This window comes from Cupressus sempervirens, chromosome 6 (assembly GCF_028749045.1).
Source record: "Cupressus sempervirens isolate cs-2001-9-10 chromosome 6, ASM2874904v1, whole genome shotgun sequence".
NCBI classification, from domain to species: Eukaryota; Viridiplantae; Streptophyta; class Pinopsida; order Cupressales; family Cupressaceae; genus Cupressus; species Cupressus sempervirens.
The window spans coordinates 476,012,114-476,084,202 of NC_143123.1; positions in this window are offsets into that span (position 1 = coordinate 476,012,114).

Sequence of the window (72,089 nt, forward strand, 5' to 3'; positions counted from 1 at the left end):
TTTAAAAATCCCTCTAAAACTAGAGGTTGGGTGAACACCCCAAACCTTCTCAAAATTGCCTCTAAATAAGATCCTAAATTTAACCACCTCTAAAAGCAATAACTCCCCCACTTGCCCAAAAGTTCTAGAGGCTTCTAACACAACTAGACCTAAAGCTAACCTCAAGGTGGAGTTAAAGTCATTCAACTCATGATGAAAACTATCAATTTTTGCAATAAAGCAAAAATTGGATTTTTGAGTGACCATAAAAGTTAACAAAAGCAGCTAGGGGGGTGGAAAATTCCCCCAACCCATACCCATACCCCTTGGGTACTTAGATTTTATGATTTTTAGGCCATAGGGATTAATTAGGGACCTAACAAATGCTAATAAATTTTAGGAAAATCTAACAACCTTCAAAAAGAAAATTAAACACTAATCTAGATTAGGGGTAATTAATCTCAATTATAAATTGATTAGCAAAAAGGTCACTAACTTAGTCTTACTTAGATCTTTAGGTTACTCAGTTAACCCTAACTATCATATTGGAATGCATATAAAATTCAAGAGTGTCAAGCGACACTATAAAAATATTGTTATGAAACGTTAACATTTACTGATTACAGAATGATACATTCATACATCTCATGATACAAATAAAATACAAACAACGAGGTTTCCACAAATGGCACACAGGGTTCAGTTTTGTTTCTCCGTTAGATTTCTTGGCTAAAATATCCTACACACTCATTGCACACATCAGTAGGTCAAGAAAACCACATGCATATATTTATATAATGTATCAGAGAAATCACATAATTTAAAACATTCATCTTTCAAATAATCAATTGTTTGTCTCATTCTACTCATATTTTCAATCATTAAAATTGTGTAATCAAAGTGTTAATTCTGCATTCATTTACTTCATCAATATACATGTTCATAAGGCTTTAAATGATGAAAACAAATATCTAGAAGTACAACATCACACAACATGAAATAACATAATATGTTCAGTGTGTCTGCTAGTGTCTCGACATACCGAGACATGAGTATAAAAATAATAATGTATCACTATGCTACTATGGGTCGGGGCGAGGCCTCACACAACTTCAATTCTAAGAAAATACTACTCCCTACTATAGGATTTTTTTTGTAGGCACTAAAATTTCTACATCTCTATTGACTTATAGTAATAATCACATTAAGCCAGTTTCAACTTGATTATTTGGAGAAAGAAGTATAGCTACATATCATTTGGCATATCAAGACTTCCACAAATTACAAAATTGAATATTTTTCAAGTATTGGGATAGCTAGAAAATTTTGCAAATAAGATTCCTATTGTGATATTTGGTACAATTATAGAACTTGAGCTTTTCTTGGGCTCGTTGTGGTCAATTAAACAAATAATTCTAGTTTCTATAATTTTTTCTTTTATTATAGATGGTCCATTGATATAGTTTTATTATCTATAAGTTTACCTCTTCCCATGGATAATGTGTTTATATATTTTCTTGTCTATGTGGATTTCCACTTTGTAATGGATGGTTTGGTCCATTTTTAAAGCTTTTAGTGGGTTGAAATTATAAGCAATATCATAAAGTTTAGGAATTTAGTCTTTAGAACACAATTATACCTATAAAATTTGGTAGTTTAATTTCTAATATTTATTTTTTTGTGGATGGGATGGCTATTAAACCAATGAATGATTTTTCTTCAAGAGTATCCACATGTGGTAATTTTAGTTTATTGTCTTTTTTTTTTTTTAAGGTCTTTCCATATAGATGTTGATGTTTTAGACTATTTTTTACTAAGGAGGTCAAAGATCAATGTAGAAATATTCATGTAATTGATTGGTGGAAAAAAATAAAAATAAAAATATGAGTTGATTATATCATGATTCAAGCTATTTGTAGTATTCCAATGGAGCTCTCAACATTCACTATGGAAATATGTCTTTGCAATGTAGATCTTTATCTGCAAAGTGAATGATGAAGTTGGTTAAATAGTTTACATATATGTGACATTTATTTCCAGAGTAAGAGTGTTGTCATTAAATTTTCTTCAAATGACTTCCCTTTCATAAATATATTTAAAGGAAACCTAAATAATACATTATTTGCATAAAGCACAATATAATTTATGTAGTCACGAGGATGGAAAATAATATAAAATGATGAAAAATCTTGACAAAAAAGATTTATTTAATGGTCATGTAGTACTACTCATCTCAAGAGAGTCGTCATAAATAGATGAATTAAAAAAACAATATATAAAATATGATGTGAAGATGTTGAATAGATATAAATAGGAAAAACTAAAGATTAACACATAAATAATGTGTAAAGACAATTATAAAAATAGATGACAATAATGTTTAAAAAATTAAGTTTTTATATATTTATATAATGTAAATTATTGCAAAAATAAAAGTAATATGCTATAGATTTCAAAAAAAGGGAATGTATTTATTATTATTATTATATACAACTATTTTGATTTATGAATACAATATAGTTAATGTATATATTATAGTGAATATATTTTTTTTATATAAATAATATATTTAGACGTATTAAATGTTATTATTTTAATGTTGAGTTATAAATTTCTTTCACGTTAAATTTTCTTGCCTATATTTATTTTTATATGGAACCATGATTCCCATGCACTTCAAATTATTATGCATTTAAATGAAATATATATATATATATATATATATATATATATATATATATATATTTACATTTAGAAAAAAATGATGAATTAAAGTTAAAATGGAGATGACAATAGAGAGATAAAGAGAGGTAGAGGGGTGGATAAAGATAGAGATATATAGAGATAAAAAAGGAGAGATGGAGAGGAAGAAATGATATTTAAGAGGGATATATAAATATATGGAGAGATAAGAGGGTAGGGGATAGGGGATGGGGGAGAGTGAGTAAGACGAATAATAGAAAGAGAGAAGAGATATAAAAAGGTGAAAATATTGATAGAGATAAAACTAGGGGGAAAGAGAGAGAGTGGGTGTATGAGTGAGAGAGATATGAAGGGAGATTCAAAGAGGAAGGGAATGTGAGGGAGAGGAAAAATAATAAAGAGGAGGGGGGAGATGAAGAGATAGCATGATAGAGATATATGAGTTGATAGATAGATAGACTAGATAAAAGAGAATTGGAGGAAATTGGATAAAGATCGGGAGGGAAAAAGGAGTACTTATGTCTATAAGAAAGAAATATATAAAGGTAGGGATAGGGAGGTAGATAGAGAGAGTATGACTTAGAGAGAGACATATTTGAATATAAAAATAGAGAAAGATAGAAATGCATAAATATACCATAATATCACCATTTGATATATATTTTACTATCAGTGTAACCATTGAACCCTTCAAAGATACAAGTGCTAGTTAACTTTAAAAGCATCACTATTGACTTTGAGACTACTCTATTTTAAGATTGTTTAAATTTCTTTATATTAATATTTTTATATTTTTCTATATACCCATTCCAATCCTTATATTTTACTTCATGTAATGAAATTTGTAAAGAACTAACATATTGTTTGTTTATTTCTAGGCTCTACAACACTTTTTATCATTGTAGAAGAGAAAAAATCATGCCCTTATACTTTTCTTCTCTTGTTTTATGGTAATGATTATTGATAACTTTTTTCCTAATTTGGTACATTCTCTAAATCCAAGACTCATTCCATCACATTATCATGCATCTTAACTAGTTTCAAACACCCTTGATCCACTTTTCAAAATATTATTCACAATAGCTCAAATATCAATTATGATTTTCTAAAGTATTATTCATAATAGTCCAAATAACTATTCACAATAACTCAAATAGAAATTGTGATTTTGTCCCTAGCTAGTCACAAACCCCATTTCAAAAAAACTTAAGTCTATATCTATTAAAGTATGCATTGAAATGCTTGAATTATGTCTAGACATGAGTACTTATAGACACCACTCTAGATTATTTCAACCACTAAATATTGAAATCAAATATCATAGAGAGCATTGTCAAGATCAATGCATTTACATTTTTATTACTAACACTATGTAGATCTAACACATTAGTATGTTTATTTAAAATAATATTCAATTCTATTGTCATTCATTATTTATTGCTATTAACTTAGTCTTAGTATTTAATTGAAACTATCAATGTAAGTTATATTATACATGTAAAGTTATGCATTTCACAATATTTAGACTATTGGTATATAGTTTGACCACTTTCTACTACCTTTCTAATTGCATTCTTTTATTTCAATATCCACAAAAATCATAAACCTTATGCATTATATAAAAAGAGATGCAATGTGTCAGAGTTCATGGCTAAAGAGGACATATTTTAAAGTAGGTTGAAGTAGAGATGAAGATTTAGAAGGGAGGAGGACATGAGAAAAATAAATAGTGGTTGAGAGAGAGGATGAAAAATGTTAAGGTACAAGATAAATAGTAAAATTGTAGATAGAGAATGAATGGAATACTAATTTTTCTTATTTTCAAATATTAATAAAACTTAAAAAGGCAAGCCTGGAGAAGAGGGCGAGTAGCTTTGAAGAAATATTTGTCTTGATGTGTCTATAGATAAAGTTAATTATTAAAAGATTAAACTCGTAATTTAAAAAAAGAAGTCGTGTGTGTCTATATATATATATATATATATATATATATATATATATATATATATAGTACTTCATATGTGGAAAAATTTCAGCGTAGATTGTAAAAATGCATGAGAATATTCATTTTAGTTCAATTTAGTGTTTGAAAATAATTTAGACTATCCATATGATTTGAATATAGAATGGGTAGTAAATGGAAAATTAATTAAGTTATTATAAATACAAAATAATTATACTATATTACATAATAGTTAAGAAAACAAAATTTTAAATAGTACAAAATAGAATAAAAAATACTAGTAAACATTAGATTTTTGTTGTATTTTTTTTTTTTTATTGGGTGATCATTTTAGTTTTCTAATAATGGTAATCTTGGGACTTTAGTTGTAGGTAATAGTAATTTTAGAATTTAAATATATTGATAAAATTTGACAAGTTTCTAGTACTTTCTTTTAATAGTAGTTTTAATCGATAATTTCACTTATATTAAATATTTTTAATGAGTAGTATGTATAATAACTTTAGAATGTAAAGCAATACAGTCCAACAATCTACAATTGATTTTTAACACTTTTTACTATAAAAAAAAAAAATTTAAAAAAAAAAAAAAAAAAAAAAAAAAAAAAACCTTTCCTTCTTAGAATAATTTTTCTTATTTTTTAAGATGGATTTGTATTTAAATTAAAATACTATTTTATATATATATATATAATAATAATAATAATAATAATAATAATAATAATAAAAAAGAATGTACAATAATTAAATGTTTTAAGACACATTTTAGAAGATGTAATTTAAGGTTAACTATATTTGTAACAAAGTTTTCATGGAAGAGCATTTTAGAACATTTAGGGGAAAAGATTCAATTCCAGACAAAAATTCCTTATGATTTTGTCATAGATATTTTCTAATTACTACTACTAAAAGAGCTGAAAAAATGAATACACATGTACTAATAGCTGATCAAAATGTACTAGCAGTATAAATGACTCTTTTAGAGCACTTTTCTCTCCATGATCCCTACAAATAGATCCATGAATATGGAAAAGCTGAAACCTTAGCTTTAATCACTTCATTCACCTACATAGATACACTAAAACCCTAACAAAATTAGACTTATAGTTTAAGAATTCTAAAATAATAAATTAACTTGCAATGTACAATAGGGAAAGTATCATCTTTTTCTCAAATTATATTCATAGTTGTGAATAGAGATCTAGAGTAAACTTTAGCAACAGCTACCAACAACCCTAAATTTTATAAATTTGTGTCCTAAATTCTACATTAAAGATTATTTTCTATATCAAAAATTTAATAAGAGAAAGCTATGCTAAATAGTGTTTGATAATAAAACGTGCATACTACAAAAGACTACATTGGAAAGAAATTTTACACATTAACAATCAAATATAACAAAATACACTAATTACTAATAACATACTCTATTAACAACATATTTCAAAAAATAATTAATAATTTGATTATTTATTTAAAGTAAAAAATTAATATTTATATCAATCCACCTCTTTATATTTATTGTTATAGTACAAATCTTCATAAGTCTAATTAAAGATTTTAAAGTACATTTCAATTTATAAATATTTAAATTTAAATTTAATGCATATTATCTCATATACACACACACACACACACACAAACACACACACACACACACACACACACACACACACACACACACACACACACACACACACACACACACACACACACACACATTCCAAATGTATTTACAACTATTTAATTCTAAGATTGACTTGCATGCCTTATTCATTCTTAAAGTACAATATCTAATTTCTAGTTAATAATTCCCCTCCAATTTTCCATGGGTACTGAATTTATGGGAGTTAAAATTGATAGATTTTTAATTTTGAATTATTTTAATAGAGTTTTTTTTTAAATACATTTATCTTTTTAGCATGTGGTGGAAAGAGAATAGAAAATAAAATAGACTCTTGTCAATTGCAAGGACAAAAGATGGGAGCAATATTCGTGAAACACCTAAGTATGAGGGTAGAAGTTGCAACACCTTTGCAATATTAAACATCGACATATGCATATTATCATGGTCTACACCTATGTGCCACACTTGCAATTGGAGAGATCCACAGTATACATTATTAAACAATGTAGGATCTTTTGTATGGTACACATTTGGCATGATTATCGATAAGACAATCATCACAACATACCAATGCACTTTGTGTCCCATGTGCCTACTTCCAAATATTTTAACCCTTGAACTTGCCAAATATCAAAATGGATTTTGAGCATGAAAATTTGATACCTATTATTTATTTTAGGAAATTTTGTACCTATCTAGATGTTGTTGTAAATGTGAAATGTGAGTAGAAAAAAATTATGTTCTCAAGTATGATTTCTAGTGGAGAAGACCCAATACTTGAACACCGTAACTTCGTGCTTATCAAAATCCTACATGAAAATTTCAAATCACTCCCATTTTTTGATAGCAAATTACTTGGTGAGTCACTTACTTATAACTAAGGTTTTAAGTCCACATTACCCATTATGATGCCACATCAGCATCCTTTTTGCCAAGTTGTCCAAAACAACCCAAATAAAAGTGAGACCAATGGTCATGCATAAAAGGTACTCATACTTGAATAACTAATGTGGCATCACATCATTGGTTAATTTTTATAACTAAGGGTACATTTTATTCAATCTTGGGTAGTCAACATTGTACTAATAACTTTAAAGTCACAAGTATCAGTACAATGTTGTCAAAAAATGTGGACATTAAGTCAATAAATGTAGGTATCAATTCAACAACTCTTATCATAACTATTGGAACGTATTCAAGTACTAGGTCCTCTCCCCTAACACTCTTTCTCTTTTAACTCCTAAGGTAGCACAAAAAAGAAGGTAAATTGAAAACACGTAGTAGTAGTAAGGAAATTGATTGGTAGTAGGACTAAATCCTTCACAAAAGATAATGAGATGTGCTTTTGAGTATGAAAATTTTGTACCCATCTAGTTTCAATAGCCACCCTTTCCATATTTTCTTGTAGCATGGCTACAAAAATGGGGAAACACTCTAATCCTAATTAATATTTGACCCAAAGTTGGTAGAAATTTACTTTTTATGTAGTAACTTTACTTTTAATTTGTTATATTTTTTAACCTTTTTCCATGGGAAATTTATTTCTTTTGATTCCTTTGTTGGTCTTAGCTTTGTTCCCTGGGAATTATTTAACTTAAGTGTGTCTCCTACAAAGATTGAAGTAGAAACCAAAAAAAGTCTAGATCACAAATAATTAAAACCTGCAATTTGTAATCATAGGTTAATTATGCATTCAAGTCCAATATATGGCATCATTCAGTTAGAATTCTTTAGAATAAATGTGGTGGGGTGGGGGGGCGGGGGGGTGGGGTGGCTAATTAGTTATCCAAGGTCCAGATGCACAAATAAAACTTTTCATAGCTTAATGAACCCATATCCTTGAAACCTTATTATGCATCTATCCATTAGATCATACAACACTTAAACTTTATAGGGTACTATCCTAGGTCAAAACAACTTTACAGAAATGTAAACATTAAACATAATAGATTCAAAATTACATTTGTCACAAGGATTTTCCCTAGAAACCCAATTTTGGAAAAACCACTAGTAACATGCTACTCATTCTCACTCTTCTGAAGTGATTCCTTATGAAAGGCCAACCCTGATAAATGTTACAACACGCACTATTAAAAGTGACCTAGTTAGAGGAATTCAATCACCTTGTTAGGAGTGAGCCTTTTTAGAGGACTTTAGATCATTCACTTAGAATGTCACCTAGTTAAAGGATTTACAAATGATTGTTAGGTTAAGCTTAATCCAACGGATTTACCCTCGATTGATACTATTATTAGAAAGTAACACTAAGGCTTGATCTGATAACAAATTACAACTTACTTACAAATTATAGATCTGTATTTCAATCCTCCATTCTACTTGGCTTTCACATGCTTCAGCTCTAATAACTTATTCACCCTTCAAGCATTCATACTCTTAAGCCTTTTTTTTTTCTTGTCAATAGTAGTCTCTTCTATTTGACCATTAAATTAAGAAATGCCCTAGACTCCTTGGCTTCCTTAGGTTCTCACACATGACCAACCTTTCTTTTGACCACATATCTCTACATGTAGATAATTAAGATCATTTTCCGTTCAACCTCAATCATCTATTTTAGGGTTAGGTAGGATTCAATGAATCTACCCATCTTTTCATTTGAGTCCCTTCTAGAAACTTCTTCTTCAATCCTCTTTGAATTCACCTCAAAATGGTTTACCATGAATTTTGTGCCACTAGCTCATCATAATTATAGTCCACATGCTTTACATAATTCAAGAAAAAAAAATAGTCAGCTCAGATTTATCAAATCTTTGATTTAATATGAATACTAGCACTCGACATCAATATGTTATCACTTGGCTTCCATAATATTCTTCCAGTTGGCATATACTAAAGTTTACTGATGCTTATCACCAACTAAACTTTACTTAGCTTACACTATTTCACTTGACATACACTAAATCTTCACTTTACTTGGCTCCAACTCATTTTCTACTTGGCTTACACTAACTTTTCTCAGCTCCAACTAATTGTCTACTTAGCTTGCACTAACTTTTCTTGGCACCCACTATACACTTAGTCAAGCTTGGTAGACACAATTCTTCTTACTTGTTCTTCTATACTTAGTCAATTTATCCAACCTTTGCAATTAAGTAGATAATCAATGCACTATAACATCACTATCTTGAGTGATCTTTGTACTCTTTTTTCTTACCATAACTCAACCTTTTCTCTAGGTGATCTTGTTATCTCATTTGATCAAATCCTCTTTATCAATCAAACAAATGATAGAACTCAAATTAGTTAAGCATACAACAAGTAGCAAGTTTGACATTAGTAAAAAAATTAATATTGTTCCATTATAGATTCTTAACTTCAAAACAATCTCATATCAACAATCTCCCTCTTTGGCATTAATGGAAAACTAGTACCAACAATAATACCAAAAAGAAAATAATTCCTTGTATTGAAATCTCTCCCTCTATCAGCAGCTTTAATCTTTTGTATAAGCTACAAAATTTTGTTTGAATAATAGAAAATAAACTCTTCCTTATGACTCCCTTCATCTATCATCTTGCAAGGATTCTCATTTTGACTATCTCTGATTACTCCCTCTTTCTAATATTTAGGTATTTATTTCTCTATCTACTCTATTCTTATATATCCCTCAGTATGTTCTCCCTCTTACTAGGTAGATGTATTTCTTGTAGTCATTTCTCCCTCTTTCTCACTTTGTTTGGTATTCATCACTTATCCTTCTACTATTTCTCCTTCTTTGACAAAAAAACTAAAGACTTGTCATCTCAACATGCAGATGTTAACAATTTCAATTTCTCCCTCTGTCACCTTTCATTGTGACTATAAATCTTCTAATTTATCTCTTTGATTACTTTAGGTAGCTCCTAAAGTAAGATCCATTACATCAATGTGTAACATATGTCATTCATCTCAGTTGATGCAAGGCATTTCTCATGCTTCTCAAGTAGCTTTGGATAGGGGTATCATCCCTAGTTTACCTCTTAGATATTCATGAGCATCCTTAGGTCATGTTTTTGTGAAGACATCAACTATCTACTCTTTTGTGTTTACATATTCCATCTTCACCTCTTTATCTTGAACTAACTTTCTCAAGTAATGGTACTTGATTTCAATGTGCTTAGTCTTTGTGTGCATCACCGGGTTCTTTTATATATTGATAGCACTTGTATTATCATAATAAAGTATCATGGGTTCAGTGATTTCCTCTTTCATTCCTTTGAGTAGTTGTTTGATCCATAAAATGTTTGTACAATTTACTACAACAACAATATATTCAAATTTAGCACTACATTAAGATATGCAATTTTCTTTCTTGATGGTCCAAGTGACCAACCTCTTTCTTAAGAAAATTTTTCCTCCACTAGTGCTCTTTCTGTCATTAATGTTTTCATCCCAATCAACATCTGTGTACACTCTCAACTAAAATTTCTCATTTTTCTTGTAGTATAGACCATAGTCTTCTATTCCTTTTAGATATCTCATAATTCTCTTAACAACCATCAAATGATTCTCCTTAGGATTAGTAGAGAATCTTTCAACTATCCCAATAGATAATATAATGTTAGGTCTAATATGCACTACATATTGTAATTTACTAATCATAGACCTGTACAATGTTTGATTCTCCTTAGTTGAATCATCATTTGATTCTCCTTAGTTGAATCATCATTCTTTGACAACTTGTGTCCTATCACAATAGGTGTGCTTATTGGCTTGGAATCTTCTAATCCAAAAGTTTTCAATATTTTCTTCACATATTTAGACTGAGTGATGTATATACCATATTGCATCTGATATACTTGCAAGCCAACAAAGAACTTGATCTCTCCAAACATAGACATCTCAAATTCTTTCTTCATTTCATTTGGAAATGCTTTACACAAAGTATCTTGACCTACAAATATGATATCAACAAAAGTTTTAGATAGTAAAATAGCTTTACCTTTTTCTCTCTTTAAGTATAGATTGTTGTTATCATCAGTCCTTTGAAATCCAATCTTCACAAGATAATTGTGAAGCCTTCATACCATGCTCTTGGGGCTTACTTTAAACCATATAAACCCTTGTTTAGTCTACATACCATGTTCTTGTTGTTAGCATCAACAAATCATTCTGGTTATTCTATATAAACCTTTTCTTCTAATATATTATTCAGAAATGCTGACTTAACATCCATTTGATAAAATTTGAAACCTTTGTATGCAAATTAAGCAAGAAAATTTCTTACTCCTTCCAATCTTACAATAGGGGCAAATTTTTCTCCATAATCTATCCCTTCTTCTTGTGCATACCTCTTGCAAACTAATCTTTCCTTATTCCTTATAACTTCACTATTTTCATCTAGTTTGTTTCTATACACCCACTTTGTTCTAATCACATTTTTGTCTTTTTATCTAGAAACTAGAGTCCATGTCTTGTTCTTCTCAATCTACTCAATCTCTTCTTTCATGGCTTTACTCCAGTCCTCATTTTCTAATGCATCTTTAACTGTCTTAGGTTCATGCATTTTTAGTAAAAATGTATCACTTCTTGGCTTGTTTATTGGCATAGGTCTAGCATCTTTATCTCCAATAATTTTTTTAATAGGGTGATGTCTTTTGACATACTTTAAAAATCTTGATTTTTCTCTACTTTCCTCAATTGATCTATCAACTTTTGAATCATTATGTACTTCTCTATCAGGTAATTCAACATCTCTTTCAAGTATACTAATCTCAGAATCAGAATGTGCCTCAACTTTAGTCTGCAACTACATTCCTGATTGTATGTAGTAGATTGAAGTTGAGGCACATTCATGATTACTAAGTCACATACAATGTGTAGAATGAAGTTTCTGGCAAGTTCAATCTACAATTCATAGTATGTGACTTGGCAATCATTGAAACTTGTTGTTGATTTGCAACTTGATTTACAAAATCTTTAGCAGAAGGCATACCTTCATAAAAGTATAAAAAAGTTTTATATTCCTCTAGTTCCTTCATAGGTTCAACCTCATGTATCTTTGTATATTCGTCAAATTCTACATTTGCACCTTTCACAACTTTGTTAGTGTTAGTATTTAAACACATAAGCTTTACTTCTTGTGGAATAAACAAGGAATATACCTTCTTCACTCTTAGCATCTAATTTACCATTCTTGAAATCTTTAAGAATGTAGAATTTTCTTCCAAATACCTTAACATATTTTACATTGGGTGCATATCCATACCATAATTCAAAAGGTGTTGAATGAGTATCTTTCTTGACTTGCACATGGTTCAAGGTATACACAACTATTCTTACAACCTCTCTCTAGTATTTTAAAGCAACATTCCTCTCCATCACAGAGTGTCCTAACATAGTCCATTATAGATCTGTTCCTCCTTTCCACAAATCCATTTTTTGGAAGGGTTCTAGATGCACATGTTTGTATTTTGATTCCTCTATCATTACAAAACATCTCAAACTCATTTGATGTAAATTCTCCTCCTTTGTTAGATCTTATACATTTTAGGCCTTTGCCTATCTCCTTCTCAACTCTTGCTAAGTACCACTTAAACATTTGAAAAGCATCATATTTTTGTTTTAGATACATAACTCTCATCATCCTAGAATGATCATAAACAAATAGGATAATGTTCTTGTCACTTGTATAGCTTTGCACATTAATTGGTCCACATAAGCCAGTATGAACAATCTCCAAAATTTCTTTAGAGGTGTAAGTCTTTCTGTTAAAAATAGACTTTTTCATTCTGCCTAACTAAATTATTTGCAAATTATATTGTCGGGTTTCTTTAATTTAGGAAAACCACTTACTCTTTTCATGTCACTAATACTAACCAAGTTATCAAACTTAACATGACATAACCTCTTGTGCCATAACCTAGAAATTTAGATGGAGTAATTTAGGGGGGGGGGGGGGGGGGGGGGGGGGTGGATCAGTTACCACAAAAACAAATCCATAGATCCTTTAGATGTCTTAAGAACTAGTTATTACTATCACTTGGTAGCCACACAGAAAAATGTTGTAACTCGGTAGATGAATTAATTACTAATCTTTAAGCATTCATAGAGATTTAACATGTATGCATAAAAGAAATAACATGAACACAAAAGACACCATATTTAACATGGAAACCCAATATGGGAAAAACTACCAAGTAACTAGCTACCAATTTTCACTCTTCTAAAGTGAGCCCTATTAGGAGCCAATGCTATTAAAGGTTACAAAAATACACTATGAGGTGTGACCTTGTTAAAGGATTTAATCACCCTACTAGGAGTGGCCTTGCTAGTGGACTTTAGAACAATTCAATAGAACTATCCACCTTGTTAGAGGATTTACAAAATGGTTGTAAAACCAACTCTATTAAGAGATTTAGAAATCACTGCTACAATTGTGAGAAAGTAACAATGAGTTGAGCTAAATGAGATGCAACTGAATTTTCTAATACAGATCTTTGTTCTACTTCACTAGATCCTCTCTGATCGAATACAACTTTACTGCTCCTCAAGGATATCTAATCCTTCTTCAAAATTTTCTCACACGTTCCTCTTCACACTTGCATGATCACTCATTACACTCATCCATCCTATTGAATTCACAACTTGACCTTTTATTTATACCTTACAAATTATCCAGTTAGCTCATTTACAAGTTACAATTACCAATAATCATTACATTAGTCAGCTACATACAATACATGAAATAATTAAACTTATTTCCTAAAATAATGAAATCCTTCATTGGCCAACCTTGCTTAGTCAACATTGCTCTAGAAATGATTTCTAGTGTTAACCAACTAAAGCTTAGTAAACATTGTAAACTCTGTAAAATCTTTTGGAGACTGAGTGAACTCGAAAAAAACTAACTTTCCTTCGTTGACCTTGTGAGATCAGTAGAAACTAACTTCTATCACAGAAACCTTTGATGCCTAAGTAAGCTTAGTAGAAATTGTTTCCACAAAGTACTTTTCAAGAACACTTGGTAGACTTTGTAATTTTCTTTGCTTACCAACTGAGCTTGGTAGACTTTGTTTGATAACTAATATGACATTTGTATAACATCAAAGACAACACACAATTGAACAATTGTATCCAACAATCTCCCCCTTTCGCATTGATGGCAATACAACATGTCATAGTAGATGAAATTTGAGAAAAAGTCTTTTTCTGATAGAACATTTCCCCCTCGTAGATTATATGTCACAAAATTCTCAAATATAATAATCTCACTCTATGAAGGAATTACACAACTTCTTTTCAAACAACAAAATTTCCACACACAAATTCAAATTTCAGGAAGATATGAGAGTATACTCTCCCTCTTTGACAACACATGCCAAAGACAACACAAACAAAATGAGTAGCAATGTATACTGATTCATATGCAATGTTCCCATGACTATGTTGTATCAAATGATAGATCTTCAATTTGGTTCATGTTGATGCATCACTAAAAACTTCATTTTAGTGAGCCTCAGATAGGGGAATGACCCCTAGCTTACCTCTTAGATATAAGAATGCATCCTTAAGTAATGGCTTGGTGAATATGTCAACAATTTTTACTTTTGTATGGACATATTCCAATCTAATATCCTTATCCTGCACCAATTCGATGACAAAGTGATACTTTAGTGCAATATGCTTGGTTTTTGAATGGATCGCTGGATTTTTAGATATGTTGATAGCACTTGTATTGTCACAAAACATAACAACTGGTTCCTTGATTTTCACCTTCATACCTTCTAACAACTATTTAAACTAGGGTATGTGCAAGATCATGGTGTGCCAAAAAGTGGCAACCTAAAAAATTTGTAGTACTAAAATATCTCAAATCATTTCAAAATCTATTCTAACTTTTTTCCCACCCACCCTAATACTAAATGAAAACAATTAATATCTTTATAAGGTCTACTATATTTTTTGATACTATATTTTTTGATACCAAACCTATACGGTCAACTTTAAAAACATCCTAAAAGTGTGCTTTTGACCTATTTTTATGTGATTTTTACTTTAAACATGTAGCTGACAAATTTTATTTCACCAAAATTTGATGAAATGAAAAGAGTTTCTTAATAATGTTCTCATCTTTCCATTTATGTAAGGTTTGTAAAATTATGAGTTTAGTAAGTAATTATTACTTATTTTCTAATGGAGTTACATATAAAGTGCTAACTAACACACTACTTGAAAAACAACTATAACTTTCAAATGGTACAACAATTTTTTAAATCCAAAAGATGCATCACACTCTATGTTTCTTCTACTATAAGGAAAAAAATGAAAAATTAAATTTTGCAGAGTTTTGAATTAGTTAAGATGGCCAGACACGAGAGATTTTTATTCCAAAAATACTAAAGTCAAAAATTAATTAACTATTATTTATTTAGAATAAAAATACCCAAAAAAAAGTGTCAAATCCAATCATGAGTCTACTACTTATATCTAAAATATTATTAAAAAATATTATCATTTTATTTTGATTAAGGTGGTCAGACATATGTCTACTTATTTTTGTTCTAAATTTTTTGTCATATTGCATTAAAATTCAAAATTTTGACCAATCAATTTTTATTTTTTTTGAGATAAGTCCTAGTAGTTTAGAAACTAGATTCAATTTGCTAGAGATTCTTTTCTCTCAAATTTTTGACATAAAGTTAATAACATGTATAAAATTTCGTGTCAAGATGACATAACCCTGATTTTCTAATTTTTTATTGCCATTGAAGAGCATAGTTTGATTGACCATGATCCTGCACATACCCACCAAACAATACTAGAATAGTTTACTACTAATGCAACATACTCTACTTCTATTGTAGATTGGGATGTACAATTTTTCTTTTTACTTGTCCAAGAAACCAACCTCTTTCCAAGAAAGAATGCTCCTCCACTTGTACGTTTTCTCTCATCAATGTTTCTTACCCAATCAGCATCCACCTTGATGTTGGCTCTTCGCCACCTGAGTCGGTCCATATTACCTCCAAATTTGTACCATAATCTATAATCTTCAATGCCTTTTGAGTATCTCATGATCCTTTTGATTTCCATCATTTGATTTTCTCTTAGTTTTTCTGAAAATCTTGCTACAATACCAATTGCAAGAGCAATATCAGGCCTTGTGTGAACTACATATTGCAATTTTCCAATCATTGATCTATATAAGGTCTGATCTACCTCTTTTGATTCATCATCCTTGGTAAGCTTTTAGTCCAATACACATGGGAGTCCCAACTATTTTAAAATCTTCCATACCAAACTTTTTGAGTATCTCCTTGATGTATTTAGACTGAGTGATGTAGATACTATTCTTACTCTGCTGAATTTGAAGAACAACAAAGAATTTAATCTCACCAAAAATAGACACTTCAAATTCCTTGTTCATTTGCTCTAAAAAAAAATTTCATAGATCATCATTTCTTATAAACAAAGTATCATCCACAAATATTTCTACCAAAACAATCTTGTTATATGGTCCTTCCTTGATATACAAGTAGTTATCATTAGTTCTCTGAAAACTAATCTGAATAAGATAGTTATGCTGTCTTTCATGCCATGCTCTAGGGGCTTGTTTTAGACCATACAATGCTTTGTGTAATTTTTAGATCATGTCCTTCTTGTCTGGATCAATAGAACCTTTAGGTTGTTCAATGTAGACTTTTTCATCCAAAATACCATTGAGAAATGTAGATTTGGCATCCATTTGATATACTTTAAATCCTTTGTGTGCAACATATGTAAGTAAGGTCTTGACACCTTCTAGTCTTGCAACAAGAGAAAAAGTCTCTCCATAGTCTATTCCTTCTTCTTGAGAGTAGCATTTACATACTAGTCTAGCTTTCTTTCTTGATACCTTACCATCTTCATTCAACTTATTTCTGAATACCCACTTAGTTCCAATCACATTTTTGTCTTTAGGCCTAGGTACAAAGGTCCAAGTTTTGTTCTTCTCTATTTTCTCTATCTCTTTATTCATAGACTCAATCCAACTTTCATTTTGTAAAGCATCTTTGACATTTCTAGGTTCAAAATTAGCAAGAAAAAAAGTACCTTTTAACTTACTTCTTGTCATAGTACCTTCAAATTTGTCTCCAATAATCTAATTTAGTGCATGATGTCTCCTGACATACTTGGCCAGTACAATTTCTTTCCTTTTGACTGAGTTCCACTATCTTCATTTTGAATTTCAATTGTAGGTTTTGGCTATTCTAACTATTGCTTGAGTCCTTCAGACTCGATAGGCATTGGCTTGGTAGCATCTGAATGTGACTCAGGTTCCTTCAACTTGGTTTGAACTTCTTGCAACTCGGTGACTGAAGACTCGAGAGTAGAAATTTTTTGATTGACAGATGTGTCTGGCACTGTATCAAGTTCAATGAAAACAAATCTCTTGTAATCTTCTAGTTCTTTTTTTCTTTCTTCTTCAGTCCTTTCTATAAACTCATCAACTTTCACATCTACACTTTCTATGACTTTGTGAGTAGACAAATTCAAACATCTATATGCCTTACTCTTGCAAGAATATCCCAGAAATATGCCTTCATCACCCTTCACATCAAATTTTCCTTTTCTAGATTCTTTCAAAATGTAACATTTACTTCCAAATACTTTTAGGTAACTTACATTGGGTTTCTAGCCATACCATAACTCATAGGGGGTTTTGAATGAGTCCTTCAACTATACTTGATTCAAGGTATGAACTACATTGCTAATAGCTTCCTTCCAGTATTTGAAAACAATGTTCTTTTCAATCATTAAATTTTTTGCACAATCCATAATAGATCTATTCCTCCTTTTAGCTATTCCATTTTTCTCAGGAGTTCCAGGAGCTGATACCTGTCTTTTGATTCCTCTTTCAACACAAAAGTTATTGAACTCATGGGAGATGAATTCACCACCTCTATTTGACCTCAAGCATTTCAATCTTTTTCCTATTTCCTTTTCTACTCTGGCCAAATGCCATTTGAACTTCTCAAATGTTTCTGATTTCTCTCTGAAATACATGATAGTCATCATTCTAGAGTAATCATCAACAAAAAGAATGAAGAAATTTTTTTCAATATAGCTCTCAATTCCAATAGTTCCACACAAATCAGTATGCACAATTTTCAAAAAAAAATTAGACTGATAATTTTTACTTTTGAAGCTAGTCTTTCCCATCTTACCAATTTGACAATTCTTGCATAGACCAACATCAGGTTTTTTATACTAGGAATGCCTCTTACTTTCTTGAAATTTATTATTTTCATTAGGCTATCAAAATTCACATGACATAACCTTCTATGCCATAACCAACTTTCTTCAACTTGAGCAATAAAACATGAACATTCACCAAGTTCAAGATAGAACAAATTAACTTTTATCTATATGCATGATGCAATCAACTTTCTTTTGTCATCCAATAGTCTTGCTTTTCCATGCATGAATTCTACTTTGAATCCAATATTGATTAGTTGTGCCACACTCAACAGATTGTGTTTTAGACCTTCAACCCAATAGGCATTAACACATACAAAATCTTTGGTTAGTGAAATTCTTCCTCTTCCTTTTATGCAATAAGGTTCATTATTACAAAATCTCACACTACCACCATCATAGTCTTAAAATTGTTCAAACTTAGTTTTGTCACAAGTCATATGATAAGAGCAACCACTATCTATGATCCATGTATCATTTTTGCTTACATGAGAGATAAGTTCCATCTTATCTTCCTCATAATTATCAGATTCATCTTTCACAACAATGTAAACAATCTCATCTTCACTATTTTTAGAATCCTTAGCCATGAAACATGTTTTCTTACCTTTGTCCTTGAATGATTTGATGTCTTTCTTGCCATTGCACTTGTGACCTTTCTTCTCATCCTTGTTTTTCTTGTTTGGGCACCTAGCAGCAATATGAACAATTTCCTCACATGAAAAATAGATCAAAGGAAACTTACCTTTGTATTTTTCTTTGCCTCTAGAATATTTCCTTGTTAGTAGACCTTCAAACACCTCAAGATCACTATCAAAACTCTATTATGATTCTTCTTCACTTTTTGATTGAGAATCCTTTATCTTCTTGCCCTTTTCTTCGAGTGAAAGCTTGGCTTCAAATGCTAATTCAATGTTCTTGGAAGCTAGAATATAGTTGTCATAGTTACCTAGCTCAAATGTAGTCAATCTTCCTACTATGGCCTCTAAATTTATCTTATGATTTGCTTCACATCTTCTTTATTGAATTTTAGAAACTCTAATTGCATAAATGGGAAGTAATGTTCTAGGAACTTTACTTACAACTATTTCTTCTTTGATATCTCCTCTAGAAGCTTTGATTGAACTTATGCTTGTTTTGACTTTTTCAACATATTTAGCAATGTTCTCATCCTCTCTCATTCTCATCTGATCAAATTATCCTCTTAGACTTTTTGCATTGGATCTTCTCACATTATCATCACCTCCATAGATTTCTTTTATCCAGAAGGAGTCACATATTCTTCATCAAGATATTTCAATCTTGTATCTCCAATGGAAGCTAGATAGAGTCTCATGAGACCTTTCCATGCTTAAAAGTTGTCCCTGTTAAGCCTTGGAATTTCCCTTTTGTAAGACATCCTAATCTTTAGCTTAGATTCTTGAAATCATTTCTACAAGCACCAAATGCTTTGGTACTAATTTTTAGAAATATAGATGGATTAACTAAGAGGGAGGGGGGTTTGACTCAGTTACCATAAAAACAAATCCACAAATCCCTTATATATCTTAAGAACTAGTTATTGTTGTCACTCAGTAGCCACACAAAAAAATGTTGTAACTCAGTAAATGAATTAATTATTGATCTTTAAGCATTCATAGATATTTAACACATATGCTTAAAAGAAATAACATGAACAGAAGAGACACTAGATTTAATATGGAAATCCAATATGGGAAAACCACCAAGTAACTAGCTACCAATTTTTACTCTTCTAAAGTGAGCCCTATTAGGAGCCAACCCTACTAAAGGTTATAAAAATACACTATGAGGTGTGACCTTGTTAAAGGATTTAATCACCCTATTAGGTGTGGCCTTGCTAGAGGATTTTAGAATAATTCAATAGAACTATCCACCTTGTTAGAGGATTTACAAAATGGTTGTAAAACCAACTCTATTAAGAGATTTGGAAATCACTGCTACAAATGTGAGAAAGTAATAATGAGTTGACCTAAATGAGATGCAACTACATTTGCTAATATAGATCTTTGTTCTACTTCACTAGATCCTCTTTGATCGAATACAAATTTTCTACTCCTCAAGGATATCTGATCCTTCTTCAAAATTTTCTCACACTTTTCTCTTCACACTTGCATGCTCGCTCATTACACTTATCCATCCTATTGAATTCACAACTTGACCTTTTATTTATACCTTACAAATTATCTAGTCATCTCATTTACAAGTTATAATTACTAATAATCATTACATCAGTTGGCTACATACAATACATGAAACAATTAAACGTAATTCCCCAAAACAATGAAATCCTTCATTGGTTGACCCAACTTGGTAGACACTACTCTAGAAATGATTTCTAATGTTAACCAACTAAAGCTTGTTAAACACTATGAACTTTGCAAAATCTTTGGAGACTAAGTGAACTCAAAAAACACTGACTTTCCTTCATTGACCTTGTGAGTTCAGTAGAAACTGAGTTCTGTCAGAGAAACCTTTGATGCCCGAGTGAGCTCAGTAGAAACTATTTTCACATAGTATTTTTCAAGAATGCTCGGTAGACTTTGTAATTCACTTTGCTGACCAACTGAACTTGGTAGACTCTGTCTGATAACTTATATGACATTTTTGTAACATCAAATTAAACACACAATTGAATAATTGTATCCAACACACACATCATCAAATTCTACAACAAGACAAGTAGCATCATTCATATCAAGATAAAATAGACTACCTCTAGTTTGATCACCTTTCCCAATTTGATGTAGGAGCATCTTGGGGTAGTTGGCTATCCTACATGATTAAAGAATTTTGGCGGGGTTGAGTGGACCTATTTGGGTCTTGGGTAGTTAATTTTTATGTATTTAATAATTATTGTAAGCCTTTAAAGGCATTTGGTATTTAATTCATGTTGGGGGTCAACTTGTGGCTCTTCAAGTAGTTAATATAAGGGATATTTAATTTGTAGCATATTGGGCTTACTTTTGGCTTAGATTGGTATAAGTAGGGGTTGTGGTGAAGTCTTTAGTTATTATTCATCCATATTGGAGAAGAGGAGGTGGTAGAGGAGCAAAATTTTGAGAAAGGCTAGTAGCTAAGGCTTGGAAAACAACGAGATTGCTTGGTGGGCTTGCGAGTACCAGTTGAATCTTTCTTTGAGGTTTATACTAGAGTATGGATTTGGACTAGCTAGGGTTTGGATTAGATCTTGAGGAATCTTGCAGAACTATTACTTGCTTTGTATTTGGCCATAACAGCAAGGCCTTACAACTCGACACATTGCATGTAATCAGTTATATCTATGAATAAATTATTGTGACTTGGCTTCAAATCTTGCATTGTTGTTTATCTTTCATTGTGTGGTTATTTTCTAGGGGCTAGGACATCTCCTTTGAGGATTCTCCTACCTTGTGCTAGATCAAGTGTTATCAAAGTGAAGGTTGTTCCAAAGTGTGTAGATGAAGCATCGAAGTTGAGGCAGTTTGCACTTGGGTTCTATGAAATGGATTTACTAGGGTTTTTGAAAAGCTTGGAAGATGTCTCCAAGAAGATTGGACCCTAGGGAAATCAATGATCTTAGTGATACTATGGAAGAAAGGATCTTAGAGAGGGTTAAAGTAGATTTTAGATCTTAAATAGAGGAGTTTAAAGCCACTTTCAGAGCTGAGATGGTGTTGATAAAGAGTGATATGATCGCTAAGATCATAAGTGCTATAGGTGGTATACCTTGGTATATGGGTACTAAAGATGGCTATTAGGAAGCTGCTAAAGACTTTGAATTTTTTGGATCGAGTGGTAAGGCTAGAACTAATCATGTGGAGAGACCTATGGGAAATAGAGTTGGTCAATTTGCTAGACCTGGATCTCAGTTGAAGTTGAAGAATAAGATAGAGGTTTCTAATTTCTTAGGTACTTTGGATATTGAAGACCTAATTGATTGGATTGGTGAATTGGAAGACTACTTTGAGCTTGAGGATATTAAGGATCCACTCAGAGTAAGCTTGGCACAAACTAAGCTAAAGGAATAGGTTGCTCTTTGGTGGAAAGAACTATAAAGAGACAGAGAAGAAGAAGGTGAAATGAAGATCACTAGATGGAGATTAAAGGTGAGTAAGTTGAAGGTTAAGTTCATTCTCACTAATTATGAACTTGAGTTATTTAAGAGGTTGCAACATTTGAAGCAGAAGGATATGACTATGAAATATTATACTAAGGAGTTCTATAAGTTGACTATTCAGTCTAGGCATAGAGATTTGTCAAAGCAAAAGGTAGTGTAGTACATTAATGGTTTGAGATTCAATATTCAGGATGAGGTTGGTATGATGAATATTTTATCGGTTGAGGATGCTTATTAGTATGCTTTGAGAGTAGAAGAAAAGATGAAGAGGAAGAATCAAAGTAGTTCTCAAGGGAAGGAGAAGTGGGACTACTCAGAAAAGGCTAAATTAAATGCAAAAGATGAACCAAAACCTATTATCAAAAGAGAAGGACAAGTAAAGGTGAGTATAAGGGTACTTGTTTTAGATGTCATGAAGAAGGACATAGATCTCATGAATGTCCACAGAAGGTTGGTGAAAAAAGAGCTACTGCTATGAATGAGGTTGAAGACCATGAACTTGAGCAAGGGGAGATTTTATTGGCTCGATGAGTACTAGTTGGTTAGAGGACTAGTTTGTTTAGGACTCATTGTAAGTTTGGTGGTAAAGTATGCAATTTGATTGTAGATGGTGATAGTATTGATAATCTTGTTATGGAAGAGATGGTTCAGAAACTTGGTTTGAAGAGAGTGAGACATCCTTATTCTTATAAGATTGGCTGGTTGCGAGGTGAGCATGCTTTAGAAGTGAAGGAGCAGTGCCTTGTTGATTTATAGATTGGGTAGCATAAGGATCAAGTGTTGTGTGATATTGTGGACATGAAAAGTTGTCATGTGTTGCTTGGTAGACCTTGGTAGTATAATTGTAAGGTTGTGCATTATTGTGTCAAGAATATGTTTACTATTGAGAAAGGTGGCAAGAAGCATTCCCCAATTCCTTTGTAGAATGAAGAGGTTAGTAGAAGGAACCTAAGTATTGGTAGCCAAGTTGAGTTGGTAGATTTTGAAAGAGTTAGTGATTAGTGTGGACAAAAAACCTATGGAACACGTGGTAGCCAAGTTGAGTTGGTAGATTCTAAAAGAGTTAGCGATTAGTGTGGACAAAAAACCTATGGAACACTAAGGATGGAGGTGACTAAACAGAAGAAGAGAAAGGGAAAGAGTGTCCAAGTTGAAAACTTTGACGACATGTATGTGAAAAACTAGTTTAGGATTTGTGTGTTGAATCTTAGAAGATGTTCTTCTAGCTACTGAGAACATCTTTTCAGACCTAGGGAGTTTGATGCAGGAAGATCCTAGGGTAGTTGGCTATCCTACATGATTAAGGGATTTTTGTGGTGTTGAGTGGACCTATTTGAATCTTGGGTAGTTAATTTTGATGTATTTAATAATAAGCCTTTAAAAGCATTTTGTATGTAATTCTTGTTGGGGGCTAACTTGTGGCTCTTCAAGTAGTTAATATAAGGGATATTTAATTTGTAGCATACTGGGCTGACTTGTGGTTTATATTGGTAAAAGTAGGGGTTGTCATGAAGTCTTTAGTCATTATTCATCTGTCATGGAGAAAAGGAGGTGGTAGAGGAGATAAATTTTGAGAAAGGATAGTAGTTGAGGCTTCAAAAACAAGGAGATTGCCTGGTGGGCTTGCAACTACTAGTTGGATCTTCCTTGGAGGTTTCTACTAGAGTGTGGATCTAGACTAGCTAGGGTTTGGATCGAATCATGAGGCATCTTACAGAACTATTACTTGCCTTGTATTTGGCTGTAACTAGGAAGGCCTTACAACCTGACACATTGCATGTAATCAATTATATCTATGAATAAATTATTGTGACTTGGCTTCAAATCTTGCATTGTTGTTTATCTTTCATTGTGTGGTTATTTGCCGGGGTCTAGGACATCTCCTTTGGGGATTCTCCTACCTTGCAATGCATCACAATTAGTGTCTTGTCAATATCATAGATCTTATCTATCTTGTTCTCAAACTCAACCTTGCAACCTGAACTATTCAGTTGTGACACACTCAACAAATTATAGTTAATTCCTTCAACATAATAAGCATTGTTACACAAATCTTTTCTATGAGTTTGATAGATCCTTTTCCTTTTATCAGATAGGGTGCATCATTACCAAACCTTACACTATTTCCATCATAATAATTTAGGGTAATGAACTTACCTTTATCTCTAGTCATGTGATGTGTGTACCTACTATCAATGATCCATCTTCCATTCTTGTTCACACAAGACACTAGTGCAGTTGCCTCATCCTCATTAGAATCATCCTTCACTGTAACATACACCATTTCATCATCATGCTCATCAGATCCATCTTTGGTTTCCTCTTTTGTAATGTAGCAAGACTACTTGCCTTTGTCTTTGTAATCTTTTTTGTCCTTTTTTCTTTTACTTTTATATTTGTCTCCACTTCTATTGTTCTTCTTCTCTAGACATCTAGCAGCAATATGACCAACCTCATTGCAATTAAAACACATGAAAGGTAACTTACCTTTGAATTTTCCTTTTCCTCTATGAAATCTCCTTGCAATAAGTGCTTCAAGTTGTTCTACATCTATATCATTGTCACTAGAAACATACTTGATCTTTTTCTTCTTCTCTTTAGGTTCCTTTAATGATAGTTTACCTTCGAAAGTAGATTCAACATTGTTAGATTTGAAGTTATCAAAATTAAATAGCTCAAAAGTAGTGATCCTACCTACCAGACCTTCAAGAGTTAGATTAGAATCTAGTATACATCTCAGTTCTTGTGTAGAAAAAAATCTAATAGCATAGATAGGGAGTAGTGTTCTCAGTACTTTGCTAAATGCAATAACATCATCTATCTTACCAGTAGTTCATCTTTTATCATTAATAACATCTTTTAGTTTAGAGCAATATTGAGCAGCATTCTCACCTTCTTGCATTCTCATATCATTGAACTTACCTCTAGGACTTCTGTAATGCCCCACCATGCGACCCAAAATAAATTAACCTAAAGTTTAACTAAGTTTGACAAACATTTTTTTTTCTAAGATAAAGATACACCAACAGTTATAAAATAGTAGAAGCAATTAACATACACTCATACATCAACAACACATAAAAAGTTACAACTCTTAAGGGTCTCATGATGTAGAATCACATTTAAATATAATTAATATTAAATCCAATATATAACACATCCACATTATAGATTAACTACAAGTTCAAATCTATTTAAATAATATACAATTATAGGATGCCACTTGGCAATAAACAAAATGCACAATCATCCATTGTACAAGTCACAGGGTATGAGAGTTTAAAATAATATACATCATGAAATAGATTACATCTTCTTGTAAGATCCATGAAATCAAATACAATACACTTAGAGTAAAACCATCCATCATAGAAATACAAGATTAGATAAAAAAGAACATTTACACAAACACATCCAGCAATGACATCCAATGGTTGGATCTCAATGGTATAAGAAAAAACACTACCCTCAACCTTGTGGAACCCAAAAGGCCCACTCCCATCACACTGAGGAGATAAACTCAAGTCCCAAACAAGATAACAAACTCAAAAGTCAAAACCAATAGCTAGGTTCAAGGAATCACCTAAAAGAAAACTATCTCAAAGGATGCCAAGACACAAGTGTCAACTAATCCTAGTGGCAACACATACATGTAGGAAATCTATTATGCATGTGGGCAAGTGCCATCACATGAACCAACTCTAGGCTTACCCAACTAGTCTTTTAATCCTCTGGCCCCCTAATGACTCTATGTGGCACTAGTATCTTTTTGTATTGACAAGACATACTAATGAAGCATGGTCACAACCAAGCGTCCTCTATACTCCCATCCTAACCTATACTAGCACTCAAGGCATAGGCAAGGAAAACAATGACTCTTATTAATTCATTTTAAACCCATTTAATGAAATATTATCACTTATTAAATAACCTACAATGGGTTACCTGTCAGCCTCTTTAGGGCCTCAACCTCCATTGCAAGCCACTTCCCATCATGACATATAGAAAACCTACCCTAAACTCAGTAAAGAAAAAAGAATCACACAAGACCACATACCATACATCACTTCTTAAACAAGCAACTGACAAATACCAAAAATCATTGATCATACTCACAGATTCTACCAATACAATCATCCAACAAGGTTAATCCCAAAATCAAGTATACATAAACCAATTCCATGTCACAACGTGACATCACTAAAAACAAATCATACAAACACCTCAGTCCTATACAAGCGACTAGAAAGCAATCTAAATACAATTGATTGAAGACTTAAAGGTTATATCAGATACGTCACACCATTCGCCTTCATTTTACACAAGAACACTAGAAAGCAATAATGATCAATAGATCAAAACACCTCATTGAGCATAGAAGACACATTACCATGGTTGAGTATAAAAAATCATAATCAAAACATCATTATGACATCACAAAATGGAACTCCCAAGCCTTTGGTAAACCTCTTGATTTGATCAAAGTATTAAGTCAACCCGACACCTAGTAGTAAAATCACACGTCATAAAAAGAGTACACACAAAAGTAACTTTCACAAAATATTAGGTTTAGAAGACACACCAGTTCCATTTTCACTTATAGGTTTTCAAGTTTTTAGTTTTGATATCAAGTATATCAATTCATAATGTTTTTCGATCTCAATCTGGGTTTTAGCTTCATTTCTCTAATTGTTTGATTCACTAAGGTTTCCTGAGTTTACTAGAATCCTAGATGATTCAACAAATCATATAAAGTTACTTAAACATAGTTTCATAGTTTATTTCATTACCAAAACAAACATAAGATTCAATGTTTAAAACTAGGGTTTCAGTTTTCATTTTCTCAAAGTATTATAATTATTAAAGTTTTTGAATAATAAAATTTTCCTAGTATTACAAATCATTTTCATATATCTGAATCATATAAACACATCCAAGTAAAAATGGAAACCTACTAAAAACAAAAACTTTCCAAAAATAGAAATCTGCTAAAAATATAAACTTTCTAAAAATAGAAACCTGCTAAAAATAGAAACTTTCCAAAAAATGGAAACCTACTAAAAATTAAAAATTTCCAAAAATAGAAACCTGCTAAAAACAAAAACTTTCCAAAAATAGAAATCTACTAAAAATATAAACTTTCCTGAAATAGAAACTTGCTAAAAATAGAAAATTTTCCAAAATAAAAACTTACCAAAAATAGAAACTTTCTCGAAATAGAAACTTGCTAGAAATAGAAACTCTCCGAAAATGGAAACCTACTATAAATAAAAACTTTCCAAAAATAGAAACCTACTAAAAATAGAAACTCTCCCAAAATAGAAAATTTTCAAAACTAAAAACATGCTAAAAATAGAACTTTCAAAAAATAGAAACCTGCTAAAAATATAAACTTTCCAAAAATGAAAACCCGCTAAAAACATAAACTTTCCAAAAATGGAAACCCACTAAAAATATAAACTTTCGAGAAAAGGAAACTTATTAAAACATAAACATTCCAAAAATGAAAACTTTTCAAAAATGGAAACTTTCCAAAATTAGAAACTTGCTAAAAATAAAAATTTGAACCAACCACTCAAATTTTATAAAACTAAATTTCTTTTCTTTTTAGAATCCAAAACCTAATTTAACAAATCCATATACGAAACCTCAATTTAACAATAAGGGTTTCAATTTAACTCTTTCACAGATGTATTCAAGAATAGATAATAGTAAATCTTAACACGAGGGTTTTCTAATTTTCAATTTGTATACAGGTGTTTCCTAAGAACGATGAACAACCAAATCCACACATAAGATTTTATATCATTAAATTGCTTACAAAAGTTCCTGAAAACAAAGAACAATAAATATGCAAATAATGTTTTCAACACAAAAGAATTATGAAAACACAAAACAATCCTCTTTCTTTGAAAACTTCCTTCTTCAAGATTGCTCCTCCAAAACTTATGTAGTTGCAAAATGAGCTCTAGATGTCTGATCAAGAGTTATCCCATAATTTGGAGCTTTGATTGTGCAATCATGCAATCTCTGATAAAGAGTTCTCCCTTAATTTGGGGCTCTAATTGTGCAATCACAAGAGGGAACTCGTTGATCAATTATTGTTTATTACTTTATTACTTTTTTACCTTTTCATGCACAACTCTTTTAGATATTTAATTACAGAATATCTTAATTTAAATAATTAGCTTTCTCTCTTTATTTAATTTATTATATTTTAATTTCATGCATACGCTTTGTACAATTTAATTAAAATAAACTTTATTAAATAATTGCTTACTCTCTCTTATTAAATCACAAGATGCTTTTAATATAACATTTATTAATTTAACTAATAATATTATTTAGAGTTTATTATTAAAATAAAACTCCTAAATAATTATCATTTAATTAAATAAATATAATTACGTCAAAAATAGAACTTTAATATAATCTTTTAAATTTAATTATTTAATTTAATTAATTTCTCAATTAATTAAATATAATTAAATATTGAATTTTCTTATAAAATTTCTATTAAATTAAATAATTAAATTATCTTTTAATTTGATTTAACTATAACAAAAAATCACAACAGGCCCACAAAACCAAATAATGACAACTCAACTGAAGATAATTGTTATGATTTGGCTTAGGTTAGGATTTGGACTCAAGAGTTATCTCACCACTTATACCATTGGAATATTACGATAGGGTATGCTCATCCTGGCAATTTAGGGAAGTCAATACACAGTACCTTCAATCTGCATAAAATTCATGCATGTACAAACACATATATTCTAAACTAAATAGGCAATGGTAGAAAGTGGTGCATTATGTAGATCCTAACTAGCAAGTGACTACGAATCCCTTCCTCAACCACATCAAAAATGTCAAGCATAAAGAAAACATAGATGCACACTATACACATGCAAGTATGGGGTAAGTATCCATAGAGACTGCATAAAAATCATTCATCTAAGTAACATCATTAAATAACTAAAAATCACTAAGTGAATCATGTCTATCATCATCGAAGTATAATCATGCATACATGAAATAACTAGTACTAAACTAACTCAACACATATATTAAGTGAATATGAAATACAATTAATCAATTTTGGTAATCCAACACCACTAATCATAAAACATAATAATAGAATAGGCCTAAAAGAATCTGGTCAAAATAAATTTAAAAAGTCAATGAAAGTTTAGCTTTGAAAGTATATTCAACACTGTTAGATTTGAAGTTATCAAAATTAGATAGCTCAAAAGTAGTGAGCCTACCTACCAAACCTTCAAGAGTCAGATTAGAACCTGGTATACATCTCAGTTCTTATGTGGTGGAACTCTAATAGCATAGATAGGCAGAAGTGTTCTTAGTGCTTTTCTTAATACAACATAGCTCCTCTTATAGCATTAACAACATCTTTTATTCTAAATAAACATTGAGCAACACTCTCACCTTCTCGTATTCTCATATCATCAAACTTACGTCTAAGACTTTTAGGTTTGGCTCTTAAAATATTTACATATCCTCCATAAATGGTGTGAAGAGCATCTTGTATCCTCTTTGCACTATTACAACCCTTGATGTCATCGAACTCAACATAACTTAGGGTAGAGGCAATCTCCAACATTGCCTGGTTATGTTCTTTCTTCTTTTCCAAATTATTAGTAGTTAGAGCTCTAACAAGGTCAACATTCTCAGTGGTGATGCTAGATTGTGCATGGTCTAAAAGATCTCTTAGGTGTAGCGTCATCAAACTTTTTCATGCAGGGAAGTTCTCCTTGTTAAGCTTGGGTACCTCTCTTTTTCAGATCTTGATCTTTTGCTTCTAGTACCTTCAAACTAATCTTTTTAAGCACTATGGCTCTGATACCAATTGTTGGAATTCTTTAGAATAACTTAGAGGGGGTGTGAATCAGTTATCCAAGGTTCAAATGTACAAATAAAATTTTTCACAGCTCAATGAACCCATATCCTTAAAAACTTATCATGTATGCATCCATCAGATCATAAAACACTTAAACTTTGTAGGTTACAATCCTAGGTCAAAACTACTTTGCAAAAATGTAAACATGAAACATTATATATTTAATAACACATTTGACACAAGCATTTTACATTGAAACCCTATTTGGAAAAAACCACCAATAACATGCTACTCATTCTCACTCTTCTAAAGTGATGCCCTGTGAAAGGCCAACCTTCTTAAAGGTTACAATACGCACTGTTAAATGTGACCTGGTTAGAGGATTTCAATCACCCTATTAGGAGTGAGCCTTGTTAGAGGATTTTAGATCATTCACTTATAATGTCACCTGGTTAAAGGAATTACAGATGATGATAAGGTCAACCTTAATCCAAAGGATTTACCCTGGACTGATACAATGATTAGAAATTAACATTGAGGCTTGATCTTATAACAAATCACAACTCACTTGCAGATTACAAATCTTTTTTATAGTCCTCCATTCTTCTTAGCTTTCATACACTTCAGATTTGATATCATTCAAGCATTCATACTCTTAATCCTTCTTGCTTTGCTTTCCAATAGCAATCTCTTCTGGTCAGCCACTGAATGAAGCAATACCCTAGAATCCTTGTCTTCCTTAGGTTCTCAACATGACTAACCTTGCTTTTGACCACCTATCTCTATATGTAGAGAACTAAGATCACTTGTCATTTAACCTTGATCATCAATTTCAGGGTTAGGTAGGATTAGGTAGGATTCAATGAATCTACCCATCTTTTTATTAGTCCCTTCTAGAAACTTCTTCTTTAATCCTCTTTGAATTCACCTCAAAATGGTTTACCATGAATTTTGTGCCACCATCTCATCATAGTTATCTTCCACATGCTTCACAAAATTCAAAAAAATAAAATAGTCAGCTCAAATTTGTCAAATCTTCGATTTAACATGAATACTGGCACTTAACAGCAATATGTTGTCACTCAACTTCCATATTATTCTTTCAATCAGCCAATACTAGATCACTCAGCATTTACTAAAGTTTATTGATGCTCAACATCAACTAAACTTTACAAAGCATACATTGAATCTTCACTTTGCTTAGCTGCAACAAATTTTCTACTTGGCTTACACTAACTTTGCTTGGTACCTTTTGTACACTTGGTCATACTTGTGAGACACAATTCTTCCTATTGGTTCTTCTAGACTTAGTCAATGTATCTAACCTTTGCAGCCTTAAGTAGATAATCAATGCACTATAACATCGCTCTTAAGTGATCTTTGTACTCCTTTTTCTTACCATAACTCAACCTTTCCTCTAGGTGCTCTTGTTATCTCATTTGATCAAATTCTCTTCATCAATCAAACAAATGATAATACTCAAATCAACTAAATAGTTGTCTTACCAACAAGTAGTATGTTTGACATCAGTGACAAAATAATGATTGTTCCATTATAGATTCTTCACTTCAAAACAATCTCATATCAACATATTCTAACATTAATTCATGGTACTAGGGCTTCTGAACCCAAAAGAAGAAACAAAATTGCTCCAAGTTTCAATTCAAAAGTTGTAGTTGGTCTTTACTATGTATTGAATTAACATATACCAAAATATATAATCAATGATAAAACCACAATAAACTAGATTGTGTAGTTTAAAGCAAAAAGAAAAGTCCTACTCTTGGATGAACAATGAAACCTCTAAAATTACAATTTGAAAATCAAAAGTATGAATTTTAAGAAAACAATTTATGGTGAGTTGTCTACATAATACCAACAAATAGCTTTAGGATTTGTGGCAAGTCATGGAAATCATGGTGTTGAGAAATAAATTTAGAAACAAATTAAAACAAGTGCCACATAATAGTGTGTACTTGTCATGATAGTTGAGAATTAATCATAATATAATTTTAGGTATAAAATTAATTGTAAATTAAATTTTAATAATTTATTTAATTACCAAATTTAATATAAAAGAAAAGTTAAATAGATTTGCTGAAAAATCTTGGATCCGTACAAAAGAATTAATTAATTATACTACAATTATAACATTCATCATTATAAAATTTAGTTTTAAATATTTATATGAAAAATTATAAATAAATGTATATCAAACATAACATCATATATGTTTTTTAAGTTAGATTTTCTAAGATGTGTTTTTATATATTATTTAAAAAATTATATTAATAATAATATAGTGCATACACATAAATTGTATATTAAAAATTCAACTTAAAGAAATGTGGAATAAAATATTTATAAGTTATTATTTTTAAATCTTTAAATTCAAAATGCACTTTAATAAATTGAATACCTAATCTTTTTCCCCAAAAAAGTAATATGAGAAGTTTTCTAAAAAAGGGCTCCTATAACACTTTAAGAAGTTACCCTATTATAATTGAGATAAAAAATTATATTATATATTTAATTATAAATAAATAGATAAACTTTAGAAATATTTGTTGAATGGACAAGTTATTACTTATCATTGTAGATTGATCGAGAACTAATTTATAATTGTGAGAAGTGAATACAATAGTATTTTCCTATGAAATAATATCAAAAGCTTCTCATTGAAAATGATGATATTGAGAAATAAATTTGGAAATAAATAAAAAAGAATATCAGAAGCTTCTTGATTGAAGAGATGAAGCTTCTGCATTGATTGAAAGCAATATAAATTAAGGACTTTTGCATATAAGTATTTCCTCAAAGGTTTAATTGTTAATGTATTTATTTGTAATGAAAATTATTTTAGTTGTGACACACTCAACAAATCATAGCTAATTCCTTCAATATAATAAGCATTGTCACACAAAATCTTATATGTGAGTTTAATAGATGCTTTTCCTTTTATCAAACAAGGTGTGTCATTACCAAACCTTACACTATTTCCATCATAATAATTTAGGGTAATGAACTTACTTTTATCTCCAATCATGTGATGTGAACACCCATTATCAATGATCCATCTGTCATTTTTGTTCTCACAAGACACTAGTGTAGTTGCCTCATCCTCATCAGAATCATCCTTCATTGTAATAAACACCACTTCATCATCATGGTCATCAAATCCATCCTTAGTTTCTTCTTCTATAATGTAGCAAGACTTCTTTCCTTTGTCTTTGTAATCTTTGTTGTCCTCATCTCTTTTACTTTTGTTTTTGTCTCCACTTCTATTATTCTTCTTCTCTAGATATCTAGCAACAATATGACCAACCTCATTGCAATTAAAACACATGATAGGTAATTTAGCTTTGAATTTGCCTTTTCCTCTATGAAATCTCCTACAAGAAGTGCTTCAAGCTATTCTACATCTATATCATTTTCACTGGAAACATATTTAATCTTTTTCTTCTTCTCTTTAGGTTCCTTTAATGACATTTTAACTTTGAAAGTAAATTCAACAATGTTAGATTTGATGTTATTAAAATTATATAGCTTAGAAATAGTGAGCCTACCTACCAAACCTTCAAGAGTTAGATTAGAATCTAGTATACATCTTAATTCTTGTGTGGCAAAAACTTTAATAACATAGATAGGCAACAGTGTTCTCAATACTTTTCTTAATACAATATTATCATCTATCTTACCAGTAGCTCCTCTTATAGCATTAACAACATCTTTTATTCTAGAGTAATATTGAGCAACATTTTCACCTTCTTTCTTTCTCATATCATCGAACTTACCTCTAAGACTTTCAGATTTGGCTCTTAAAACATTTGCATATCCTCCATAAATGGTGTGAAGAGCATCCCTCATCCTCTTTTCACTATAACAACCTTTGATGCCTTCAAACTCAACATAACTTAGGGTAGAGGCAATCTCTAACATTGCCTAGTTATGTTATTTCTTCTTTTTCAAATTATTAGTAGTTATGGCTTTAGTAGGGTCAACATGCTCAGTGGTGATGGCAGATTGTGCATGGTCTCCAAGATCTCCTAGGTGTAGCTTCACAAGACTTTTCCATGTAGGGAAGTTCTCCTTGTTAAGCTTGGGCACCTCTCTTTTTGACATCCTGATCTTTTGCTTCTAGTACCTTCAAACAAGTCCTCTTAAGCACTATGGCTCTGATACCAATTGTTGGAATCCTTTAGAATAACTAAGAGGGAGGGTGAATCAATTATCTAAGGTCCAAATGTAGAAATAAAACTTTTCATAGCTTTATGAACCCAAATCCTTAAAACCTTATTATGCATGCATCCATTAGATCATACAACACTTAAACTTTTTAGGTTACTGTCCTAGGTCAAAACAACTTTGTAGAAATGTAAACATGAAACACAATAAATTCAATGACACATTTGATACAAGGATTTTACGTGGAAACCCTATTTGGGAAAAAACCACATGTAATATGCTACTTATTCTCACTCTTCTGAGGTGATGCCCTATGAAAGGCCAAGCCTATTAAAGGTTACAATAAACACTGTTAAATGTGACTGAGTTAGAGGATTTCAATCATCCTATTAGGAGTGAGCCTTGTTAGAGGACCTTAGATCATTCACTTGAAATGTCACCTGGTTAAAGGATTTACAAATGACTATTAAGTCAACCTTAATCCAAAGGATTTACCCTAGACATATATAATGATTAGAAAGTAATAGTAAGGCCTGATCTGATAACAAATTACAACCCACTTGTAGATTACAAATCTTTGTTTCAGTCCTCCATTCTTTGTGGCTTTTACACGCTTCAGCTTTGATACCCTTCAAGCATTAATACTCTTAATCCTTCTTGCTTTTCTTTCCAATAACAACCTCTTTTGTTCAGCCACTAAATGAAGTAATACCCTAGACTCCTTGTCTTCCTTAGGTTCTTGCACATTACCAACCTTGCTAATGACCACCTATCTCTAGATGTAGATAATTAAGATCTTTTTTTGTTCAACCTCAATCTTCTATTTTAGTGTTAGGTAGGATTAGGTAGGATTCAATGAATCTACCCATCTTTCCATATGAGTCCCTTCTAGAACTTCTTGTTCAATCCTCTTTGAATTTGCCTTAAAATGGTCTACCATGAATTTTGTGCCACCAACTCATCATAGTTATCTTCCACATGCTTCACGTAATTCAAGAAAACAAAATAATTAGCTCATATTCGTCAAATCTTTGATTTAACATGAATACTAGCACTCAAGAACAATATGTTGTCACTCGGCTTCCATATTGTTCTTCCACTCAACCAATACTAGATCACTTGACATTTACTAAAGTTTACTAATACTAAACTTTATCTTGCTTACACTATTTCACTCAGCATACACTGAATCTTCACTTTGCTAGGCTCTAACTGATTTTCCACTTGGCTTGCACCAAATTTTCTCGGCACCTATTTTACACTCGGTCAAGTTTGGTAGACACAATTCTTCTTACTTGTTCTTCTAGACTTAGTCAATGTATCCAATCTTTGTAGTCTTAAGTAGATAATCAATGCACTATAACATCACTATCTTAAGTGATCTATGTACTCCTTTTTCTTTCCATAACTCAACCTTTCCACTAGGTGCTCTTGTAATCTCATTTGATCAAATTGTCTTCATCAATCAAACAAATGATAGTAGTCAAATCAACTAAGTAGTTGTCTTACCAACAAGTAGCAGGTTTGACATCAATGACAAAATAATGATTGTTCCATTACAAATTCTTCACTTCAAAACATTCTCATATCAACACATTCTAATATTAATTCATGGAGCTAGGGCTTCTAAACCCAAAAGAAGAAATGCCATTGCTCCAAGTTTCAATTCACAAGTTGCAGTTGGTCGTTACTATGTATTGAATTAACATTTACCAAAATATATAATCAATGATAAAACCACAATAAACTAGATTGTGTAGTTTAAAGAAAAAAGAAAACTCCTACTCTTGGATGAACAATGAAACCTCTAAAATTACAAACTAAAATCAAAGGTATGAATTTAAGAAAAAAATTTATGGTGAGCCATCTACAAAATACCAACAAATAACTTTAGGCTTTGTGGCAAGTCATGGAAATCATGGTGCCGAGAAATTAATTTAGAAACAAATTAAAACAAGTGCCATGTAATGGCATGTACTTGTCGTAATAGTTTAGAATGAATCATAATATAGTTTTAGGTCTAAAATTAGTTGTAAATTAAATTTTAATAATTTATTTAATTACCAAATTTAATAGAAAAGAAAAGTTAAATAGATTTGTTGAAAAATCTTGGATCCATACAAAAGAGTTAATTAATTGTACTAAAATTATAACATTCATCATTATAGAATTTATTTTTAAATATTTATATGAAAAATTATAAATAAACACATATCAAACATTAACATCAAATATGTTTTTTAAGTTAGATTTTCTAACATGTGTTTTTCTATATCATTAAAAAAATTCTATTAATAAGAATATAATGCATGCACATAAATTGTATATTAAAAATTCAACTTAAAGAATGTGGAACAAAAAATTTATATAGGTTATTATTTTAAAATCTTTAAATTCAAAATGCACTTTAATAAATTAGATACCTAATATTTTCCCCCAAAAAAGTAATATGAGAAGTTTTTGAAAAAGAGCTCCTATAACACATTTTCAAGTTAGCCTATCATAATTGAGATAAAAAAATTCTATTATATATTTAACTATAAATAAATAGATAAACTTTACAAATATTTGTTGAATGGACAAATTATTACTTATCATTGTAAATTGATTGAGAACTAATTCATAATTGTGAGGAGTGAATGCAATAGTATTTGCCTACAAGAAATAAATTTGGAAATAAATAAAAAAGAATATAGAGGCTTCTTGATAGAAGAAACGAAGCTTCCGCATTGATTGAAAGCAAATATAAATTAAGAACTTTTACATTTAAGTATTTCCTAAAAGATTTAATTTTTTATGTATTTATTTGTGATGAAAATTATTTTTTTTCTTTGCTATTTTCCCTTTCAAACAATAAGCATAAAGATAATTAACATTTTTTATATTTAAAAATGTATAAATGTATATACTTAGGAAATCTCCATATGCTCAAAAAAATTCATAAACATGATTGACTAATGTATTTGTTCTATTGCATAGAATAGATGCATTAGTATCTACACCAAGAACTAATAAACCAATCACACTTCCTAATAACACTAATTTTATCTTTTCCCAAAAATCATAAACAAATCATCTACATAAGATAAGAGCGTGACATCTCATTGCCATATTATTGGATTATAAAGTTGTGATTAAATATTATATTGGCGTGCAAAACTATTTTTTAAAATACTCAATTTACTATGTAACCATAGTTGAATGGTGAGCCAATATGGAAACTTTAAAATATTAATATTAATAATCCACACTTTTCTAGGCAACGAAGCATTATTTCCCCACTAAACATAATATAATAAGGTATTCACTTACATCATTAATTTATGCCTTGTCTATGATATTAGGTCCCTATCATCCAAGGAAATTCTCTTTACCAAGAAACCTTTAGCTCTTGGTTATATGACAGCCTATACGGGAGAAAAAAGCAGAGGCTACCATGTGACCAAGAGCTCTAATGAGATAGCGTTGAGAGAAAGCATGCCATTCACATTTTGTTTTCTCACGGCAGCCTAAAACATCAATAAATATCTTTGCTTTTCATCGAAAAAGTGGGTTCCTAAAGTTTTTATAAATTGAAGTTCTAAGGGCATCCAAAGACTACTCGAAAGAGATGGATAGAAAAAACAAAATTGAATAAAAGAAATGTATGAATCACATGGTCTTTATGCATATAGCTAGTCATGTACACCATGAATCACATATATATAACACTTTGAGTTAATTTTATATAGAATGTCATTTAACTTTTAATTACGAATACAAATCAAACTTTAAATATGTAAAGATTATTTAGATATTTTATTTGTATGAAATCTTTTATCTAATTTAATTTAACTTGTGGGTGTATTGTGTTAGTTTATTAAGTTCACTCTTTTGACTAAAGAAGAATATCTTCAAATGTATTTTATATTAAAATGTTTATATTTTTATCATTTTGAAAGGAAAGTAAATGTCATTGATTTGTCGGAAGGTCAAGAATAACTTTTTAATTGAAAGTTCATTTATGACTATTCAATAATATTTTACTATATTTTAGTGAGACAATTTCAAGAATGACTTTCATAATATACACTACAATTCATAATACATTATTATAATAGAATTTAGAAGAAAAAAAATATATTGTGATAACTGAAGAGGTGGCCACTATTTATTTGAAAACTAAAATGAGATAAACTTTATTTAAAAGAAAAAATTAATGAATTATCATTAACATCAAATATTTTGTGAAAAAAAATCTCTCTACACTTTCGATGCCTCCTTGGTTTTCTCGCCCTGCAACTTTTTCAAATTTCCATGCTTGGTACTAGGGAGCCCTCATCCTCCTCCTTTGCCTACACGAGTTCTAAACCCTCTAGCCATACTACTAACCCTCATGTCATCAAGCCTCCTCTGATTACATCGACTATGATGTCTATCGATGTTGTTCGTTCTCCAAAAATGAGTGCACCGATTGTGGTGTTTTCGGTGTGCCTAAGAAAACCCCCATCAATGATGGTTAAAAATCAACACCTATTGGGGGCCCTAAGAATATTCTTGAATTTGTTTTAGTCAATATTACCACAATGGAAGAAGGAATAGAGATTGGCCTCTCAAATTTCCTATTTTTGACAAGTTCATGGCAGACCATAACTTAGCTCTGGTTGGGAGGTTTGTGAACTTTAAACCCTCAATCAATATGGTACGAATGGACCTATGGACAATGGAAGATCAAGGGAAGCATGTCTACTTCGATAATGTTAGGAGGTCTCTCCCTATTTGGCTTCATGATTTTTTGAAGACCTATCTCATGTCCTATAAGGATCGTGGTTATATGGAAAATACTTTCTCACGTTATGCCAAATAGAAGCTTGGGTTTGACCCTCCAAATGATCTAACTAGCATGGCTCCTATGTGGACCAAGTTTTCGAGGCTCCCCTTAAAATTCTGGGGTGAGCATATCTACTGATGGATAGGGGACTGGTTTGGGAACTATTTTTTTGTGGACCTGGCTACCCTTTCCAAGTCACAAATGGTTTTTGCGAGATTTTGTGTAAATGTGGTTGTTAACAAAACTCTACCCAACATAGTGATTCTCAAGTCAAGATTTGGCAAATACACACACACAATAGCCTATGAGAATGCTACCATGTATGCCAACAGTGCAAGACTAGGGTACATACTAAAGCTACATGAGAGAAAAGCCTGGGTCAAGAGCCAAAAGACAGAGAAAATAACCTCCCCAGGTGTATCCATCATCACCATTGGGGAGCTCTCCAATAACACCTCACTCCCTGGAGGGGACACCATTTCAACCATAATAGTGGGAGGCACCTCCCCTAAAGTGTCAAGAGATGTCTGGTTGGAGGATGAAGAAACCCCACAACCTCCTAAGGTAACTGCTACAAAAGGGTTGGTGGATATCCATGAAACTATCAACATGAATGGTGAAATACAACTTCTTGATGCTACAAAAGGCTTGCTAGGAAGCCCTAAAACTAAGGTACTACAATAGTGGACCAGGTTTACATTGATGATAGTATGGGAGCAATAAAACTCAACCCTCAAGGAGATGATTTACCTAAGGATGTAGTCATCATGCAATAAATCAAAATTTTAAGCATTGGTGAGGAACTTGAGAATGAGAGCAGGGGGATGGAAAACTTAGAAGAAAAAGAACAATACAAGGAAACTAGAAAAACTAGATGTAGGATTGGAAATAATAAAAGGTAGACCATTAGAGAGAGTTAGAAGATAGTGTTGTTTAATAGTTCATTCTTCTTCTTTAACTGAAACCTTCCACTCTCTTACCAAATAGGTGAAGAACAAACAAATACCAAAAAATGGGAAGTTTCTTCTACTTTCTTTACTTCCCTTTGAATTCAAAGATACAACTCCCTTTAAGATATATTTGTAATGTATTTTTTCGAGTATCCTACTTGAATTGGGTATGCACTTAACCAAAGAGCAAAAGAGACTTTTTCCAAGTGCTCCATAACCATGAAAAATCCAAGTGAGATTTGAATTTTCTCAGTTTAACTACTTCCACAACCGTGAGAGAAATAAACCTTTCTCTAACACTGCATCTTCTAATCCTGCATGCATCTACCCAATTGAAAGATTGTTTATGCAGTCCTATTTCCTACATGCAATTACAGAACAAGGGAAACATTAATATGCCCAAAACTACACTAACTTTTAGATTACCAAAACCATTAAACCTCAACATCCAATTAAAACTTAATGATTCATAATTTTGCTACAATTTAGTTCACCAAACATGGAAAGAAACATGCAATGAGATGAACAACAAAATTTGATGATAATTTTTTAGACTCACTCATTTGTCTCTAAAATAGGGGGAAAATTCACACAAAATTTTGACAATCCTTTCATTAATTTTCAAAGTATTACATTTAGGCCCTTTTACTTCTAGTCATTACAAAGATTACAACTTCAAGAAGTTAGAAGAGAAACCCAAAATAGGGAAATTGACACTTACCATTTCATAACAAAACAATGATTAATCTTGGGAGGCTGAAGCACTTTGGTTTCCAACTTCTCAATTAAGGGTAAACCCCTAATATTCATATCTTCAAGCCACCCACACTCGATTTTACTAAAATCCCTTTCCTCCTGAAGCTTGGTGAGTAGAGCTTTATTCTCTTGTGTAGATGGATCAAAAAAATTGCACCAGAGGACTCTCTTACATGGTGAGTGAGTGGATTGAACAATTGTTTGACGCACTTAGAAAATTCCTTATTTAAGGATTTTAGCTGAGCTTTAGATATCTTAATCTTCTCTAGCTCCTCATCCACTTGCTAGTTGTGGAATCTTTGAACCCCAATCTTAGTGTCATGTCTTGGAGGCCCCATATCATACTACCAAATGTTGAAGTATTTTGTGGAAATATGAACCAAGTTCCCCTTGGTTTGAGCCTGAGAAATTTCCATAATGAAGTTTCCTATGTTCTTGTCTTTGTGTAAAGCCACCAATGTGGGATCTTTCTTAGTATTCTTGGTAGAAAATGACTGCTTCACATCTTCGGTAATCAGGTCCTTTAGAGCTGCCCCTTCCTCTATCCTTTTTCTCTTCCTCTCAAGTGTATTTTTGAGCCATGATTCTTAACTAAGCACATTGAGGGAGGACTGAAGAGCTATTGTATCAAAGAGTTTCCTCACCATAGGAGGAGTTCTTGTCTTTCAAGTAGAGAAAGGAAAAATGATTTTCCAAGAAGAAGCAATAGCGAGAACATTACCTTGGCTTCTTGGTGCTTGAGGTGTCTCTTGTGGTGTCGGTCCTCCATCAAGTCCATCACCTAGGTGAGCCACTTCCAAACTATCTGGGTTGATCATCATGACTAAGGTATCTTTATCGTTTGCACCCTCTGACTCTGCTTCCTTTTCTATATTATCTTTATCCCGCTTGGGCTACTTTGTTTCCCCTATGACTAAAACTAACCCTCCTCTATAGGTAGGTGAAATAGGAATGCATTTTTTTTGGAGGTTGGTCTTCTCTACCTCCTCCCCCTATAATCTACGAGGGTCCCAAAGATGTGGATATAGTAGCTGCCAATGTGTTGGTAGAAGTTGTGATAGATGACTGAGTTGGGTGAGATCCTACAAGTGAACTCTTGGTTCTCTTTCTTCCACCTTTGGTCCATTCCACCTATTTATCATCTCTTTTGATTTATCTATCTATCAACTCCTCCAGACTATAAATGGTAGGGCTTGACAGAGGGGCCAAATCAATGGGAGTGCCTTTAATTTTCTTTAGGTATGTGGAGGAATGCATGTATAGGCCATCATCATCAATTCTTTCCACATCAAGACCAACATTATACAACTTCACTTGGTGCATTGTCATCCTAAAGAAGAACCTTTCCCTACTTTCAGGCTCATTTTCACAATTCGCTCAATAATCCTCTAGTACAGAGATGTGCCTGAAAGCCAAGCCACATTACAAATTATTCTTGATGTATTCCACTAGATCAAATTTCAACTAGATTACCTCATACAAATATGGATTCTACTTTTCTTTGAAGGCCTTGAGCATTTTCTTTGCATTTGAATAGGAGCACATGAATACACTCCCATGGTGATTGAATAAGGGATTCCCTCCTTTTGAGCATCTACACACAATTTGTCTACTTTAATGATTTGGTGGCATAGCTCAACCAAAATGATTTGGTCTTTAGGGTACTTGGGGAGCTTCTAGGGGAAACCATTAAAATCCATGATTGTGATGTAGAAGAATGTTGGGAACTGGAAGAAATAGTTGCTAAACTGAATAATGGAAAACATGACTTTAGAGGAGAGCTACCTTTTTGGGCATCCCTGCAATATTGCACATAGCATCATTGTGAAGGCATCATTTACCTTCATGAATTCAGCATAACTATAGTACAACTACAAACATTGGTAAAAATCATACACCTGAATGTCTCCTTCAAATTATTCAATATATGGTAGCCCAAGCCGTAGGTAGATAGTAGCAAGAGCATATATCAAGTATGAAGACATGAAACAATACTTCTAAACTTATATGGTATTAAGCTAGTCGGCTAGGTTATCACTTATTATCTGAGCCTAGTAAACATACTCACCTTCAGTTCACACCACTTAAACTAGATTGAAACAATCTTCTACAAAGTTGACTTAATCCTCATTTCCTTTTAGCACATGTAGGAGCACAAGGATGTCAACATTCTCCTTCTTTAGATTAGTATCAAAAAGAGCCTTGGGCGCTGTCCCTTTGCTACTCCAAGGAGTTTGGAACCAAGTAGTCATCAGGTCACTTTTCCTAGCCAACTTCTTCTCATTATGAATGGTATTTGTTTTTGAAAAATTCATGTCATTATAGACCTCCCTCATTGGAAAATGAAAATAGTTCTCCAAAACATCCTAGAGAAGGGTGAGAAACACTTTATTTTCTAGAGTTTTAATTAGGTGGGTGTCTAAGTCATAATGGGTAATGCATTCAAATATCAATTCTGGTACCTGCACTGCCACTAGAAAACTTGTCACCTCCACTAGGCCACTCTTATTCAATCTCTTGTTGATGGGAGTGATTGGGTCTTTTTGCAATATCCTATGTAAATCACCTAGATCATAAAAATGTAGTTGGTTATCACTTAAACTCTTTAGTGTGCAATCATTTCATTCAAGTTATCATACCTAATAAACTTGGAAGCTATGGCAGAGAACTTATAACCACCATAGCAATTAATTTGACTATATAAATTGAAAATGCTCATTAAAGGTGAGATGATGAGGGAAAGAAAATAAATCTTACTTTATAGATCTCAACTTTATGATCATTAGCTAGAGTTCCCACACCACACAAGTGAGCAAATTAGCATTAGATTCAAAGAGACATTTTGACAATTAATGATCAAATTGAAATAAATGTGTAGGTTAATAGACAAAAGTGATATCAACCATGTCTTATCAATACAACTTTACCCTTATCAAGAAGATCTTTTCTCAAATCTTGTCATTTTAAGTGAAAGAAGTAGGACCTTTAACTTTTTTACTCTAGTTTAATGCTAAGGTAAGCAACACCCACTACTAGACTCAAAATCTAATATCATGTGTAGTCATTCTACTCAGTGTACTGAAGAAGAAACTTTGCTACTTTTAAGAAGAGCTATGACTTTTATGTTTTCCTTTATTGTGGGGATCATTAAAAAGTGGTTATATATGAAGATGCACTATTGTGTAAAGATCATAATTTGAACAATAGTTTACTGTGCACACCTAATTCAAGCATATTATGCAAAAAGAATGTGGGGGAGAAGTTGAAGCACTTAAATCTGATAAACCTACATAAAGGAGTAAAGAAAATATGATGAGAAGTGATGAGAAGTGACTTGAACCAAAACCTGACATTAGACTTAGACTTTAATTTGACTCTCAAACTTGATAAATCTAGCATGCTTAAGATAAGTGGGGAAAAAGCTCAAAAGAAGGGGGGGCTAAAAAATAGGGAAGATTTTTTCTCTAATTGAGGGCTTAGGCACTTAGGTTCCTACGAAAGGGACATAGACATCTCTAGTTTCATTAAGGAGGATGAATAGACATGAAAAAATAGGACAAGAAAGTAGACACAAAAAAACAAAGCAAAGCAAAGAGGGAAAGAAAACAACTAACTAACCTACTATAGTGTTGTAGGGGTTTCCTTCTTCATTATGATCTAGTAAAGCTTCAAGCTTTGACCATTGTATGACAATGGTAAGACTTCTCTAGTTGGATATGCTAGCATGAAGGAATCACATTCATTTCTTGGTGTATCTTGAATGGACCCTTTCACAGGTTATCAAAATTAGTATGCATCCCCTTTGTCTCCCTTCTCTTATCCCACTACAAAACCAAGTTCCCTTCCATGAATCTCTTAGGCCTTTCCCTCTTATTAAAAAATTTCTTCATTTGTGCCCAGTCTTGTATAATATGATCCACAATTTACTCCCTTTCTTCTTCTAGCTAGGTCAGGTACATGATCCTCTTTTCAAGCCCATGTTGGAATGTGATATCCTCCACCATAGCCTACAACTTACAAATGGCCATTTCAAGAGGAGAGGGAGGTTGGTTTCTATCCTTTACACCACATTAAAAGGGAAGATTTTGATAACTCTCTCAAGAGTGACCATGTTTTCCCACAAATCTTCATTTATCTTTTTGTACCAACTCCTTTGATTATTGGTGATGACATTTTTCATGATATTCACCAGGCTCTTTTTGCTCAACTCAGCTTCCCTATTTCCTTATGGGAAGTAATTTGATGAATGACTCAAATGAATTTCATGATCATAGAAGAATTCAATGATCTCTATCGAGGAGAAATATGAAGCATTATCCATAACCAGTTTTAATAGGACATTGAATCTCACCACTATGCTTTCTCTTAAGATTTCACATACTACCTCTAAGGTGGTTTTCATGGTGGGCCTTGCTTCAAAACATTTGGTGAAGTAGCAAGTTGTAGTAATGATATGAGTGTGACTTGAGCTAGAAGATGCGTTGATTGATCCTATGAAATCTATTCCCTATTGTTGGAAAGGACCTTTGATCACTATAGGCTTTTGTTGTTCATGTTTTCACTTTTTGCCTTTTGGAATATATATTCAAGTGAATATTCTAGTTTCTCTTTGAAAAATTAGGGTTTGACGTTCTTAATTTCCTTAAACCTAGAAAAATCCTATTTCCTTTTTAAATTTGAAATGTGCTGCCCTAGAAAAAATTTTGAATTAAATGCCTCTTCATATTATTTTTTAGCAGGAGAAATCATTTTAAATTCCCCTTTATATTCCTGGGAACCTTTTTAAGGTGGGCCACATTAATTCCTAAAGTTCCCAAAAACATCTATGTCATCAGATCTTTCCAAGATTGATGATGGTTGCCTTTTCACTATGAGAAATAGCATGCCTTTTACCACTAGTGACATGGTGACCAAAAGATAGTAACAAGTGATTCCCAGTTGATGAGTAAACAATGATTTCAAGGTGAGTTGTCTGTATCATCAAATCTCCTTGAGATCACTGGTGGTCATGTTGTCGCTATCAAAAGTTGTAGGAACTTCACTGATCGTGACATAGTGACCACTCATGAAAAGAGAATACAATGGGTCCAAGTTTAAAAGCAGCCCCATAGAGATTATATGTCATTAATGGCCATATCAGAATGTTTGAATGAAATGATGTATTGTGACACTGAGGATCTACACTTAAGGAAATGTACTTGCTAATTTGTGCCATTAGATCTTTCCAAGATTGATGGTGGTCGCCTTGTTGCTATGAAAAATTGCTCAAATAGTGACATGGTGACCAAAGGGAACTTATGCAGGCCCACCACATTTAAAACAAAATAATCATAGAATGTTCATTATCTGGTCAAGGCATCATCAATAATGGTCACTATGTTGCCATGAGATATTGCTTGATGTTTATGGTTAATGACATAGCGAGAGTGTGACACGTGTCCAAAAGCACAACTAGGTCCAATGTAATGCACCAATAGTGAAAAGAAAACCTTATGTGGATGGATCCAATTGGTTTGACCATCAACTTGTAAGAAAGAAGCTAAGTCATCAAATTTTAATCTCTCAATCATCAGATTTTTTGCAAATTGATGGCTTATTTTTAAAATTGGACGGTGATGCCACCCTATTTTTTCCTTATGATCCATTTATTAGAATTAGGGCTCCACATGCAACTAAAACTAGAGATATATTGTAGGATTTCACAAATTCTTCTCCATGCAAACAAATTTCTAATTTTTGAAGAGCTAAGAACCTGTTGAAGAATTGTTCCCACCTGGTTGGATTGTAAAAGAGCTTTCTATATCTACTATCTATTGTAGATCTTCGAAAACCAATAGCAGAAATCCAAGTAAGTATTTCAGCTCACATATTATTCAGAGAATTTTGGTTTTTTGCATTATTATCATCAAATATGCCTCTAAAGAAGGGTTTCTTCAAAAAAGTAGAATATGCGAGTAGGAATATACATGATGGTTTTCTGAAATAGTTAACTAAATCCACAAATGAGTCAACTCAAATTAAAAAGATAATCCCTATGAACCCTAGGATTAAGATTGGAGATGCTTTATATGATAAAGGGAATTGGGTTAGGGATGCTGTTACCTCAAAAACCAGACTCCAACTTTTCACGAAATGGTTCTCAAAGAGGAAGTTGTTTGCCCCCCATGGAAATGTTTGGAATTTTGATTTGAGTAAACTAGTAGTCCCTAGGTTTTCATGGATTCAGACAGTCTTACATGCATAGTCCAAAATTATGACCCAATAGCTAGGGTAGTAAAGAGAGTAAACAGGGAACCTCTAATAAGGATTAATGCTAAAGAAATCTGAGAGGTTTTTGGTTTGGAGCTAGTCACAAATTACCATGAACCCATTGATTTTTAGGGTTTGGAGAAGGAATATTTGTCCAAAAAGGATAAGGTTAGGCAAGGTGCACTGAGAGAACACCTGGCCATGATTAGAAATTTGACTTTTGTTACAACATCGATTAAAGAGCCCTTTAAGAAGGAATTTTTCACTAGCAAGGCCATAGATATTTACATGACTTTGTGTAGAGTTTTTGGTGAGGATGAACAAAATTTTATGCCAATAAAGTTCATGTATATGATGACATAGATCTCATCTTTTGGTGTGGATATCACCTTTGATTTTACATCTTATATAGTAGAGGATATTCATATAGGACTAAATGGGATTGCAAAGAACAAGGTGAAGAAAACATTTGGCCATTATTCATTGTTGATGCACATGTTCTTATTTAAGGGGTTACCTACTTTGAAAAAGAGACGTTTCTAAACAAATAATATGAGGAAGAAGCTCTACCAGTGCAATTTTGGAGTGAAGATATGACCTAGGATGCAAAGGAGGCTAGCTTTATTAGATTTGATAGATACTTTGCATCCAAGTTGAGAAACCTCATATTAAGGAACAATCCTAGAATTTGTAAGGCACTACTAGATTTTATCAGACCTATGGACAACCCATCTGGTTTGGAGGTATCCCATAATTAGGTAGAAATTATACTTTAACCTATTTCTATAGTTTTTAGAGTATATGGTTTCTAAGGGACTCCCCATGTACTCCCCTACCAAGTGCCTCTGAATGTAGGGATAGTTGAATTGCTATGGAAAATAGGTGGATTGGAGGAAGCACAATTGACTCAGGAGCTCAATTTTCCCCTCTTGTACTATTGCTCATTAGTTTATAATCACTAAGGATGGTTGGGTGTTCCTATATAAATTTTTGGACCAATATAAAATGGCTATCTCCCATGCCTATTTTTGTGATAGTGAGGGATTTTTTGATGTATTTAGAAAAAAGGGCTAAGACTAGTGCAAAGGATCATCAACCTTACTTCCCTAAAGACATAATAAGGAATGAGTTCTCTCTACAAGAGAAAGAGATCAAAAAGGAGAAGTGGAGATTTTACTCTATGGTTTTTAGAATTCATTAATTGTTTTTATAAGAATTATAAGCCTCTAGATGATGCAAAAATAGAGGCAGATAAATTGAATAAATTGATAGTTACTTTTCCTAAGAATATGGAAGTTATGAATGAGAAGAAATTATTCTTTATTAATTCTTATCCTGATAAGGCTTGAGAGGTCATGAGAAGGTTGTCTTTCACCCCTATAGTAGGATCATGGCAATTATTTGTTCAAAGAAGACCTAGCTACAATATAATTCCGAATAAAAGGCCCATAGTGGATAAAGGAAAAACAAATAATAGGTTCAACTAGTGCTATTCTAGAAGAGAGGCCTGATGAGTTAATGTCAAAGAGGAAGAAGATAGAAAAGGAACAAGTTCCTCAAATAGAGGAATATTCCCCCACTCAATCCCCGTTACACATAGGAGATGAACAACTCACTAAGGAGCAGGTGGAACAATTGGAATCTCAAGGAGGAATTTTCATTACTACATTAGAATTGGAAGAGGGAAATCCTTAGGAACCTCCTATGCCAAGCCTTGATTTGACTATTGCTAATTATAGAGGAAGGGATTTGGACCTTGTTGTGGAATAGGCCAGCCAAGAATTCATTTTTTATGACAATTTTGTTAAGTCTAGAGCCTTCCATCAGTTATGTTTGAGGACAAACATTGGACTTTTTGAAGAGAGATGTAATAAAATGAAGACAGAGCATCCTAAAATGGAGGAGGCAGATCTACAAAACAAAATAAAGGAGGAAATGATGCAAGAATTCAAGAGCTTGACCCAAGAAGAAGGAAGGAGAATGATAAAATCATCCAAGGTTCTATTGCTGCCAAATTGGGATATTGCAGATGTAATCATTTTTAATTCTATCACCACAAAATTAAATGCATATGAGAAGGAAAAGAAAGAGATGAAAGGTGCCAAATTCAGTGAGATTCATGCTACATTCATAATCTAGTCAATGAGAAAAGGATCCAAAACTAGTTCTTCCCAGCTTGATGACACTGGCCTAATAGGAAATTTAGTTGTGAAGAGAGTTGAAGAAACTACAAGTGAAGAGGCTAAAACTAGGTGTTGGATTAGCCAACTTCACCTTAGCCACAACTCTGAGGGATAAAAGAGAAAGGTTAGAGTGATAGGATAAATATGAGAAAATTTTAGCTACCTATAATAAAGATGTTCAAAGGAGAATTGAACTGGAAAGTAAATTGATGGGACACCAAGGGAAATCTAGGAGGCCTAGGATCACTTACCCTTAACCACTAGTGGAGCCTTTTAAATCCACTCCTCCTGTTGAAATTCCAGACACACCATAGAGATATCAATATTACACTATAGAGGATTTTGAAGAAGAAAAGAGTAAATTGTGTGTGTTACATGTAGAGCTAGATATTTAGTATGAGGATAGGTTAAGGAAAGCTATCATGTATTTAGTTAATAAATTGATTGGCCAACTTTCTATGAGCAATTAAAAAAGGTAATGAATATATGGGATGAGTTGGAAGAAAATGATGATTCCCTAAAGCCACTTGTCAACAAATGGAGTAGAAGAAATAAAAGTGTTACTTTTCTATGTTTTTCTATTATTAGTTTATCCTGTGAGTATATAGAAAAGACTTATGATTTGACTAGTGATCTATTAGAGTTTGATGATAAAAGAATTGTGTTGCAAAAGAGGATCATAAATTATCTTGATAAATATAAGAGTATTAATTTTAAACTCTTCCCACATGCAATAGATAAAAATAATAAGTTGAAGAATAAGGAGGAATGGACCCAAGAATTGAATGACCTATAATGCCTTCAAATGAATAAAGTTATAAATTAAAAAGGAAATGCATGATGGAAAACTACAACTAAGGAAGTTGTAAAAGTACAATTATTTTATGATTCTTTGAGAACAAATTTTGTTGAGATTGACAAAATTGGAGAATATGTGATCAAAAAATAACACAATATTCTAAAATTTAATTGGCTAGATGACACTTTTTGACAAGTGGATGGTAGATTTTGCTCATGCAAAGCAATTAGAATGTGGTGAAACTGATGATGATGAAATGGAACAGGATGAAGTACAAATAATTGACACATTAGTAAAAGTAGAAGAGGACAAGGGTAAGCAACCAATTGCAGTTACTGGAATAGGGGCCCAAAATGATGACTTGGCAATAGGACAACCGATGGTGACTATTAATCTGTTAGTGCAAGATGACATGGATGTGATACCTCAGGTTTAGCTCAACCTGCAAGAACCAGAATAAGGCCTATCACATGCAGAACCAATAATCACACACTTCGAGGAAGAACAACAATAGAAAAGCCAATCATGAAATCCTTAGCAATGAAAAGTGTAGTAGAAAGTGGTCCCCACAAAAGAATATTTATGGTATAAAGTTTTTCTATTGCATAGATTTTTGTCTTTTATGATAGTAACAATGTAAATGTCTTTCTGTCTTAATGATAGCTATTAGTATCCTCTATGCCTAAAGCTTGTTGCATGTTACACTATATAAGCAAGATCCCAAGGCTAGAGGAGGGGTCTGAGTCATTATAAAACTTTAGTTTTCACTAAGTTTTGTTCGGTCCAGTCCTTGATAGAAGTTTTATGATGTATTTTCTGTATAAAAATCTGAGATTTTATTAATGTTGTCGGATCATAGTTTCTTATCTTGAGTTGTTTTGAGTGCTATTTCAATGTTACATTATTGTGAAAGAGAATTAATAGAAAGATGAACTATCCCTACATCTTTTCTCTCTTAATCTTGTCTCCATTTTTATTATCTGGTTATTTTGAGATTGTATGAGCAAAGCTTGTTCAATTGAATATAGCTAGGATAAGTTATATATTAGTTCATTATTGCTTTTAATTCAATGAATTAAGTAAATGCTTAAGTGAATATGATAGGATCTCTAGGAAGTAAGAAGGATATGTGTAAGAACGAGATTTAGTAAGAATTGTTAATAATATTGATTGTAATGAAATCAATTAGGTCAAGAAATTAGATAGACTCTGAATCCCAATGGATGAGGCACTAATCAATTAGTTTAGTTTTCATATATGAAGAAATCATGGATAAGCATCAAGCAAAATTTTGAAAATCAAAAATCAATTTTACTTTAAATGTATGAAGAATGTCAAAGATAGTCAATACTTATTTACATTTGATAACTGAGTCTTAGTTAGCTGCTTTTTCCCAAAATTATTTGTAGATCTAAGAAGAATTGTATCCAATCTACTATAAGGAGTGAATACTGATGTAAAATATCATGGAATGAATGAAATGAGAATGTAATATCAAGTTGTGAATCTTTTTATCCCTTAAGTGCACCCGTCTTGGTCTTGCAGAGCCAAAAGAGTAGAAAATCTTTCATGATTTTGTTTAAGTTGGGTCTAGATCTAAAGAACATATGACTGTTTAGAGGAAAGTAGCTAATTCTTAGGTTACTATGATCTTCAGCATCTTGGTATTAAGTATTTTGTTTCTTAGTAGTGTAAACACTCCAACTACTTCAACATAAAGGTGGCTAGCTAAGGCTTTCCAACATTTCTCACATTGTGACACCCACTTGTAAGCATCTTTGAACATTCTCAGCTAGTTGCCTCAATATTTTGAAGTCCGTAATAGAAGAAGAGAAATGTCTGCCACACGCTTCATAATGGAAAGTTTAGATTATCTTCTCCTATTGTTATTTTTCTATGCATCTAAGAAATGTATCATCAATCACTTTCTTGTAGATCCATTCTTCCCAAGTCACATATCTTGTTGGATTCATTTTGAGGTCTCTTTTCTACTTGGGAGTAAGACCATTTGGGGATTCTCCACATGTAAGAAAGTATGCTATGTTTGAGAACCATGGATCCTAAAGACTTACCATTAGGACTATAGGCTTTCTTTCCTCCTCTTCTTCGTCATAATTTTCTATGGTTGCTTGGCACAAACCATTTCCAAAAACTAGCTTAGTTGTCTTATTTTCAATTTTGTACTCCTATACTTTTTCCTCCCATGCACCCCAGGTATTGCATCCAAAATCTTATTGTGTGAGGATAATTTTGACTACTTACTCAAGTACATATATAATAGTGTGAGAGTGAAGGACATAGAACCTAAAATTATTCAAGGCTCATACTACGATGTATGTATGCTTTTTCCACCCATGAGAACTTGAGTTTATGATCTTTGAGAGGAATTCTCATAAAAGTGATAGGTTCTTGTACTCCTCCTCTATTCTCTTGCATGATTATAGTTGAATGAGAGTATTCTGAGACATAACAATAAATAATAAAATCCTTTGCGTAATTAGGATGGACTAGGATAGGGGCCTTTGCAATGTTGCTTTTGATGATTTTTAATGTTTGTTTTCCAGAATTGTTCCACCTAAAGTTTTGACTCCCTTTCATCATATCCACTATGTACTTGGTTATTTCGAAGAAAATTGGAATGAATCTTTTCAAGAAATTAACTTCTGTTAATAAGGATTTAACTACTATTTTGTTAAATGGAAGAATCAGTTGTTGGATAGATCAAACTCTCTTTAAATCTAATTTGAATTCAATCATGTGATAGAATATACCCAACTTTCCTCTTGTGAAATAGAAGATGATTTTTTTCGAGCTCAACAAAATCTCATTCTCCCAACATCTCTACAATACCTTACCTAGATCTTTTAGGTGATCTTTTCTTTTCTTAGAGAATATAGTTTACCCATCCAAATATATGATGATAATCCAATCTTTTAAGTCACAAAATGTTTGGTTTATAGCTCTCTAGAAGGTGAGACTTGCATTGATCAAACCAAACAACATCTAGCTATATGCAAACATTTCCTGTGGGGTGGTAAAAGTGGTTTTATGTCAGTCACTTTCTTCCATTTCACTTTTATTATAATCATAGAAAATGTCTAGTATGGACATCATCTCAGAACTAGCAACTATTTTGTAATAGGTTATCCATGTTATGCAGAACATTGTTATTTATGAGAGATGCTAGATTGGGATGTCTAAAATCAATACAAATCCTTATTTCTCCATTTGTCTTCCTTAAAAGAATGATATTCATAACCCACATGGAATGGTAGATTGGGTATATGATTTAGACATTGGGAATTTTATCCACCTCTCTAAAAATGGCATAAGCTACCATGGGGTTATAGTTTCTCTATTTTGGCAAAAAGGTGTCACCCTTAGTTTAAGAGGAATCTTGTGCTTGAATTCTCCATCCATAAAGTTCTTCAAGTATTCATATCCCTAGGAAAACACATCTTGGTACAATAGGATAAGGTCCTTCACTTCTTCTCTTTCCTCCTTAGCATAATACTTCTCAATATTGATGATCTACAGATTGAGCTCATCTATAATGCTTTAGCCATTATATTGGTCAGTGGTTCAATCTTTCTCATTTCTCCTCTTTTGAATATAAGCACTATGTCTATTAAAAATATTTTCAAGATAAATTAGTCAAGGAGGAATTATTTTTACATTTAAACTAAATTATGCCCTATTCTAGGTTCTTCTAACTATTTGGGGATAAATCATAGTTTGTACTTTTTCTTCCTTCAAAATATTTCCAAGAAAATACCTCAACATTTTCCAAAAATAGTTGGATCTTTTAGTCGTCTTTGAACACCTTCCATGACTCCACATTTTCAAGATAATTAAGATGAAAGAATACCTCTAATTTTTACTTTTTATCATTGCAATTAGGGTGTCGAGGAAGCAATGAGACTTACTGATGCAGGAGCATATTGGGTTTTCTTGCTGACTACTTTGGATTTTATGGTAGGAGGCACAATAGTCTCTTTGGAGGGTGATTGGCCAAGGTGCTTGGTCCTTGAAGGGAGATTGGAATGTATTAGTTTCTTGACATGTGTTGGTTTTTTGACATGTGTTGGTTTCTCGACATGTGTTGGTTAATCAGCAGTGTGTTGGTGTTGGCTAGAGTTCTCGTGGATTTCCTTGGCCAATTTGGTGTATGTAGCATGTGATCATGACATAGATTGATATGAGATTTTTTGTGGACCTATGTGTGGTCTTGGTTATATCTTCTATGTGCATTTAATCTTGGTTGTAAACTTGGGGCTTGTTCTATATATTTTTTGTAGTTATTTGTTGGGGGCTAGGACATCTCCTTTGGGGATTCTCCTATCTTGTATTTTGTTAGGTGGTATCAAAGTGAAGGTGTTCCTAAGCATGTAGATAGATTATCCAAGTTAAGGTAGTTTGTACCAGAACTTGGATTGAGAGAAGTTGATCTAAGACGATCTTGATCAAGAGGTGGATTATTCTTTTCAAAGGTCTAGATCTCTTGGTTGTGAGGTGGTAGATCACTATTCTGACTAGAAATTGTAGAGGGCTTCTAGATGGATCAATGGATGCGGAGATGGAAGATTGATCTTGTTGAGGCATGATTGCAAAGAGTTTGTGTATTGTAGATCTATGTTCTTGGACTTGTGATTCAGTTCCTGATTGTTTATGCAAGGTGGTAGGTTATGTTCTGAGTTACAAATAATTCAAGGTTGTCACAAGGAGCATGGGAAGGATTTTTTGTAGAGAGTTTATGAAAATATTGGGAGATGGTTCCAAGAGTATTGGAATCTGGGATGATTGTGAATCTCTGTGATGTGGTGGAGAGGAGGTTTTTAGAGATGTCTACTCAGTTTGAAGCTAGTTTAGTTGATCAAGAAAATGAGGTGTCTACTCATTTTGAAGCTAGCTTAGGTGATATAGTTAAGGATGGGATGAGGAAGGAATTTTTAAGATGTTTGTGGAGTTAGAGTCTACCGACTGAGAATAGAGTTTTCTAGTTGGTTAGAAGACTTGTTTGAGAGAGAAGATGACATGACAAAGTAGAGGTGGAAGAGGTTGGTTTTTTTGATTAGTTTGTGGAGCTTGATGAAAAAACTATAAATAAACTAGAGGTTTTTTTTTTGAGGATATTCCTAATCTTGTTGATGGTGGGATGGATATTGGTTTTCATGACTAGTCGATTGGGTTTGACATGGAAATTGTAGAGAATTTTATTGTGAGCAATGAGATTGCTAGTGTTGGGAGTTTGAAAAATGTTGATGAGGGGTTACATATTTCTATTGATATGGAGTTTTTTTTTGTTGGTGTGGATTCACTAATTTTTGATGTGAATGAGGTTTAGCTGATGAAGCATTATGTTCAGTTTGTTCCTAGGATTGAGCATGCTGATTGGATGGTTGAGATTTTGGTGTTTGACATAATGATGTAGAAGTGGATGATGTGTAGATTGTTGGAGTTGAATCCTTTGGTGAAGATGAAGATGTTTTTTTATCTTTCTCTAGGCATCAAAGTGTGGGACACACTTTTCTTTTAACCTAGGGAGTCTAATGCAGGAACATCTTGGGTTTTCTTGGTGACTACTTTGGAGTTCATGGTAGGAGGCTTAGTAGTCTCTTTGGAGGGTGATTGGTTGAGGTTATTGGTCATTGAAGGGAGCTTGGCATGTATTGGTTTCTTGCCATGTGTTTTTTGCTCAGCATGTGTTGGCTACTCAACATGTGTTGGTTACTCAGCATTGTGTTGGTGCAGACTGGAGTTCTTGCAGATTTCCTTGGCTGATTTGGTGTATGTAGCATGTGATCATGACATAGATTTATTTGAGAGTTTGTGTGGACCTATGTGTGGTCTTTATTATCTCTTCTATGTGTATTTAATCTTGGTTGTAAACTTGGGGCTTGTTCTAAGTATTTTGTGTGGTTATTGCATGTTAACTACGATTAATGCAAAGGTTAACATTTTGTATTTAATGTTTGTTGTGAGCTGACTTGTGGCTTAAATATGCATTTAATGTAAGGGGTTTATTTAATTTATAATTTCTAGGCTGACTTGTGGCTTAGTTGGGTATAAGTAGGGGGTCTTGTGGAGTCTTTAGGCATTCATTCATTTAGAGGAAGTGGATCCTAAGTTTAGTGTGGAATAGCTGAAGGGCAAGTTTTCCCAAGTCTATGGATAGAGTGTTGAATGTGAGGTAGTTTATAATAGAATTATGGTGGAGTTGTGAGTTTGTGAGAAGGGCTAGCAGATGCAATTTGGAAACAAGGAGGTTTCTTGGTATCTTGTGAGCATAAGTTGAGATCTTAGAGGTTTCTACCATATTTCTATTATGTTATAGATCTAGGCTAGCTAGGATTGAATTGGATCTTGCGAGATCTTGAAGAATTGCTATTGTATTGGTCATAAACTAGAAGGCCTTATGACTAGGCATATTCCATGTAATTAGTTATTTTATGAATAAAGAGTTGTGATTAGGTATCAAATCTTGCATTTGGGTTGCACTAGTATTGTGTTTTAGATGTGTAGTTATTTACTAGGGGCTAGGACATCTCCTTTGGGGATTCTCCTACCTTGAACTTTGTTAGTTACATGACTAAAGAGTTTTCCTTTAAATTATGATCTTAGAGAATGGATTCAATGGAAAAAGCCTTGAATGCTTTGATCTTGTCCCACATACAATTTTTTTAGTATCTTATCCTATGGTTCTTGACTATGTATAGGTGTTAGGTCTCCTTAACTATGAGTTTTATGTCCCCAATAGCTCTAAGAACATTTACTCTTTTGTCCTCGAAAATTTCTATGCCAACAATAATGCATCATATTCTATAGCCATTTTTGTGTTTTTTAACTCCAACTTATAGGCAAGATGACTCATTTCTCCTTTAGGGGAAATTAGTACAATGACACCTTAAGAACTAGCTAATGCACAACTTCCATCAAATTCAAGTGTCTATTTGTATGGATCATTGAGTGGTTCCACTTCTTCTTCAACCACTGGTGAGTCATTGAAAAGTGTGTAGCTCCCAAATTCAAGATCTTGATATAAGATTTGATCTTTGGAGTCATTCGACTTCATCATAGCACACTTCACCTTATTTTTTGGCTCAAATTTGATATTCTTGTTCCTAATTAGAATCATCACATGTGACCAATCAAATTTGATTTTGGAACAAAGGTTTATGCAAAAACTTATGCTTAGTAACATGTCATAGCTAGGAAAAATATCTTTCATTAAGATGGAAAATTTTCATATTTTGGTTGGATGAGATACTAGAGCCATAAATCCATCCCTGATTTGGCCAACAAGTGGGACTTGTTTAGCATCCATTGTATAACAACAACCAAAATTCATTGTTAAAGGAATACTAAGAGAATTATCTATAGTTGTTGGAATTGCATTATCCAAAGCCCCTAAGCTAATTTAAATTACTCAACTTATGTCCTTTGATAAACAATGACACATAGAATGGGTTGGATTTTCACCCTAGAGAGGTGGCCAAAACACAAGAATTATTTTCTTGAAAGATTCTTCTAGAGAGGGCACTTCTTAAGATGGAGAAATTAAACTACCATTAACATCATTATTAATTCCTTTGTAGTACTTGACCAAATTTTAGAGTTCTTTTGGGCTTGATCTCAAATAGTCTAGTGTGGATAATTTTATGTGGGCATCTTTAAAAAATTGAACAATATCAAATGAGCTTAAACTCTTACTTGTTTATGTAGTGTAGGATGATGATTTTATTGGGCTAGCTACCTAAGTAGGATTTCTCATGGATGGATTATTCTAAGGTTGCATTGAGGTAGTCAAAATACTGTTCTTCTAGATTCTAGTAAACACAGTTAATGATGTCCCATCTAGAGTGGCAAAGAAATATCACCCTCTTTTCAAATCTCATTCATACTCCAAGTAAAAAATTCTAGAGTCACCATTAGGAGGTGAACTATCTGTGAATCCAAGAGTATCCCTGACTAGACCATTTGAAGTTCTCATTTGCATATACAATGTAATCTTGTGACAAGTCTCTTCATCATGGTCATTAGTAACATGGAATACACACATGCTCCCTTTTCTAGGTGGTGCTTTAATGATCAACCTCTATTGAATTGAAGGTAGCTACAATACATTTCCCTTGTGGTTCTTTCTTGGTATATCATGATAAGGTTTATGTAAAGAAGGATGAAGCTTAAAGGTTTTCCTCTTTAATTTGATCATCTCATTAGAGAGTTTTTGCAACATAGACTCTGAGTTTCGTGCATTGTTTCTAATTACTCCCTTTTTTTTTTTTCCTTCTTCTATTTTCTAGAAGAGATTAGACCATCCTTGAGCTCAATCATAATTCTTTGAGATGGTCTACCATGTGAGATATTATTAGATCAAAACTTATATATAGAGGTATAGCTCCTAAGAAGAAGGTTTTCTAGTTATCCAAGATTGACCTACTAGTTGTCAAGATTTGATTGATGATCTTGTTGAATTTTGTTACAAATTATTGCATGCTAATGGTTGACTCCTTCTTCATATGCATTAGCTGGGCCAACAATATATTCTTTTCTTCTATACTCTTGAATATTTCTTTGGAGTGTTGTCTCATGTCATCCCAATTATTGATATCTCCCACTATCAAGTGTTGAAACTAGTATGTGGTATTGTTCACCAATATTTCTATAAACATTCTTACAATCACATAATCATGCTAGGGATTCATGACATTGTGTCCTACAAATAATGAGGTGATGTGTTCTTCAACTGATACCTTGCCAAATCCACTAAACTTGGGAAATTTTTTTTTGGATGCTCATGTCAAATCATTTTTTTCATCCAAGTGTAGAAGGCCTATAGATTTTTCCCATGGTACTTCCATATCTCTTGGTAGAAAAAATGGACTAGTCAAAATTTGACCCTCTAGAGTACAGAGGTGTCGTGTGTAAGGTTAGAGCTTGACAAGTTGAATTTATAATATTCTGGGCTTTTAGAGGTGAATCAATTTTATTTGCATTCTGATAGGTGGGGTTCTTTACTAAGGAGTTCAATTTCTAAATATCTTCAAGAATGAAATCTACCCCCTTGTTTCCCTTTGTGCTTCATCGAACAAGTTTCAAAAGTGGGAAATTAGCCCTTTTGAGTTCTTCAAATATCAAATCTATCTCCCCACATCCCTTAGCATTATTGTCACTTAGACTACACCCTTATGCTAAGAAGAAACTTTCAACAATCTAATATAACATGGGATGATCCTTGGACTTTGGGTATTCCATGTTAAGGATCAACCTCTGGTATAAAGGATCAGCTTCCCTTGAATTACCTATTAAAACTAGACTTGAACTTGGTAGGAAATGGGGAGAGAGAGAAAGACAATTAACATAAACTTGACTTGGAATGAAGGCGATTCACCAAAACTATGAGGGTGATGCAACTTTGAATAAACAATCCACAACTTGAAATAATTATAATAGTTTGAGCACATGAAGAACCTATTGACCTTAATTGCATGAAATATAAAAGGGTGTGGAGTTCAAAAGAAGGAAACTTGTTCACAACTTTCAAACTTGCTCTTCTCATAAAACTATCTCTCAAATGTCTCTCAAACACTTAACTTAAGCTAAGTATTAATTAAACCACACTAACTTGAAGTTGAAAATACTCAAAAGACAATGAAAAACCTCACAATAGGGTCAAAGAGGATCACTATCATATTACTTTTAGAAGGAGAAAAGGCTTAAATACTGCATCACAATATAGGATATGAGCTACAAACAAGACTATCTTTGCAAGGAGGAAGAACAAAGCCTCTTGCATTGAGATAGTATGCAAGAACTAACTTGAATAATATCAAAAAAAGGTGTCTAAATAGGTCAAAAACCCATAGCCTACATTATCCCCTAAATTGGAAACCAAATTAGTATTTCCATCAAATCAGTTGAAAACTGAAATTTTTTACCCTCACAATTCATGTTTAATCTGAACACTAATAACTTCCAAAAAAATATGTTGGTAGGTGTATGTAACTTTCCTTTTTTTTGAAAATCCCCCTATCCATGAATTTGGCATAATTAAATTAAATCACTCCCACCATCTTTTCATTTTAAAATCATATTTAAATGGAATGATTTATAATGACATCATCTATTTAAATATTTACAACTAGAATCAAAATGCGAAAAATTAAAAACCCACTCATAATTACATTTTATATTTTCCCATATATATAATAATAATAATTTATTATAATTAATTATTATTTTATGTTAAGCGAGGGTAGATTCAAACCCAAGACCTCCCACATTAGAGGCCACAAGTTACTATTGCATTGTAGAATTTTGCCTATATTTTCCCAAATATAATGCCCATATGACTAGAGAAATAAATTCTCACCCTCTATTCATTTTGGAAATAAAAACATTTCTCCTCTTTTAATAATATTCAAAATACCTTCCCTTTAATACTTTCAAATATTTTACTCAAATATAATATGAAATTCCTAAAGTCACATGAAAAACCCAATCCAAAGGAAAAAAAATATAGTGAAAACAAAATAATTCAGTGTGCACTTGCACATGAACTGGGAGAAACAGGGAAAGTTTCCTAAAGCAATGAGTTTTGATCAAGTTCTTATAACACTCATTTGGGAAACAATAGATTGATACATAAAGTAAGCTTTCTATAATTCCACTTCTTCATTTGAGAATTTTTCATATTTTTTCACTATGGCTCAACCTGCATCTTGCTTCTTCATGCTTTCATTTTCATACACATTCTTTATGTTCTTGTAGCATTTCTATGGAGGTTGCAACTTCATGTAGATTTCTTCTTTTTTCATGCTATAGGAAGGTTGTATTCAATTATTTTTTTCTCTTACCCATTTGTGTATATTGAATGATGGTTTGAAAATTATGACCCATGGCTTTATTGCATGAGCTAGGGCATCATTTTCAATATGATGTTGATATCTTCATTTTGAATACATTTCATGGTTGCATCTTGATTTATGTACTTACATTTTTGTGTCTCCCTTCAATATATATATATATATATATATATATATATATGAAGACACTTTTTTTAATAGGGGTTATTGCCACGAATCTAGATTTCTATGAATTTGTGTATGAGGGTTTCTCTCCTTTTCACACTTTCCATGATTTTCCTACAACATATATTGGGGATTCATGGCATTGATGTATTTTTCTATATGCTCTTGATTCATATTTATAGGTTTTAGATAAATAAATGCATACATATCTAGATTGATGAATGTCATATTGATATGGTTTTCTTCCATGCCCATGTTGAATGGTCTAAGGTTTGTATGGTGTTGAAATGTGAACCATATTTTAAAGATTCTACAAAGGAGCTACAACCCGCTTCTTATGATGCATTTTTATTTATGTGCACATGGCTTGCTTGTTGATAGTATTGTTAGCATGAATGTTGATGATACTACATTTGGGGAGTATCCTAAGCATTGGAGAGTATTGACACGTTGCATTCATGACTATGTTTGTCATTGATGTAAACAAAGCATGGTTTCTGTAAAGACTATCTGAGTAGAAAAAAAAGATCTTGATGGTACAAATAATGGTTTGATTGGATGTTGATGTATAATTATGGACATGTTCAATATAGTGTCTTGATGATGTAATCAAGTGCATAGTCTTAGTCGAACATGTACAAAAATTGTACCTGATTTATAGAGAGTAGTTTAGAGATAGAGCATTAGGAAAGAAAGAAATTCCTAATGTTTGTTGGTTATCTTACATTTGAGATGTAATGAAGGGATGCATAGTTAGGCAGTGATAGAGGATAGTTAGTTGATGATCTAGGTGTGTGCACAAGCCCTAGTATTGCATGTGTGATTTTTTGTATAGATTGTGAGATGATAATAATATTTTAATTGTAATTAATTAATTATCTTATTATAATTATTTGGGAAAGCCTCAAGGCCAACTCAAGGAATTATTATGACAATAAAATATAAAGGAAATATGTTTTCCTTGATTTTAATATGTATTCAAGTATTGGGATCATTGTAAGAAGTTTGAAGTGCAAAAAGGAGTAGAGAGCTTTCTAAATACGTGTAAGCAATCCAAGGGATTCTTGGATGCAATATTTGTGATCTTGTTACAAGATTAGAAAGAGAAGAGGTATAGTTGATAGAACAGAGAAAGATGAAGGAATAGTATAGCATAGTCCTATTATTCTACAAGGAATAATATAAAGATCATTTGGATAGTGGGTTCATTAGGCTTATCCTCAAAGCTATTTAGGTAGTGGCTTGAGCTGCCTTCCACAACTCCTCACAAGGTTAGCACAACTCTTGATAGGGTCAAAATCTACTAAAATGGATTCAAAGTCTCTTAATAGGAATACATATGCACTAAATGTATTCATAGACTCTTAACATGGTCCATCCTCTAACAAGGAATATTTATATTAGTACATCATCTTGTGGGTACCATCCCCATTGGGGTTTTCCCTCTGATCAATGGTTTCCCTAGTTAACATTTATGGTGTTATTATGTATGAGTATCTTGTTGTGGTTTAAGTTTATATTTCTCATATGGTTAAGTTTTTTTAAGGTTGATAATTATGATAATAGTTGGATAATTTATTCATCCCCCCTCTCAATTATATCGGTGGACTATATATTTGAACAATTGGTATCAAGCATCAGGTCCTTAAAGGATAAGGTTAACATTTTTGGGAGATCAATGGAAAATCTTTTCAGAAATGATAGCCCTAGATCTGATGGGGGCAACTATGATAGTTGGAAGGAGAAGATGAAGACTCATCTATAATGCATGGGTCTAGGATATTGGATCTTGACAAGAGTAAGAAGACAATTGTTGAAGAAGAAAAGCTTGAAGGATGCAGTGAAGAAGAGAGAGATATACTCATGTGTAACATGAGAGAAAGATAAGCTCTACTAATAAATCTTCTAAAGAATGAATACAGTTAGGTAAAGTCACTTGTAACATCTTATTAAATTTGGAAAGCATTAGAATCTACTTTTGAAGGTGATGATCATGCAAAGAGAATGAAATTACAAAAGTAGATATGCGCATTTAAAGATGCTAAAATGAAGGAAGATGAATATATAAGAAGTTATGTTGGTAGAATATTAAAAATTGTTGTAGGAATTTAGTCTCATGGTGGAACCAAAAAGGATGATGAAGTCATATGGAAGATCTTCAAAATTTTGACACCACCATTCAAGCTAGTAGCTCAAATGATTCAACTAGTAATGCCTTGCAATAAGGATTTCACAAAGGAAATGTTACTTGGAATATTAGAATAAGCATAAGCATATCTAAGAAAGTCTGGAGAACTAGCAAGAGTCAAAATAACTTTTAGTGCCTTGAACATTCAACCTAATTTGACAAGGAGTACAATAACTCATATAGATTTTGCTAGTACTAGTAGATCTAATGAAGATAGGGAGATTGAGGAAGGAATAGACCTTTTGGTGAGAAGAGAAAAAAATGGTAAGAAAATATTTAAATGTTGGACTTGTAATGAATTTTTTCACTATGCATCTAAATATCCTAAAGGAGAGAATAAGTATAAGGGAAATTTCAAGCCTAGAAGTGATAGAGATAAAAACTATTTGTATGAAAATGAAGGTGAAGAATCTAATGAAAAAGCTAAAAGTGAAAGTGATGCTGAATTAGGATATGTGGCTATCAAGGAATCTTTATAGAGAAATTAGAGAAGAAAGAGCTCTGGTTTCTCAAGTGGAAAAGAAATATGATTGAATAATTGATAGTGGTTGTTCACATCACATGACTAGTGATATGAATAATTTTTTTGAGTTCAAGAATCCTGATGGAGGTATTGTTAGAGTTGGTAATAATGTAGCCTATCATATAACAGGAATTGGATCCATTACTCTTGATGGTAAAACTAACACTAATTATTTTTATTTTGTTGATGGATTGACGCATAACTTGTTGAGTGTTGGATAGTTGGTGGAAAAGAGTTATCAAATGTAGTTCATTGGCAAGATGCACATTATCAAAGACAGGGATGGTAAGCTGATTGGAACTGGCACTAGGTCCAGAGGTAATGTGTTTTAGTTGAATCCTATTGAAATGACATATTTGGTAGCTAAAGTGGATAAAAATTGGTTGTGGCATAGAAGATTGTGTTAGATAAACTTTGATAATATTGTGAAGGTTAGTAGCTCTTTTATAGATAGAGACTTGCCTAAGATTACAAAGCCTACTAATATTGTGTGTACGAAATGTATTTTGGCTAAGTAGAAGAAAGTATAATTCCCTAGCAAGAAGTTTACTACCATAGAGAAGCTGGAGATCATTCACACAGATATGAGTGGTCCCTCTAGAACAAAAGGATTCTATGGTGAAAGGTATTTTATGATTTTTGTTAATGATTTTAGTAGAATGATGTGGGTAGAATTTTTTAAAGAGAAATATGAAGCTTTTGAGAAGTTTAAGATATTTGAGAATAGAGTTGAGAATGAATCCAATGTTAAGATAAAGTGATTAAGATCTAATATAGGAGGAGAATTCACCTCTAGAGAGTTTAATATATTTTGTGAAGAGAATGGAATCAAAAGACAACTATTTGCATCTAGAACACCTGAGAAAAATGAGATTGGTGAAAGCATGAATAAATTAGTAGCAGAAGAAACAAGAGTGATGTTATTTGAGAATAAGGTTTCTAAAACATTTTGGAGAGAAGTAGTCAATACAATAGTATATACTCTAAATAGAGTAGAGTTTAGAAAAGGTATAGACAAGACACCTTATGAACTAAGTTTGGTCATTCACCATCAGTTAAGTATTATAGAATACTTGGGAGAAAATGTTACATTAAGAGAGATGATGATATCGATAAGTTTGATCCAAGAAGTGATGAAGGTATGTTTCTTGTATATTTATTGAAAAGCAAGGCTTGCAAATGCTTTAAATATAGAACTAAGATAATAGTTGAATGAGAAAATGTAAGGATTGATGAAAAATTAGGAACTAAGGAAAAGATGGTGGATTCTAATTTTGGTGAAGAAGAAGATAATTCTAGAATTGTTAGATAGAATGCTGAAGTTTTATTTAAGACTAACAATGATTTGTAGAATTATGTGAAAACTATTGAGTAAAGAAGATAATAGAGTTCTAAACCTAGAAATGAGATAAGAATTGAGATTTCAACTCCTACCCCTAACAAGAATCTAACAAGGAATCACCCTCCTGAGAAGATAATTGGAAGAAAAGACAAAGGTGTGATGACAAGGAACAAAGTAAATGATGAGATATGTCTAATATCTCAAGTTGAACCTAAGAGCATAGATGTAGTAGTTAAAGATGATCATTGGATTCAAGAAATGAAGGAATAATTGGATCAGATAGTGAAGAATGATACATGGGAGTTAGTTCCTAGACCTAAAGACAACAATGTGATAGGAACCAAATAGGTATTTAGAAATAAGATGAATGAGCAAGGCAAAGTTGTGAGGAACAAGGCTAGACTTCTATGCAACATATATTCATAGCAAGAAGGTATATAATACAAAGAGATGTATGCACCTATAAATAGAATGGAAGTAGTAAAGATGTTCTTGGCTTATGCAGCAAATAAGAAGTTCAAGGTTTATTAGATGGATGTTAAATCAACCTTTCTGAATGGAGAAATTGAAGAAGAGGTATTTATTGAGAAGGTTGAAGGTTTTCCTTTATTAGAAGATAAAGACATGGTAGGTAGATTAAAGAAACCTTTATATGGTCTGAAGCAAGTACCAAAAAACTTGTATGTGAGGTTGGATAGTTATTTGGCAAAGCTTGGATTTGCTAAAGGAATGATAGACAATAACTTCTATTTAAAAGAACTTGAAAATATTTTGCTGATTATTGTAATATTTGTTGATGACATCATTTTTAGAGGTAATGATGAAACAAGTGATAAGTTTCTAAAGAGATGAAGAATGAATTTGAAATGAGCATGATAGGAGAAATGGAGTTTTTCCTAGGATTGTAGATTATACACAATACTAATGATATTTTCATTTCTCAAGCTAAGTACTTGTAAGATTTGTTGAAAATATTTGGTTTAGAACATTGTAAACTAGTTGGTAAACCTATGATAACTGGTCATAAGTTATTTGGCAAAGATGAGACACCTTTAGTAAAGAAGAATAAGTATAGATCAATGATTGGAGGTTTGTAGTATTTGACTCACACCGAACCAGATATAGAAAATGTAGTTGGGATTGTAGCTAGATTTCAAACTGATCCTTAGGAATATCATTTTACAATAGTGAAGAGAACATTGAGATATTTGAGAAGGACATCTAATTATGGAATTTGGTATGATAGATCAAGTGATTTCACTCTATGTGAATATACTAATATGGATTGGGCAAGGAGTATGGATGATAGAAAGAGGACCAGTGGTGGACCATTTTTTCTTGGAGGAATATTGATTTGTTGGTTAAAAAAGAAGCAAGATTGTATCTCATATAATACTACTGAGGTAGAATATGTTCTAATAGAAAATAATTGTAATCAAGGTATGTGGATGAAGTAGATGCTAAAGGATATCAGAATTAAGTTTGAAGAACTTGTTATCATTTACTATGATAACACAAGTATAATGAGTATGTCTAAGAATCCTGTACTGCAATCTAAGACTAAGCATATATCTATTAAGTATAATGTGCTAAGAGAGAAAGCATCAGAAAAGGAGATTATATTAGAGTATGTGAGTACTAAATATAAAATTATAGATATCTTTATGAATCCTTTGCCTAAAGATACTTTTGAGTTCTTGAGAGGTATGCTTGGGGTTATGCCCCTGCCTACTTCTAAGTAGATGATGTAGAGAGTTCATCAATCAAATGATACAAAGCACTACTATTAGCTTAGACTAAATGCTAATGCTTCCTATATGGGGGAATATCTATGATAATTTGAGTCATTGAGGACTCTTGGTATTTGGTATTGAATAGTGTCTTTTGACAATTGAGCTGATTAAAGACTTGGTGCAACATATTAGCAATTGGTATTTAACAATTGGTATGTTGTAATATTGATATTGAGGCCTTTGACATTGATGTCAATGGGGGAGAATATGAATGAAAAAAATCTCCTAAGGCATGGGGAAGAGTATACATGAGAAGAACTGCTAAGCAATGGGGGAGAGATATCTCTTTAAAGAGATTTAGAAAGATTCATGAAAGGAAGCAGGAATATGCATTTGATGTATTGTGAGTTTTTTAGTGTGAAGTAAAAAATTGATGTCTAAGAAGGATTATGCACCTGTTATGTTGAGGTTCTTTTTAGTGTGTGAACATTTGATGCTAGTCCTAAAATCTCAATGATTTTTAGACTTGCTTGATGAAGAGGAATTGAGAAGATGAGAGAAGTAATAAAAACAGAGTATTACTTGGTATTCTTGGAACTTAGATTATTTTTCATCTATGTTTCCATTAATTCCAAGGGGGGATATTGTTAGCATGAATGCTAATGATACTACATTTGAGGAGTATCTTGAGCATTGGAGAGTATTGATATGTTGCATTCATGACTGTGTTTTTCATAGATGTCAAAATAGCATAGTTTCTATAAAGACTAGTTGAGTAGTAGATAAAGATCTTGATGGTACAAATAATGGTTTGATTTTTTGGTGATGCATAGTTATGGACATGTTCTACACAATGTCCTAATGACATTGTAATGCCCTGCTCAAAGATCCTTGGAACAAGGATAAATATAAGTTAAGATAATTTATTTTTAAAAAATAAGTATTGATGCACATGACATATGACATATGAGGATCAAAAAAATTGCAATAGAAGACTAAACAAATATCCAAATACCAATGGATCTCCAAATGCCACTACTAACCAAAAAGATGAACCACAAAAGTATGCAATTGAATTCGAATCTAAAACATTATGAATTCACAATCTAATCCAAAGGGATCCAATAACACTATAGAGGGTGCTTAAATCACCTCCCAAAAATTTTTAGTCAATTCAAAAAGTGCCCACTATCTGCCCAGACAGGTTTTCCTAAGATCCAAGTGATAGTTTAATTCAGCACTATGCAATACTTTCTAGTATTGTATGACCTTTCTAAAGGAGTGTGATACTTCATAAATATTGTATGATCTTTCTCCAATGGGAATAGGATAATCTAAAGTGTCACACAATAGTTTTCCTATGGGCATGTGATACTTTCCAGTATCACACAATTCTTCTTTTTTGGGCATGCAATACTTTTAAATATCACCCAATGCTGACACATGGTTACCTAGGAAAAGCAAGAAATGCACCAAGGACAAACAAGGGGATAAAATGAGAAGTCAGAACCTCCACATTAGAGAGTACCAAATCCACAATTGAGGCATAGACACTTGAAAAATAACTATAAGGAAATTGCATCTAACCATCTTACATAGTAGTGAAGGAAAAGAACTGAAAGTAACATCATAGTGTATAGAAGCAACATCGTAATGAACTGAAATAAAAAACTAAGTGCATGAATCTTGCCAACTATAATAGCATCATGAAACCTCAAAGGTCCTAGCCATCCCCTATGCATAACATCCCAAACTACCAACTAGATAGTTGGACTTGTCCTATGAGGACGTCACTACTAAAGCATAATAACATCATAAGAACAATAAAACTAACATGCTAAGCCAATAGGCAATGGATACTCCAACTAAGAAAATCATATCATCTAGTCATATGCTAACATCATACACACATGAAATCTAACATGCTAAGATGTAAAGCAATAGATATTCCAACTAATCAAATCACATCATCTAACTGTATGCTAAACGTCATAATTTAGGAATGCATAAAAAAAACTAACATCATCTGAACATGATACCCAAGAATTCAAATGGAAGCATAAATCACAAGAAAGAATACTCTAGAACCCAAAGTATCAAGTAAAAACATCCAACAGTAGTCACACTAGGGTAATAGACCATCTTTGTATGTTAGTCCCGAGCTGTGGTATAGGTAGCTACACCTCCCAACTATGTGAAACCCATAGGTCCACTCTCACCATGCTAATGGAGATAATGATCCAACCACAAACACACTCAAAGAAAATGTCCATGGCTAACACTCATGCCAAACAGTAATGATGACTGAAACCAAGATCATGAGATAATGCAAGTACAATAGGGCCTAGTTAGAAACTCAATGGGCTATGATGTAGGGTCTAACATCATGGAGAGTCACTTGGCATTAGAAAACCCAAGCTAGTATTCATAGCTGCTCTCCCTAATGGAAGGTACACAATCCAAAAAATAACTCTTCCCAATAGAAGGCACACAATCCACTTTATTTATCTTAAATTTAATTACCACCCACTATTTTATTTAGTTATCACTTATTTAAAACTTCCTCTACCAACCCATGGGAAATAGACACTAGGTTGTGAGATAGAAGCCCCTTCATGTGCTACCCTACTCTACCCATGTTCATCGAATGATGAGTGCCCATATGCATGCATATTCCTAACCTAACCCCAAATGATCAAACTCCTAAAAAAGCATGGAAGATCAGGCCTCACAAGTCACCTAAAAAATGTATGCACACGTACTCATGTGTAGCACACCACAATCATGGTGATCATAACACAAGGACTAGATGAGAACATAATGCCAAATATCACTCAACTGAAACCAAGCTCAAGAGGACAAATTCTACATGAATCTCGAGAATAATAAAACCATACATCATGAACTCACTCAAGCAGCCTCAATTTGGGAGTATGGATACATGAATCACAATCATGCAACAAGACCAAAAATCATGAATTCAATTGATCGGCCTCAATCTAGGAGTATGGATTCTACGTGAATCCTAGTGTCCACAAAACAATAACAGGGGTCCAAAAGAAACCATAACTCCAGGTATAAAATCACTCAACCAAACACAAATTAGGAGTACAGATGCAACATGCATCCCAATGCAAACTTGAAAGTGCAACAATGGCTTGACTAACACCCTATGGATAATCCAAGTCTATGACCAACATCATGCCAAGAAAACTTGAGAAAATTGGGTGGCAGACAAATCAAGGTAAAAATGCCAAAAATTGAAAAACTTTGAAATTAAAACCCATTTGGTCTTTGGGCATAAAAGTCATGAGAATCCAATAAAATATTGATTTGGAGTTTGTATGTAAAAATGGCTAGCATAATAGTGCAGAACCCCAAACCCTCATCATAAACAATAGGGAAATGCTCATACCTACTTAACCAAGTAGAGCTAGCATATAGAAATGGAGGGGAACATTAGTTCTCAGCCTCCTAACAAATGACTAGCAAAAATAGAAGTTGAAATGGAGCTGAAACAATAAAATGAGAGAGCCCTACCTCATAGCCAAAAGGGGAAAATATGAATCTGAACCATAAAATAACAATCCAATATAAGTAGCTAAAAATCATGACAATCCAAGGTTCCCCAAAGATGGATTCAATGAGACCAATCTCGCAATGATCCCATGCTCGTAGCTCCCACAATGAACAAAATAGTAAATCCTCATGAAGAGGATTTTGGGTTTTACTCTCTAACTTTCTAATTCAAAAGTGAGAAGTGAGGAATTAAATTCCTCTTTGGATACTTATTCACTTTTTGAGTGAGTAATCAATAAGGGTAAATAACTAGGTAACCTAGCCAGACCCCGAATCAACCCAAATGAAAACAAGCTATTTCAAGTAATTGGAATTCATCTATGGAAAAGCTATCAAAAATTAAAATTAATTAAAATAAAGCCCAAAAACCCAAAATCAAATAAATTTCCTTAACAACCTTTGCAATAATGTGAACCTCTAAATCCACTCATATGTTTACAGGTCTAGTCATATAATGTAAATGAGTCTGTATTTATTAAGTCACTAGAAGGTTTAATTAAAATATTTAAATAAGATACATTGACCATACAGGGATGACATTCGTAAAATGAATAGCTAAATCACTAACACCATATGCCAGTCCTAGGGATATAAATCCTGTGCACTAAAACACATGATCAAGTGTAATTGCATATAATAACATAGCCAAAGAAATAAATGTATTAAATACCCAAGTTAACCATTTATTCAAATTTACTAAAATAATCCATTTACATCACTCACATTTACATAAAGCATATCAAAGCAAGAATGAAGTAAATCACTGTAACATTAAATCAACCTATAACCAAATTAGAGATATGTCCAAATACTGGATAACTAGATATTGTCCTAAAACATACTATCATCTCAAAATGGCATCATCATGCAATTATGATCAACCAAACAACATATGAGTCTAAAATATATGATACTGAAATCAAAGTATAATATCTAACCCTTGGGTCATCTCAAAATGTAAAACATAACACGATTAACAAGTATCTCTCAAATCAAAATATAACAAGGTAAATATCCCCAAACATAACCAACGAATCCAACATGGAAAATTCATTTCTAATTATTTAAGCATTAAAAAATGGTTCTTTAAACAACATGAAAAGACACTTAAAAAACATAAGTGAACATCGTCATAAACATGAGTAACCACTACTATAGGAACCTAATCCAGTGTAGCATAGTAATAGTACATAGTGCAATATTTGCACACATCTTAGGGTAATCATGGAACAACATCATGATACCAAATCAATCTTGGTAACCACTAGCATAGACCTTAGTAAAACCATCTAAAACATCATAATCTCAAAAATAAACCATAAGCATTATCAAAGAAATT